This window comes from Apus apus, chromosome 15 (assembly GCF_020740795.1).
Source record: "Apus apus isolate bApuApu2 chromosome 15, bApuApu2.pri.cur, whole genome shotgun sequence".
Classification (NCBI taxonomy): Eukaryota; Metazoa; Chordata; class Aves; order Apodiformes; family Apodidae; genus Apus; species Apus apus.
In genome coordinates, this window is record NC_067296.1 from 126,259 (window position 1) to 196,406 (window position 70,148).

The 70,148-nt window shown below is 50.1% G+C and overlaps 2 protein-coding genes across 6 annotated transcripts; both read right to left on the minus strand.

Moving 5' to 3' along the window:
• Window positions 1-3,156: 3,156 nt before the first annotated feature.
• On the minus strand, window positions 3,157-37,271 carry LOC127390802 (lethal(3)malignant brain tumor-like protein 1). Of its 5 annotated transcripts, XM_051632798.1 has the most exons (23): window positions 37,246-37,271; window positions 27,799-27,874; window positions 27,262-27,424; window positions 24,903-25,126; window positions 23,193-23,337; window positions 22,901-23,039; window positions 22,094-22,217; window positions 20,924-21,011; window positions 18,262-18,353; window positions 17,539-17,643; window positions 16,569-16,704; window positions 15,992-16,092; window positions 14,803-14,954; window positions 14,062-14,138; window positions 13,532-13,617; window positions 12,865-12,975; window positions 12,494-12,608; window positions 12,141-12,240; window positions 10,426-10,623; window positions 10,060-10,106; window positions 9,031-9,188; window positions 8,208-8,270; window positions 3,157-7,344 (listed from the first exon to the last, which is right to left on the minus strand). In XM_051632798.1, exons 3-23 carry the CDS (start codon window positions 27,395-27,397, stop codon window positions 7,210-7,212), a joined length of 2,532 nt encoding a protein of 843 aa, XP_051488758.1. In that variant the 5' UTR covers window positions 27,398-27,424; window positions 27,799-27,874; window positions 37,246-37,271; the 3' UTR covers window positions 3,157-7,209. The 5 variants fall into 5 exon arrangements, with proteins under 5 accessions (XP_051488758.1, XP_051488757.1, XP_051488761.1 ...); XM_051632797.1 differs by lacking the exons at window positions 27,799-27,874; window positions 37,246-37,271 and having other exon boundaries at window positions 15,992-16,083; window positions 27,262-27,435; XM_051632801.1 differs by lacking the exons at window positions 22,094-22,217; window positions 22,901-23,039; window positions 23,193-23,337.
• Window positions 37,272-42,429: 5,158 nt separating this feature from the next.
• On the minus strand, window positions 42,430-47,164 carry SRSF6 (serine and arginine rich splicing factor 6). The gene is made up of 6 exons (XM_051632802.1): window positions 46,912-47,164; window positions 46,475-46,623; window positions 44,942-45,069; window positions 44,501-44,709; window positions 44,049-44,138; window positions 42,430-43,947 (listed from the first exon to the last, which is right to left on the minus strand). The coding sequence occupies exons 1-6, from the start codon at window positions 47,016-47,018 to the stop codon at window positions 43,584-43,586; spliced, it is 1,047 nt and encodes a 348-aa protein (XP_051488762.1). The 5' UTR covers window positions 47,019-47,164; the 3' UTR covers window positions 42,430-43,583.
• Window positions 47,165-70,148: the final 22,984 nt, after the last annotated feature.

Genomic DNA, 70,148 nt, shown 5'->3' on the forward strand with positions numbered 1-70,148 from the left:
ATATTAGGAAACATTTCTTCACTGAAAGGGTTGTCAGGCATTGGAATGGATTGCCCAGGGCAGTGGTGGAGTCACCATCACTGGATTTAAATGGCATGTGGACCTGGTGCTTAGGGACATAGTTTAGTGGTAAGCTTGCGGTGTTATGTCTAAGGCTGGACTGGGTAATCTTGGAGGTCTTTTCCAGCCAAAGATATTCTGTGATTCTGTGGAAGAGAAGGGAAGAAGAAGCAGGAAGGGGCTTGACATCCATGATCCCTGACCTTACACCAAGTTTACATAGATATATGGAACGGAATACTTTGGTCAATTTTGCTGTCCATCTAGTCCACTTCTCCCTATGGGAGGGCTGCCAATACGAGTCTTCTAGCCTGCAGTTTCATTCCTGCTGAGGCCAATTGTGGCAGAGTTTGTGCATAGTCAGAGGAGGGCAGGACCTACTGATGGGCAGGGACCTACAGATGCTGTAGCCTTCAGCAGTGTGGGAACCCTGGACAAGCTGCAACATGTTCCACACAGCTCCAGTCCCAGGACCCATCCTTTCCTTGCTCTCCTCACTTCCTCATCACCCAAAGGTGCAAGGAACTTCCACTGTTTAATTAACCCTTCATTATTGACAAAGGGAGCTCTGTCTACACAACTGGCCAACTCAGACTAGACAGCAGCTGAGGAGGACGGAGGCCAGATGAAGATCTGTCTGGGGTCCATCAGTGCTGCAGGAAAGTGGGGTGCCCCGCCTCTGAAGGGATGTAAGATTTACCAGCTATCTATAGCCTCCTTTTTATTTTCTTTTTAAAATCACTATTTTATGACACCATTTGTTGTTGGAGCTTTCTCACCAAGATTCAGAGTCTTGCACTGCCTCTTCTCCCAGCCCCGGCTGAAGAACATAACCCTCTTTTGCAAGAGCTGAGAGGAAGCCATTTCCCCATCAAGTGACCAGAGCCAAGAAAGAGCAACTAAAAGTCCCAATAGCTTCTCTCCTGAAGTCAGGAGAATCCTAAGACCATGTTGTCACAGGTGTCCAGCCCTGACCATGTGGTTAGGACATTGTTGCTCCAGTTCAACCATCCCAGCTTTGCTAGTTGTGTCTGCAGAAGCCCAAGCTAAGGGGCAGAAGGTGTTTTATGGCAACGAGGGCCTATCAGGACCCACAAGAAGCCACCCAGCTGCTAAGTGCCTATGGCCAAAGCCTTCCTGTGAAGAAGCCCAGCTTGAGCTGAGAACAGAGGCAGCCAAGAGGCACATGATGCTGCCTGTGACACATGTTCTTGCCCCTGGTGAGCGGCAGAGGCTCTGAGAGCTCTCAGAGGGCAGCAAGAGGTGTCCAGACACACAGAGATGTTACAAGACTGTTTCCCTTGCAGGTGCTTGGCTGATGGCAGAGAGCAAGGCTACACGAAGTGACTATCATGAGGAGGTAGATGGGAAGTTTGGACACATCCCTGGTCCCCCACCCATCTCGCAGGGGTCTTCCCCAGCCTCACAAAACCCTCCCTTGTGTGGGGACAGGGTCTGGAGCCACCTCCAGGCTTGCAGCAGGGCAGCCAGGCACTGGGGACTCCCCGTCTGGCAGCATCTCTCTATCTGTGCAGGTGCCTCCACAGTCTCCATCTTCCTGAAGCTACCAGAGGACTGTACCACCATCTGCTGTAGCTGCCAGTGTGACAATGGGAACTTTGTGCTGTAGAAGAATGGCCACCAGCTCCATACCCTGAAGCTGTGTGGCAGCAGGACCAGGTTCTCTCTAATGCCAACCAAAAGGACACAGCTGCCATTGCCTGGATGGAGGCACTGTGCTGGCTCACGGTGAAACTCTGCAAGGTGAGGGATGTGCTGTTTCCCCTTGGCTTGGGGTCAGATGCCACACGAGCAGACAGGGCACACACAACCACTTGCTTTCCCCATCTACATGATGGGCAGGGTTTTTCCCCTGTTCCCAGGCTTGGAGAGGTGGGAACCATCTTCACCTCTGCCTGAACCAGGTGCTTCCTGACACCATGTCAAAGCCCTGCACACCTTCTCCTCCTCTCCTCTCTCCTCTCCCCACAGAATTCCATCTTCCCAAACCTGTCCTCTCTGTCCTTCCTGGGCAGAGTTTCCATTGCACCATCTCACATTCCAGTGCTGGCTCTTTCCTGTACCGGGGGGGCCAGGTCAAAGCCCTCGACCTTCTCTCAAAGGAACAGGATGATTTCAACCACTCCCATGTGCATGAAGGCTACGAGGGCCACTACAGCCACCAGTGTTTCACCAAGGCTGCTTCATTCAAAGGGCCTGCTATCAGCAAGACCCCGGATTTGGTGGTGAGAGGTGAGATATTCCCCTAGTCACACCCTGCTCTTCCTCCCAGGCATCCTGAGGGAACTAGAAAAGAGGATGTAGGGGAACGAAGCAGCTGTAATAGGGGTCTAAGCAGACGATCACAGCTTCCTTCAGATGTCTTTGAGCCTTGCTAACTCCTCAAAGACCCTACAGATGACCCTAGAGACCCTATAGACAGGGTTGCTAGGCTACCAGTTGGGGAACAACGGTAAGGGGATGCCTATGGCTGCACCTACCAGCCTCAGGGACAATCATATGTCTTGTCACAGCCCTGTGGCACCATCTAGCTGGCAGTAGCAGGTGAGGGCTAGCTCCATGCTCCTGTCCTTCCTGCCTTTGGTACCACTGGGCAGGGTGACAGGCCAGAGACTGTGGGTAGGGGGTGTCCCAGGGGAGTAGGATGTCGGAGGTAGAGACAACAGGATCCCCTGGGTCTCCCTTTGCTCCCTCTGAACTTCCCTTTATCCCCCTTTCATCCAGGAGCACCTCAGTGTGTCCCCTTGTCCACAGGTGTCTGCTGGCCCATATGTACCTCTGCCATTCTCCTAGATTCCCCTGTTGCCCTCACAGGACTGCCTTACTCTGGGAGCTCCTGTTCCTTCCCGTCCCCTGCAGATCACTAGAGCCATGTGGAGCACCTGGCCCTGGGGGCCAGGGTCCTGGTAATGCTGGGGCTGATCATGGCTGGGAAGGGTTATGGGGCCTTTGGGGTATGGGGGCCGGGTGAGCCTCATAGTAGGGGGTGTCTGCCTCCTTCCCTCCCAGCAGGGCCAAGTACCTCTCCCCAGGGGAGGCAGCAGGGCTGAATAACCAGTCTCCTGCCACACAGGATTCCATTGCTCACATTCGTTTATTATTTTAAAACACTGATGAAACACATCACACCATGATCCTATATATATAAATTTATCTTTATACAGCTATAAATTTAGATATATATAGGACCTTTAAGCCTCTGTATACTCAGGACACAAAGTTCCAGAATAGTTTCACTGGCTACAACAAAATCATTTCTGTCATGAAAACACAAAGAGGAGGTGCAAATGTAAAAAACACGGGGGGAAAAAAGAAATTAAAAATGAGTGCAAACTGAAAGAAAGTGCAAAAAAGATGTTGTTCTCATAATCACGCTCCTTCCAAAATACACCTTTTCTCCCCTTCCCCCAAGGACAAGTGAGCCTCAGGCACCAGAGGAAATGGGTGGCTTAGAGGACAGGAACAAGACTGCAGCTTCAGCCTGGCTGCTCTCCTGGAAAGGGAAACCTTGGCCTCACACTATCATGATGCTGGCCATTTCCATGGGGAGGGACAAACACTGTTCTGAGTCTCCAACTGCTCCCATTCACGTAGAGCCACTTACAGACCAGCCAACCCAGAAGACACCTCATGCCCAAGACTGGAGAAGATGTTGGGACATCTCCCATGGCTCCAGCTCAGCCCTGACAACACCACCTGCAGCAGCAGGGACAGGAATGACAGGAGCATAGGCTTGGGGGACCCCACTCAAAACAACATTGACCTTGAAAAATCCTTCATTGACTTTGAAATGTTGGGTTGGTCACATCTCTCAGACCCCAGAGAGAAACCTGTGGGCCAAACTCAGAGCCATTGTCCTCTCCTGCCTCTTAGTGACATGGCAGTGGACATCCCTGTGAGGAGTTTGATAGGGCAGCAGGAGAAGGATGAAAAACTTCAGTGCTTCTGCCTTAGTCACAGCTGCCCTTGATGTTCTCCCAATCAATGCTCTATGGAAACAGAGGATTCATCTTCAGGAACGCAGCAAATCTTCCTTCTCCTGGATTCTCTGCTGGTACCAGAGACAACTTCTGCCCATGGAGGACAGGAGGACACATCGCCCAAGATCTTGGGACTAGATCTTGCTGCCTCCACAGCTACAGAGACCACCACATTAAAACAAGACACACCAACAGGGTGTTGGGGAAATGGTGTTGTGGTACTTCCAAAAACACCCATCCACATGTACACACACAATACTTTGAGTCTGGTTTGGTTTGAAGGAAACAAGAAGGTTATAAGTTTTAACAGTTAATAGCCCTTGACCACCTACAAACCCTGTAACTCTCTCACCCAAATGAATCCAGAAGCTTTGTGCCCAAACGGCTGAGTCAGCCCAAGAGGCTGATGAACTTGAGACAGCAGTTAACTGTGTGACAGAGACCCTCACATCAGCCCTACATTGGGACTAGTTTTCCTGGCTCCCTGACTAGAGCTCAGATGCAGCAGAGACCTGGGGTCCAGCTGTGCAGCCAGACTCCACAGCCAAAGGGGAGCACCTTAGCAGTCCTGTTCAGTCTGCTCTCCTAGAGGGAGCTCAAAAGAGCCCAGGTGAGGCAGTACCACCTGAGCACAGCTTCCTGCTGATGTCCATGGCTATGACAGTCTACAGCATGCACCTCTGCCTTTTCTTGCTGGTGCCCAGGCAGAGCACAGCTTGATTGCACCCAACAGCAGTGCAAGAGCTGATGGTGTTGGTTGTACCCTGTGATGTACCCATGGCTTGGCTCATGTCTCCTCTTACCCTTCAGGAGGCATCTTCTAGGCTCACCACCACTTCTGCTCTCCAGGGTAACTCTGAGAGACAAGGCTCTCCACACTAATATCAGATCTGACACCTGGGTAGCAGCTCCTTTCCCAACACCCAGGGCCAGTGGTTAGTCCCTTCCCCAGCAGGAGGAATGACTAAGCATGACAGAACTGAGCAGATGAAAACAGGATGCTTTCATAAGATGTTTCCTTATAAGCCAAATAACTACGTCCTGCACAAGGGAGCTGTTCTGTCCCAGATCACACCTGGAGAGAGAGCTCAATCTGCATAGAGTCTCACAGCTGGGGGCCCCAGAGCTCCTCTTCTTCCCAAACACACAGCAGCCCAGAGACCCTCCATCCACTGAACAGATCAGCTTCAGGACCATTTACTGTGGATCAAAGTTGACCCGGGGACTGACTGTAGGACCCAGGGACACAGATGTTCCTTCCCACCACTCCTCTCTCCACAGCTGACCACACTGCACTGCTTTAAGAGATGGAAGATATTAAAAGAGGAACAGAGAGGGAAAGCTGCCTGAATCAAACCCAAGCATTGACAAAACAAATACACTGACTAGTCGTCAGTCCTGCATGAAGAGCAAGCAGCAGATGTTCCAAGAGCAGGTCAATTGTGACTACAAATACTCAGTAACAAAAAGTCAAAATGCTACATTTCCATGAACAGATTGACCCGGTGTGACAGTGGCTCCCCAGGCAGTGCTGCTCAAAGATGCATTGCTGGTGCACTTGCTAAGATCCATTCATTCCTGTCTTTGGGCACTGGGAAGGGTGGAAAAATTGTTTTGTTACTGATATGTCATTCTTAGGAACGGGAAAGGAAGGGGACGTGGTACTTGGATCGCATCACTGCAGACTATGGAGAGCCCTTGGGGCAGGTGGCAGCCCTCCAGCATTGTGCTGTCACACCAGTGGTCCAACAGCACCCACAGCAGGCATACACAGATGGATGACAGACCACAGCAGGTGCTGCCAGGGGAGACAGGGACTACCTGAAGCTGCCTAGGACTCTGCCAGGAGCCCGTGGCATGTTGGCTTTCCTGGCTCTGGAGTCCTAGTCTACTGGGCCCCTCCTCCCTTACAAGGGACAGTGTTACACAGGCATTCCCAAAGTGCCTGCACCCTTCTTGAAAATGTGCTACACTATGAAAAAGACAGAAAAAAACCCCAGTTAGCTGCCAGTTTTCTTTTAGATCTGCAGGCAGGGAATCCAGGGACAGCAGCAGATCATGCTCTTCAGAAAGAAAAACCTGGGGGCTTTATAAGGGCAAAAAACGGGGAGAAGGCAGCTTAGCAAGATTGAGCCAGCCAACTTAGGAATGCCTTCAGAACTGAGCTGTGGATCTGCCTGTGGAAGAATGGATGCTTCTTGTCCTTGGCAGCTGTTTCTACTCTAGAAAGGGCCTTGCTCCTAATACGTAGATTAAAGAGGACCCAAATTTTCTTTGCAGAGGATTTTTTAATTGCTGCAAGGGGAACAAGTTAGCCAAGCATCCTTTCTCCCAGAGATGTGCTGGCAAAGACAGCCTAAAATGCTTGTTCTGGACATGGAGCTTGTTCTGCACCCCTCCAGCCCTGGACCTGGGGCTTCAGTATGACAATAAAGAGGAATAAAGAACAGATGTTGGTTGTGGGCAGAGCAGCAGTCAGGACACATTGTGCCCTGGAAGGGGCAAGAGGTGAGTGAAGGGGCAAAGCAAAGTAATCATCTGGCCTTAAAGGGAAACTCAAAAGAATTTGGAGAAAAAGGCAAAGTGAGCAGAAGCTCCTTGAGAGCGTCCCTTGGAAACAATGTTAGTCCCTATGAAAGTGCCCCCAGAGGAACACATTGAGGGGAAAAAAAAATTCCCTCTCAGCTGCTGAGCAAAACAAAAAGCAGCCTTTAAATGGGTGCAAGCGCATATGCAGGCAGCCAGTCCCTTCCCTTGTCTGGGTGATGTGAGCAGGGGTGTCAGACCGCAGCTCCTAGACACTCTGCACCCCTCTGCTGTGCCTCACCACACCCCCCTGGATCAGTGCAGTCACAGCAGGACACGGAGGGTGGCTGTCACACTAAGCCAGGCCAGTTCCACACCCACCCTCTGTCACTGCAGCTGGCCCTGAGTCTTGGGACCCGCTGGCACGCAGCGCTGAAGGAGAAGGGTACTGTGGAGTGGAGGGGACAGGATGGGAGATGGACTGGTGAGAGAGCAGAGATGTGCATCTGAGAGGACACGAACAGGACATGATAAGCTGTGGCCAGTCAGGGTAATCTCTGTCCTGACCAGACAGTTTGGCAGCACCAGAGCTGATGGAGAGTCCCGATCAGGCCAAGAAAAGTCACTTTAAGGTGTCATCAGCGTTTTTGAACATGAGGATGGCATTGTAGATCTTGAGGGCTGGGCCCAGCTTGACACTCATAATCTTGACGATGTCAGCCTGTGTCAGCAAGAGGAAGGCCTCCCCATCGATCATCTGGAGAGAGCAGGGACAAAGGCACTCACTGAAAACCCAGTCTGTGACTTCCTAGGGACAGCCAGCATGGGTGCGACCAGGGGATGTGCACAGTTGCACTCACCCTCAGCCACAAGATGATCGCAGGGCTATGGGCCACCCACGGTACTCCATTGCTGCCTCAGATAAGCCAGAGCTGGGAGCTCACACACCCAGGAACAGGGCCGAGTGGAAGAAGAGCCCTTTCAGGGGCTGCCCCAGGAGCTCACCCTGCAGCCAGCCCAAGCCTCTGTGCCAGAGTGCAACAGGCACAGCCAGCAGGTAACCTGCTCTGGGCAAACACCCCTCCATCCCCTGCTCCAGTTCCTAGTATGTGTGGAGGCTGCCCCAGTTCAGCTTTGCATGCCTGAACACCCTTGGAGTGCAGTGGCCATTTACTAACAGGCTGGAACACTTGCTGCACCCGGTGTGCCCAGGACCAGCCTGCTCTGGTTGTACTACACATAGCAGAGAGCAGCCCTTCAGCATGTCTGTCCACAGGTGGGGAAGGACTAATGGGTGAGGAGTAAGCAGCTTCCCTCAGGAGGTGCTGCAGCACCACCTCCTTCTGGTCCCCCATTCCAGCCTCCTCAGAGGGCCCATCCCTCTCCATGTGGGGAGAGCAGGGCAGCACAGCTCCCTTGGGGTCAGCAGCTCCCCTCCTGCCACGGGCTCTGCACAGGGAGACATCTGCACACTCAGTGGGGCTGCAGGGTAGGATCACTGTCAGGTGTTCTCAGCACTTAGCAGCAACCACTGCAGAAAGGCCACTGGTCAATTCCTCCCTGCCCTGTTGACAAAGCGCTGTCCTTTGCCACCTGCACTCATCCTCTAGCCCTTCTCACCTCATCCTTGAAGAGCTTGGCTTGGTCCTCGCAACCCGTCAGGGTCTGAACAAAGCTAAAGACCTTGGAATAAACAGAAGAATGTCAAGACAGAGCAACGTTTCTCACTGGAGACCCCCATGAGCCCACAACTTCCCTTCCATAGGGGCATTCCGCGCATGTAAGGTAATATGTGACTGTTATGGCAAAGGCTGCAGTTGCAGCACCCTCCTGTGCCTAGAGACCACACTTGGACTACAGTACAGGTGCCTCCAGCCCCACACCATTCCCACTCACAGGCACAGGGAGGGGCAGGAGAGGGGCACACAGGTTGCTACTGGTGAAATCAGACAGGCCTGGCTGCTGGGGCAGGTGCCAGAGTTTCAGCTAGCCACACCTTAAGAGAGGCTATCACAGATGTCCACAAAGGTGAATGAAGGTGACAATGAAGAATTTGAGGTAAATATTTCTTTTTCAGAGAAACAGGGAAGTGACTTCTTATCTGAACAATCTTTTTAACGTGGCAAAGATAAAACTGATTTCTTCCTGTCACATGTTAAATGAAGGGACTGCTGTTTGTCTTTTCCTGCCTGCCCTGGACTAGTGTCACATTCAAGCTAAGCAAGAACCTGGTAGTTCTGCATGTAATTCCCAGAAGCTGCCATCATGGCTCATGTCTGGCAGCTGTCCACACAGCACCCCCCAAGTGTGTACAGCTCAGGAAGTGGCTTCTGAAGCCCCTCCATGCCTGCTGCATGCACCATGGTGCTACATGGCAATGTAGAGTGCTCACAGCTATGCCAGTGGCTTAGGAGCCAGCATGCAATCTTTGGAACCATCTTACCTCATCAATGGTCCACTTGGCCACTGTAGTTGCTGTGATGCCAGCCACCCCTGGCAGAAGTTTGCAGTGCTGCTCCCAGCAGAGTGACAGGGAGCGGTCAGGATGGGCAGACAGGGCAGACATGAAGAGTGACTGGTGCAGACTGTCTGAAGAAATAGCTGGCAACAACAATGTAAGATGTCACACGAGGTAGGAGAACATCCCATCCCATGATATCCTACAATTCTTGGGAAGGGCCCTGTTCAGAGGAAGGCCCAGGGCGAGCAGCAGATGGTCTCACAGGTCCAGGTATTAAGAGCTAGTGGTTGTCCCTTGAATTAACAGGATATCAGTGTACCCAAACGTTCAGTTTGATGGGACTGGGGATGGTGGGGGAAGAAGTTTAGAGACACACTTGGCTTTGCCTTGTTCATTGCCTTGTTCACCTTCAATCATTCATTTTCCACATTGAACTAGATTTCAATGTTAAATTTCCCACCAGAATGCCATCTCATATAATTCCATTAATTTTATATTTTTAACCAAGTTTTTTCCTTGTTCTCTGCTCCAAGGAGTCAAGGATGGCTCCCAAGAAGAGATCCTCTTCACCCCTGGCATTGGGGTAGGCAGGACAGCCCACAGATACTGGCTGGAATAAATGTCAGTCAGCAGAACTAAATGCAAAGCAAACTGTTCAGTATCAGTTTCTGTGCTGCAGTAGTCATTGGACACTACACTGATAGGTTGTGGTAGGGCAGCCACAGGATGAACACACAGCACTCCTGTCTGAAGAGGACAAAGCACTGGAAAAATGCACAACCACAGCAAGAAGATCCTAATTCCCTGCCCTAAAGCCCTTGAAGATGTACATATACCAACCAAAAGACACGATAAGGGACCTAGCGTAGTTCTAGTGAGAGGTGAGGATGTTCCTTGTGCTGACTTGTGTGAGGTCTGAGTAAGCCAAGGGAGACCAGCCTCCAACAGCCACCACCCCAGGTCCTCGAGCCTTGCCCCTGTGATGACACCATGGCAGAGGACAGCACTTACTTTGGAAGTCTTCCTGCTGGATCTTCCGGTACTTTGGAGGTCGCCCTCTAAAGAGACAGGAAGACTGATTTCCAACTGGGTTGGGACTGGCCCGAGGGCCCTTCTCCACACTGCACAGAGCAATGCCGTGGCAGCGGGAGCAAGAATCATCTCTTGGACCCTGACCCAAAAGGTTGATAGCTAAAGACACAAAACATGGAATGAAAAATGGAGAGAGGTGCCCAACAGAGCCGGAAGGACAGACGCCAGCAACCATGCTCCCCCGTGGTCAAAGAGCCTCTCTGGCTTGGCCATTGCTCCCAGAGATGGCAGCTGAGGCACAGGGGCCCTGCACTTGTGCATGGAGCTCCCCAGGCTTGCCCCTACCTCCCGTGGTGCCGAGATTTCTTTCGCTGAGGGAAGCCAATCAGGTTCCTCTTGCGAGTGGAGGCCTCGGTGTCGGACAAGTCAGCCTTAAGCCTGCCCTGGTTCTTCTCTGCCAGAGGGCACCCTGAGAGGCAGTAATGGGCTGTGAATCTCCCAGTCACGTGTCCTGACCCATCGCAGCCCGGCGTGGGGCACTTCCTAGAGAACAGAGGGGAGGCAAGTGTTGGATCCAGCTCAGAGCAGCACCAGGGGACAAGCCCTCTGTCCCTGAGCATGGCAAGCAAAGGCCACAGAAAGCAGAATAAAGGCGTGCTGAACACACAGCCCCTCCAGGTACAACCATCCCACCTTCTCCATTGCCATCACGGTGACCCCGTGCAAATCACAACAGTGCTGATCAAGGGGGTCATTGGGGTTCACAGAGTTTCCATCTTCCCATCCTTGCACCCACAGGCATCCAGACTAACCTCAAGAGTGAGGAGGAAGCAACTGTCACAAATGTGACCAGTAGAGAAACCCCTAGAGCAAGATCTGCTTTCCCCATCCTCACAGATGCTCCACCATACTCACTCTTCTTGATGCCAGCCTGCCATGCTGGGATTGGCACTACACTGTGCCTGTTTCCCCTGAAAAAGTTCATGGAAGTGACTGACTGAGCTGGGGGAGATGCACTGTTCCTTCTCAGGACTTCTGTGGTGGTACAGAACCCCCGTTTACTGAGCCATGTTGCCCCATCAACATCAGCCAACATTGTTCTTGCCCACAAGTGCAGTGGGCCCAACATTATTCTTATTTCAATAGCAATCTGGCACTTTCTGATCTTGCCTACTGGAAGAGTGAGTCCAGACAATCGGGTACCTTCTTGTCCTGGTGCAAATACAGTGATTTGGGATGATCAGGCACTCCCTAACTCTTCCTGGAACTCCAAGGAGGTGGCACTTTGGAGTTCCCTGGGACTGCACTGAGCTGTGACCCTGCATCTCATACGTCTCCCAAAGGAAGCTGGTTCATCCAACTAGGCAGAACTCTTGGGTACAAGAGAAAAATCCAGTTATATTAGGTTGCTATAATTTGACTCCATGGGGTACTGAGGGGTATATTGCAACTTCTTTTGTGAAATTAGGTACCAAAATTGAACATCTCCAGTACAATTCCAACCTCTGCGTGTCCCTTCCACACAGTAGGTAACAGAGTGAATGTTGTTGTTGAGTTCTGTTAAGTTACACTTACATAAATATACATTAAAACTGACTTTTTGTTGAGATCTTTGTCAGTGATTCTTTAAGTGACCTGAAGACCTTCCAGTCTCATCTGTGACAACCTCCCAGCTCACAACCTTACAGTGAAAGGCAACCACAAGTGAGGGGAGGAACACTGTCCTTGAAGCTGGTATCAGTGAAGAGCACCTCAGAGGCACTGTCCATACACAGCCCATATGTCCTCACAGGTAGCTGGGCAAGTGGAGCACCCCAGAGGCTCTGAGTGCCCCAGGACAGGCGCAGAGCAGGAGTTCACAGGAGTCCCACCACCCACAGGCACTGGGCTGCCTTGGGGCATGACCTGGGGACAGCAAGAGCTGCCCCTAAGCAGGGGGCAGAGCCAGGCATGGGGCAGGTGCAGAGGAAGGCTGGCTGCTGGTGGGGCTCAGGGGTGTGGAGGAGCAGAGAAAGGGCCAACACAGGCTTTGCCCCTCTGAGCCATGCTGGGGAGCTCACCTGTGGTGAAAGCTGTACTTGGAGCTCTTGGTGTGAGGGATGGTCTTGCAGCCCAGGGTTGGGTAGCCCCCATGGGCAGAGGAAGCTGGTTCCTTTGGCCCTAGAGCAGGAGGAAATACAGGAGAGAGACTGTCATGGCTGCAGCCCTAGGCAGAGTGATGTGTCTGGGCTCCCTGCCTGAGCCAAACAGGGAGAACTTTTCCAACCAACAACTCCACAGAAAAGCCCTTCCACCCTGCTCATCGTCAGCCAGAACCTGCCCACCCATTTCTGTGCATACAGATGGCAGTGACAGTGGGGATTTGGCACAGTTGGGCCGTGGTATAAGAGAATGACCCAGGCATAGGACTTACTGAGAGGAGGCTGCAGTGGGTGTCCAGTTTTTGAGCACCAGCCAATGGGGTGGATGTCTGGATGATCCACATCAATCCAGAAATCATAGACATGGCTCCAGCCATCAAAATGGATCTAAGGAAACAAGTAGAGATGTCACCCTTCAAGCCTTGGAGCACCTCCCTGAGCAGCTCTGGAGCCCTCCAAGCTGACAACAAGCAGCAGGGTAGAGGTGAACTGCAGCACAAGGCTCTCCTCCACTCCTGGAGCCAGGCACAGTGTGCTTCCACAGACCTCCACACACTTTGCCACTGCAGCTGGCAGGAAGTCGGGAAGGGCAGGAGCAAGCCAGCACAGTGCCTGGTCACAGCATCAAGACTCCAGCACCCACCTTTATCCTGTGATCTTCCACGTCCTCCACACTGGCCACTCGGATGAACGAAGGAGTCCTCCTGTCCACTACCTCCAGCTTCATGTTGACCAGGAAGCCATGGGGTGGGCGCTGGGGCCAGGAAGAACCCAGGTCAGCAGGAAGCAAGGCCATGCTTCAGGCACCCAAGCCCCTCAGCATCTTTCCCAGCAGTGTGAGTTCCTCAAGCCCAGCCCTCAGCCCTGGCTTGTCCAAGTAAGAGCCATCCCAGCTCACAGTGACAAAAGGAGAGAGCGGGTACAGACCCCAGATCTGAGTTGTGTTTTAACAAGATGGGAAAGCTGTGCCCAACGGAAGAAAGGTCTTAAGACACAATTGGTGGATCTATACTGCAGCCATACTTGGCTGGCCACAGCTGCTGGTGCTGCAATTTGCGACAACCATCAGGCAAGCCTGAAGGATCTCTCATCATGTGGTGCCTGTCCAGATGAGTGGATGGTCATACTTCCCCTTTTTCCTAGTTTTGAACTATTTGCCCAGGATAGTTCTGACCTGATAGTCTGAACCTTAAATGTAGATCCAAACCACAAATGAACATAATTTGACTTCTCATAAAAGCAAAGACCTGACAATAGAGAAAACTCAAATTCCTGCCCAGGTGCAGTGGAGCAGATGATATGGCACTCACCACTTTGAAGGCCCAAGCTGGGACAGCAGATGCTCCAGTTTCCTTTAAGTACTTTTCCCAGGTGAAGTTGTCAGGATCAGGATAATCTAGAAGGGGAAAGTTGTAGAAGGTGAGACATGCCTGCAGGAAGATGGCAAGTACCCCAAAATGTCCCACTGCCTTGAAGGATCAACCAAGTCTGTGATAAGCACATGGAAACTTGAGAGACATCAAGAAGTACTACTACATTCTCATGGATGATGGAAGCCAGGGTACAAGAAGAAACATCTGGGCCTGCACAGACAGCCTGGGTCTTTCTTTTGTCTCCACTCAGCCTGACACAAACCATCATGCTGCACCTGAACAGGTATAAAGAAGCCTTGGCAGGAGCATGCCACATCCCTGGCTGTGGCCTGACTGAAGGACTTCCTGGGTCTGCAGATAAGCATGGGCCATGGGGTTTGTGCCCGCACGTTCCCCATGCCACCCTGGGAAGCCTGTCCCTGAGGGGATGCACCAGTGAAGGCTGCACTCCCAGGCCACTGACTCACCTTGAGGAGGCGTGAGGGGTTTGCCGTGCTCCTGACACCATCCAACTGGGTGGATGTATGGACTACTGGGGTCACACCTAGAAAACACACCCAAACTCTTACACAGGATTGAGATACCTGGCTCATTACTGCTAGACAGTGCAGGCTGCGGGGGCCCAGGACAGGTCTGCAGGCCTGCACCACCACCAGCAAAAGCCCCTGCAGAAGCCAAGGTGTAGCCAGGGACAGAAATCGCTGCAGTCCCACAGCTCCTTGGGGCAAGAAGTAAGTGGTCAGAGAGCTCCAGCCACAAAGGAGAGTTGCTCTCAGGACTTTCATTGTGCTAATTGGCAATTTTAATTGGCCTTAACCAGCCTCAACTGGAGCACCCTCCCCACTCCAGCCACAATCCCCTGCCTGCAAACACAGGAGCTCTTTCGAAGATCAGGCCTTCAGTATCTGCACTGCAGGTCCATCTCCTGAGAAGGTCTCAGGGCGAGCCCACGGTATGAAATCATGTCAGTCCTTGCTCCACATTAACTACAGAGCCATGGCAATGTCCCAGGATTTGACATGGAACAGGTAAAAGGTTTGTCCCCCAGCTCAGGGGAGTGACCCTCTGCCTCACTGGACTACTGGTGGCCTGTCAGCAGCAGTGTGCTGAGACTGCCTCATGCTTTCCCAAGCACACTGTTACTCCTGCTGAAGCAGCAGCAGGGGGTGTCCCCAGCACTGGCATCCCAGCAGCCTCTGTGCACTTACCAGTAGTCATAAGTATCATCCCAGTTGTCAAAGTGAACCAAAAAACGATTGTCCACCACATCCGTCACCGTGGCAACACATATCAGGGAAGGGTTCATACGATCCACAGCTTCAAGCTTCATGCCCACTTCAAAGCCTGGAGAAGCCTCATGCTGGGAGGAGAGAGAGGCAGGTTTCTTTCAGTCACAGTCCCAGTGCCCTCCTCACAGCTTCCACTGCCTGCTGCAAGAAGGCATCTGCCCAAACCCTCCCAAAACCAGACCCTCCAGGCAGGCCCAGTATCACTTGGGATCCCAGAAGGGCAGTGCCCAGCTGTGCATACAAGAAAAGAGGCAGAGGGTGATTCAGCTTGGCCACAAAAAGAAAGAGGAAAAGAAATCTTCAGGCCTTCGGGATCTTCTATAAGCAGTAACCTCCAAGAGAAAAAACAGCCTCTGATTTGCACTGATTCAGATTTTGTCACAAAACACTTGCTTGTGGTCACAATCCTCTCCGCCACTGTTAGCAGCAATGAATGCCCTAGGCTTGGCAGGAAGGAGTTGGGATGGGGTCCTTCATCCTACCTTGCCTTTATTTCTTAGATCTGTGCAAAATGCTGCATCACACACACTACTGGGATTGTTGCAGCAAAGAACAGGAGGGTTTAGACACCATAAATAACTTGGAGAGGTTGATTTATCAGTAGGTTGAGTTTCCTCCGCAGCTGACTAAGAAACCATCAGCATTTTCCACTCTGCTTTATTCCCACTTTCCTTACCCAAGCTGCTATATGAAAAATGAAGGCAGAGACATTTTTATATTTCTACAGTGAAGACACAAAATAGGGACAAAATAATTATACCTATGAAATATTAACTGAGGGGTTTTGGCAAAATAATTGTTGGAAGTAGCTGTTACTTCTCATCAGTGCTTTTACAACAGATTTAATTGTCCATGAGACTGACCTGGATGAAACAGTGAATCAGACCAATGCCAACTTCGGGCACATCAAAGTAATATCCAAGCTAGGGATCCTCAGCAGCAAAACATGCCACATTCATTCAGCAATGCCAGCAGTGCACTCAGGCTTGAGAAGTGTCAAGTGGACAGAGAAAAGCCCAGCACTGGTGGAGGCATTCTGCTCAGCTGGAGGGGCAGAAGTCCCACCTGAACCTGCAGGCTCTTGTAGGAAGGAGAAACTGCTACTCACAGTGTTTCGGACCACGAAGAGATGCTTAGGAGCTGCCTGAGCCTTTGTTATCTTCAGGTAGTTTGTCCAGCTGAATTCTTCTTCCTTATAACCTACAACCCCTCAGGAAGAGAAATGAGAGCAGTGAGTTCACAGAGAACAGCCAAGAGGTCATGAGGCTGAGCCCGGTCATCTCTGACCAGACCTCACCCTGCCAAGAGTGTCCTGCTGTGGGTGGACAGGGTCTACAACAGCCGTGGGAAAGCCAAAGCCTGTAGCTTCAGCCCAATGGCTGATTTTGAAGGGGTGCCAGGAAATGTCAGCAGTAGAGTAGAAATCCAGAGCTCAGCTCCTCCCCAGAATGGAACAATCCCACCTGCTCCGGGGCACAGCTGCTGGCTCCAGCCTGGCACTGGGACATCCAGGGTGACCAGGCTTTGCCCCAAATTGGAAGCAAGCAGAGATCTTCAGTGTGATGGGAGCCTGAAAGGTTGTCCTGTGGAACCCCCTTAGCACAGCAGCATCCCTTCTTGGACACCATGGAGCCACTACTCGTCCTCCAACAGAACCCACCAACTGGGACTTGCTAACTCCTTACCTTTCGGGGGCTGGAGTTTGTGCCCTGTCTCCTCAAACCAGCCAGCGGGGTGGATGTCGGGGGAGTCAGCATTCAGCCAGAAATCGTGGCACTCGGAATAGCCATCAAAGTGGAGGCGCATCCGGTAACCGCACACCTACCAGCAGAGAGGGCAGGAAAAGGAAAGGGCCATGGAAACCTCCTGCTGGCCCTAGCTGAGCCCTGCATGGACCTCCCATCCTGCACAGAACCTCAGCAAGTGACTCAGGGAAGCCAAGAGTCAATGATAGGCCAGTACTCAAACTGAGAGGCACATGCTAGTTCCAAAAGGAGTCTAACATGGAGCAAGGTAAGTGCAAAGCCACAACGAGCCAGACCTAAGAAAGGAGGTTCAGCATAGTGCATGGGTTGCCACAGTGGGGCACTTTGCTAGGTCCAGCAAGTGCAAGGATTCTCGTCTGCACCCAGAGGAGATGCTGACACAAGGGATTTTGGCTAAATGCCACGCTGTGCTGGTGAAATCTCTCCAGCAGCAGGAACAGCAGCCAGTGTTGTGTGGCTGATCTCTCTGACTGCCTCGGGAGCTCTTCAAGGCAAGGCTGGTTAAGCTGCAACACACATGAGCAGACAGCCCCACAAACAGTGGGCCTCCCCAGACATAAGAAAGAGCAATGAGATGCCTCCACATCCTCCAGGCTCAGACCTGTCTGAGAGACATCAGCTCAAAGATAAGAAACAACTGTCATCACCACAATGTCTCCCTCCATGGTCCTGCTAGGTCAGGGTGATTAAGAGACCAACTAGGCTGGGGCATGACAGCTGCTCCACAGTACTGTCTCCTGCCCCTGCAAACTGGAAAGAAACTCCTCATTTGCTTGACCAAGGTGCTGAAGCTCCAGCTCATCTCACGCAGTGACATGGGCCCAGAGGGGCCAGCTGGGAGGACCTCCCATGCCAAAGAGCCTCCCTGCGCAAAACATGGGAACCTCACCTCAGCCACTGTCAGAATGAAGTACATAGATGGGTGCTGTGGATCAATTCCCTCCAGCTTCATCCCCACTTTAAAGCCATTCTTGCGCTGGGAAGCTACTTGGTACTGGAAAGAAAAATTAAACCACAATATAAAAAACGACACAGGTAGTTGGGTCTAGAGCCATCTCAAAGAGCGTAAGGCAATGGGAGCTGCTGGGACCAGAAGATTGTGGGCCAGAGGTTACGTTCTCATTCAAAATTAATTATTTTCCTGTAGAAAAACATTGTTCCACCTCCTTGTGGGTCTGCATCTCTTGCTATCAGCAGAGCAAGGTGATCCTGGGTTAAGACTAGGGGATAGGCCTGGCTCCTCTGGCACCCTGGCAAACAGACACCTGGGAGTAGGGGTGCAGTTCAGCAACGTGGCCTCAGGAGAGCTCACACTTGGCTTCGAGGAAGGGCTGGAAAGGCTCCACCACCCTGCCAGAGCCACAGGGGTGTCCTAGGCAAATGTGGGGTGCTGGGGATGGGGAACAGCACCCTGCTGGGGAATGGGACTCAAAGCACATTAAAACTGGAGGCTGACTGGTCACCTACCAGGTGAAGATGGGAGCTTGCTTATTAGTAAGAGTCCCACAAAACAGGGAAGCAAGGAAGAGAGGAAAGGGAGGAGGGGTGGGGAAAAAAAAAAAAGGAAAAGAGAAGATCAAAGAGGGAAAAAGAAAGGAAAATCCCAACTCACATCCTGGAAGAGATCTAAAGGGGCAGCGTCAGCTTTCTGCTCCTCCAAGTAGGACACCCAAGACCAGCCTTCTTTCTTCTCCTCACTGGCACCTGAGCGCAGCACAAATGCACACACAAGAGGCGCTGCTGAGGATCCGCCCCAGCCCGTCCCTGCCTCAGGGCAGTGCGGAGGGCAGGGAGCTCATGGGTCCCCGGGATACCACATCTCTCTCCCACACGCAGTCCTGCATCCCTGCAAAGCTCAGCACCATCCTACCAGAGCCCCTTCTCCAGCAAAGCTGGCCAACTGTCTGAGGGACAGAGACAAGAGGCCCGCTCTCACACAGGTCCCTGGGACCCAAATGTTCTGTCTCTGTACAATGCTCTGGTGAGGCACCCGAGGGAACAGCCACCCTGTGCCAAGTATCAGCACACCTCTGCAACCAGGCCTCCTCCAGCCTATACATATGAAATAGTCACAGCACTGACAGATTTGGGACAACCAGGAGGATCCATCTAGAGGTCTAGGAATCACGCCCACCTGCAAAGGGCTCCCAGCCAATCAAACCAGCACTGAGCTAAACCTCCCACCACCACTCCAGAGGTACCAGCTCTGCTATCCTCAGCTCTGAGACAACCATCTGAGCCCCCCTTAGCACATCCAGGGCCACCTTGATGCCCTAGAGATGCCTTTACCCTTAAGGTATTCACAAAAAGAAGACAGCGTTGCGTCTCCATGGGCAGTGAGGTGATCCTTCATGCTTTCAATCCCTTTGGGAAGGCCACAAAGGTCTTCCCTGAGGCACGTGAGACACAAGCCAAGTCTTTTGCTCTCCATCCACTTTCTCTCCCTGCTTCATAGCACCTGAAGGGCCTTCAGGAGTGCTGTGCCTATTCCAGCACTGAGTAACCCACAGCTACAGGTCAGCCATAGCAGACAGTCTTGGGTAGGGCAGGCCAGAAATGCAGGGGATAAACAGACCAACTCCCTCCTCTCTTGGGCTTAGGGAAGTGGAGATGGAGAAAAGAGAGAATAAGACCCATAAAGAGAGACTGAGGGAACTGGGATTGTTTAGCTTGGAGGAGGCTGAGGGGAGTCCTCATTACCCTCTACAACTCCCCAAAAGGAGGTTGTAGGGAGGTGGGTGTTGGGCTCTTCTCCCAAATTAATATTGACAGGACCAGAGGAAATGGCCTGAAGTTGCTCCAGAGGAGGTTTAGACTGGATATCAGGAAGAATTTCTATCCTGAAAGAGTGGTCAGGCACTGGAACAGCTGCCCAGGGAGGTGCTGGAATCACCATCCCTGGTGTGATTCAAGAAATGTGTCGTTATGGCACTTCAGGGCATGCTCTAGTGGGCATGGTAGGTTTTTTGGGGTGTCTGCTGTTGGTTTTGGGGTGTGTGTGGTTGTGGCTTTGTGGTTTGCCCTTTTTTTCTTTTTTCTTTTCCCTTGGGTGGATGGTTAGACTCGGTGACCCTAGAGGTCTTTTCCAACCATGCCAACCAATCCTGTGATTTTGTGAAAACAGGAACTCGTGGAAGAAATTAAAGCTGAGCTTCAGTGAGCAAGGTTACTAACCTAGATGCTTCACTACTACTTAAGAGTGACGAAAACCTTTATTAATCTTCAGGACACAGAAAAAAGTGGCAGGCATGTCTGGGGAAACCATAAGTAAACCCTGCACTTCCACAGAATGGGAAATACACCTGGAGATACAGCATGCACCACCTTTGCACTGAAGCATCAAGCTGTGTATTTTGTTTGCTCAGGAACTTTTAAAATAACAGAAAATAAAATGCTGCAATAATAAGGCAGAGCACTTCTTACTTGTATGCAGCAGGGAGGGTTACATACTCAGAGTTCAGACTGTAGAGAAAAGGACTTGGCAAGAAAACATGAGATTCACTTTTTAATAGTGGTTAACTGAGTGAAATTTCAGGGGTTAAAAATATCTGGGCCCTGCTACTGTTTGAAATACTGAAATGTTTATTTTCAGTATTTTCCCAGGTTTTCCTTCCCCCTCAATCCCACTGCACTGCAAGGAAAAAAAAAAAACAAACAAGAAAACAGTGCATCCCTCAGCTTGTCTTCTTTCCCTCTGTATCAACAGCTCTGTTTGAGATTTCTTCTGATATGGTTCAGGAATAGATCCCCACAAGATGAGACAACCCCAAATCACCCAGCTTCAGCAGCACCAGACCTACAGGAGCAGCTCCCAAACTTGTGAGCTCTGAATCTCATGAGAAAAGTTCCCTGTAAGGCTGTCCAAAGGAGGGGGGCAAAGCCAGACATGGCACAGAGTCACATTATTGCTCAGCATTGTGCCTCTCAGAGCAAACTTGGTATTGTATCTGCTAGCAAGTAAAAAATTCAGCTCCCAAGGGGAGGGACCTGAAAGCACTGCACAATACAGCCCAATGCCCGAAGAAAATACAGCCACATCTGTAAGGGTGCACCCTTCCCATGGAGTGAAAGAGAGGAAAGGAGAGAAATGGAAAGAGACAGAGAGAGCAGGATCAAGCAAGCAGAGGAGCTTAAAAGCCTTCAAGAACATGTACTAGCATGTTGCACTGGGTGTTTGACTCTGCTGGAGCACCAAAATGCTGTCCCAGCACCACAGCAAGACCCCACAACCATGGTGGGAATGCTCACCCCACCACCTGCCTGGCCCTCCATACCATGCTGGCTCCCGTTCCACGAATCAGTCTCTGGATTGCTGATGGCCAAGTCCCCCGCTGAGTTTTTTGTCTCTTCCTGCTTTTCCTCCTTGACACGAGAACAGACAAAACAGAAACTCATCATGTTGGAGGTCTGCACAGAGGTTTAAGTTGTGTTTTGTTGCCTCGCACTGGTGTTAAGGGCCATCACGTGCCTCCACAACATCCATGATTTGGCTAATGCTTGGCCCAGAAATGGGTGGCCAAGAGGATACGATGTCAGGAGCCCAAGGGGGATTTTGGTGCTGAGTGGCAGCAATCATCCCTGGAGTGGAAATGACATAGTCAGGCTGGCAAGCAGAGCTTCCTTGCCTTGTAAGCAACTCTCCCTTCCCCAGGACACTTAGTTCCACACTTACTTTGGTAGCCCAGAATCAAGAGAGCACTTGAGAGCACTCAATACCTAAACTCCAATCAGGACATATCTAGCTGTGCCCAAGCCAAGGTGCTCAGCATACCAAACAGCCAGCCAAATGTCTAGAAGCCCTTGTGCTCCACACATTCAAGTGTTCTTGGCATCAACCTCCTATCAGCTGTATGTTGAATCATAGAATAGAATCATAGAATCATCCTGGTTGGAAGGAACCTTGAAGATCATCAAGTCCAACCATAACCTAAACCCATCAACCATAACCTAATTCACCCATTCAGCGCTTAAATCATGTCACTAAGCATGATGTATATTTCTTTTAAACACTTCCAGGGATGGTGACTCCACCACCTCCCCGGGCAGCCTGTTCCAGTGTCCAACCACTCTTTCGGTTAAACATTTTCTAATATCCAGTCTAAACCTCCCCTGGTGCAACTTTGAGGCCATTTCCTCTCATCCTGTCATGATTCACTTGAGAGAAGAGCCCAACACCCACCTCCCTCCAACCTCCTTTCAGGCAGTTGTAGAGAGCAATGAGCTCTCTCCTCAGCCTCCTCTTCTTCAAACTACACAATCATAGTTCCCTCAGCCTCTCTTCATAGGACAGTTTAGGAAGGTTACCCCCTTCAACATAGAGCCGACCCTGCACTGAAAAGCACCAATGAGAACTGTGCAGACCTACAGTGCAATAAAGGAGTTGCCCATAGGCCACCCTTGACATTGGCCCATGCACACACATGCCCTCCCTGCCCTCTTCCTACCATTTGCTCAGATTCATATTCTTCCTCCGAAGGGCTCTGGTAGTCCTTCCTCTTCCGTTTCTTCACTGGTTTGAGGATATCAGTGGCATTGGTGCTGCTGGCAGAGTTCTCCACAATGACAGACCTGCATGGAGGAAGGGGCAGCAACCCACTGCAGCACAGTACATAGCAACAGCTGGGGTGTCAGGAATGCTGGAGAGCCTCTGTCACCCTATTTCTTACTTATATGGGCTCCCACTCCTCCTGACTAATGTAAGGACTCCTCTTAAGAGAACAAATGGGCAAAATGTTAGAACCAGGGTACAGATCAGAACCACACTCACATGCTTGGGTGTCAGAAACCTGAACCCAGGGGTGGATCAAAAGCAATCTAGTGTTGTAGCAGGGCTCTGAGGTGCATCAGAGTCACATGGAGATGCTGGAAAATGAGTCCCAGGAGTCAAAAATTAGTAAGCAGAGGGACTGGAAATGCCCTCACAACCCACATCTCCCGCTGTTTATCAGGCCGGAAGCAACCACTACAGCAACTCCTGCTGCAGCCCTGCTCTGACAGATAGGTGTTTACGAGCCATAAATTGGGCATGAGGAACTGTGGCTCCTCTGCTGTCCCCTGAGACAAGCCTTCATGCCTCCCACTGCAACCAGAGCACTCTGCCTACATGAAAACAGGAAACAAGTGGAGTCCCCAGGACCTGCTAGAGACAAAGGCAATTCCATCCTTTGCACGTGGAGGATGTAAACCAGGGGAGGGAGGGCAGACAGATGGATTGACATGGCTCTGCATGGAGCAGACTCCCTTTCCTTTACCTTTCTTTGAACTGCTGGTGACAGCGCTCACTGCAGAAGCCCCTGCCTTCCCAGGCTCTGTCTGAAACGTGTCTCTGGCCACAGGTATCACAGTGACACATATTTTCTGCTGTTGGCAGCTTGGTCTGCTCTGGCATATCTGAGTCAGAGAGAAGAGGAGCAGTGAGGCACAAGGTGTATCAAAGGGAGGAGAGCAAGAAGCAGGAGACATTTGCTTTGCTCAGGGCTTATGCCAGTCAGTGCCTACTGGATGATGGTACCTACCCCAGAAGTGCCACCATGGTGCCCTTACCCTGAGACACAGTAGGATTGTCCCTGCTGGTGGGTGCCACCTCTGAGTCCCCATCTTTCTCTGTGTGATCCTCCTTTACTGTTTCCACTGGAGGAATCTTATCAGCACTCACCACCTTCAGCGTCCCATACTCATTTATTCGAAACTATGTCATTGAACCAAAAAACAAGGAAAGAGTTAACAAAGAGGACAGTCATGTCATTTAACATCTAGTGGGTGTATGTGAACATGTGAGTGACATGGTTTGTTTGGTCATTAGTGCACCCAACAAGAGGAGAGCCCTTCCAACCACAGAGGCAAGCAAAGTACCAAAGTCACCTGTCCTACTGCCCCTCCCTGCACACTGCCTGCACTCAGGTGACACCTGAGCACAGGATGGCAGCACAAGGGACAGGGTGATGGCTGGAGGACGTGGTGCCCTGAGGCCAAGTATCAGCTGAGAAACTGGCACATTTTGTGCAAGCTATTTCATGTCTCAAGGGTAAACAGAGGGATCTAGACAGGCTTGATCAATGGGCCAAGGCCAATGCCAGGAGTTTCCATAAAGCCAAATGTTGGGTCTTTGGCCACAACAACCCCCGGCAGCACTGCAGGCTTGGGGAGGAGTGGCTGGAGAGCTGCCCAGCAGAGAGGGACCTCCGGGTGCTGACTGACAGCAGCTGAACATGAGCCAGCAGTGTGTGCCCAGGTGGCCAAGAAGGCCAACAGCATCCTGGTCTGCATCAGGAATAGTGTGACCAGCAGGACCAGGGAGGTGATCCTGCCCCTCTGCTTGGCCTTGGTGAGGCTGCACCTTGAGCACTAGGTGCAGGTTTGGGCAACCAGGCTGATGAGGGGTCTGGAGAAGAGGTCTGATGAGGAGAGGCTGAGCTGGGGCTGTTCAGCCTGGAGAAGAGGAGGCTGACGGGAGACCTCATTGCTGGCTATAACTATCTGAGAGGAGGTTGTGATGAGGTGAGTGTTGGGCTCTTCTCCCTGGTGACCAGCGATAGGACAAGAGGAAATGGGGTCAAGCTGCACCAGGGGAGGTTCAGATGGATATTAGGAAAAATTTCTTCCCAGAAAGAGTGTTGAGGTCTCAGAACAGGCTGCCCAAGAAAGTGGTGGAGGCACCATCCCTGGAAGTGTTCAAAAAAGGGTGGACATGGTGCTGAAGGAGTTGGCTTAGTGGTTGGGGGTAGTATGGCGGACGGTTGGACTTGATGATCTTGAAGATCTTTTCCAACCTTGATGATGATTCTATGACTCTATTCTATGATTCCACACCTAGAGGCATCTGCTGTCTGATGGGGGCAAGAACACTGTGTCCAGGGTGAGTGCAGCAGTTCGGCAAGAGCCAACTCCATAGCACAGTTTGGAAAGAAGATGCCCTGCACAGCTCACAGCATCCCACTGCCTCCCTGCTCAGGCAGACCTGTCACAGCCCCCCAGGAACCAAGAGTGGGCTCTCCCTGCTAAGCTCACAACATGGGAGGGGCACAGGGCTGGGACTCAAGGATGGGGCACAGGGACGGGGCACAAGAGGAGCCTTACAGTGATGGAACAGAGGATCTTCCAGCTGGAGTGTGAGTACTACCAGGGGTGACCTCAAATCCTGGGGGTCCCTGCCCAGCACATGCTGGGGGACTGCCACTTAGAAGGGCTAGCAGCTGCAGGGAGTAGGGGGGGGAAGCGGGGGCAGCAAACACAGTGGCCCAGGGCTAAACTTACCCGCAGGTTACTCCCAGGCAAAGTAGCCACCCCGTCTTTCCATTCCAGAACCCGGACTGTGCTGCAGGTCTGCACCCCGCTGATCTGGGGAATGACAGCAGCTGTGATGGGCTCAGTCCCTGCTCCCCTCTCTGGCCTGTCAGCCCCTGTGCTCCTCTGTGGCTCCCGGGGCAAGCGCTGGATTTCTAAGGTGCTCGTGGGAAGGTTGATGGTAGTGGCATTTGCTTGAGAAGGGAAGAAAGGAAACAAACAACCAGAGGCATACACAGAACACTTAACTGATGCAAACAAGGCTCAAAGGCAGCACAAAATGACAGAGATGACAGTCTCCCAGCTGAGGGTTCAGTGCTGTGGGCTGAAGCACCTACAAGCAGGCAGCATGACCAAACAAGATCTGCAACCAGCAATGGCTTATGCTGGGGGGTGGCACCAACTCTATCTGTATTTAACAGTTCCTGCTTCAGCCTAACCTCTGACTGTTCCTGTGACCAGGATGCCCTGATGCAGCAGGAGTGTGCTGGCATCTTCCAGTTTAGTTTCATTTCATAGGAATACACTGTGCAGCCCAAGGTCACTCCACAGTGGGAACTGAGGCATCAGGAGTAGGAAAAACTGGGAGATTTGCTTCTAAATAACACCCCTGATCTCACCTAACACACATCTGTGGTTTGCTCACACACCTCCTGAAAGACAATGGTCAGCTGGGCTGAAAATTGTTGTCCTAATTTTCAAGAAGGGTAAAAAGGATGACCCTGGAAATTACAGGCCTGTCAGTCTCACTTCAGCTCCTGGTAAATTTTTTGAGAAGGTTATTCTAAGAGTTACTGAAAAACACTTGAGAGACAATGCAGTAACTAGTCAGAGCCAACACAGGTTAATGAGGGAAAAGTCCTGCTTAACTAATTTAATTTCCTTTTATTAAAAGATCACCCCCTGAGATGACCAAGGGAAGCCAGCAAATGTGGGGGTTCTGGACTTCAGAAAAGCTTTTGATACTGTCTCTCACAGTATCCCAGACAAAATCTTCAGCACACAGCAAGACAAGTTCTTAATACGTTGGGAGAACATTTGGCTAATGGTTTGGGCTCAAAGACTCAGAGTAAATGGGGTCACATCAGGCTGGCGGCCAGTCACCAGTGAGGTTCTCCAGGGCTCAATTTCAGGACCAGTGCTCTTTGATGTTTTTATAAATAATCTAGATGCAGGACTAGAATGTACATTAAGTAAGTTTGCCAATGACACTAAATTAGGAGGAGCTGTGGACTCCCTCGAGGGTAGACAGGCCTTACAGAGAGATCTGGATAGACTAGAGAGCTGGACAATCACCAGCTCTGACATTTAACAAGAGCAAGTGTCGGATTCTGCACCTGGGATGGAGTAATCCTGGTTATACGGACAAATGGAGAGGCTGCAGAGCAGCCCTGTGGAAAGAGAAGCGGGGTTTGGGCTGATGGCAGGGTGACCAGCAGTCAGCAGTTTGCCCTGGCAGCCAAAAGAGCTGTGTCCTGGGTGCATCAGGCCCAGCATTGCCAGCTGGCCGAGGGAGGGGACTGTCCCACTGTGCTGGGGTGGTCCCACCTTCAGCACTGTGGGCAGGGCTGGACCCTCAACAGAAGGAGGACATCAGACTAACAAGTCCAGAGGAGGGTGACCAAGGTGGTGAAAGGTCTCGAGGGCAAGACTTACGAGGAGCAGCTGGGGTCACTTGGCTTGTTCAGCTTGGAGAAGAGAAGGCTGAGGGGGGACCTCATCGCAGTCTACAAGTTCCTCAAGGGGGGCAGCGGAGGGGGAGGTGCTGATCTCCTCTCTCTGGTGACCAGCGATAGGACACGAGGAGATGGAATGAAGCTGTGTCAGGGGAAGTTCAGGTTGGACATTAGGATAAGGTTCTTCACTGGAGGGTGGTCGGTCCCTGGAACACGCTCCCCAGGGCCCCAAGCCTGTCAGAGTTCAAGGAGTGTCTGGACTATGCTCTTGGTCATATGGTTTAGTTTTAGGTGGTCCTGCGAGGAGCAGGGAGTTGGGCTCAATGATCCTTACAGGTCCCTTCCAAATTGAGATATTCTGTGACACTATGACAAGGCGCAGCCCAGGAGCCCGAATGCCCTGCAGAGCAGGCATTCAGGACACTCTGCTGCACTGGCACAGTGCCCCAGACATCAGGGCTTTGGTTTAAGACTCAAGAGGTTTTGATCAGCCACAAATCGTCCAAGTGAGGTGAGATAGCCACAAAGAACCCCTAAGCAGCACAGCTTAGCCTCCCGAAGTTTGGGAGAAGCACAAATATACAAGAGGTGTGAAGCATCAATGTTGGGGGAGAAGGCTGAGGTGGCACCAGTTAGAGGACAGTTCTGCATACCTGGTATGATGAAGGCAGTCGCTGGCAGATGGTTGCTCTGCACAGGGCTCTCTGTGGTCACCACGTGGACACTGACCTCCCCAGGGGCATTCCCCTTTGTGCTTCTCACAACCTCCATCTCCGCTCTGGTGTCCATCACCTCACCTGAGCACAGAGCTAGACACTGAAAGACAGCAAGAGAGAAATCAACTGAGGTACAAGTACAAACACAACAAAGGAGTAAGAAAGAGACTGTGGAGGATTGTCCCTTCCCTTCCACCATCTCCCAGCAGAAACCCATGTAAGATCTATTAAAGTCCCATTGAACCCAACAGAGAACAGCATGAAGGTCACAGCTGGTACCAACATGACCCAGTAAAGCCTCTGTTGTGAGATCCCAGCTCAGATCTTGCAAACACTGAGGATTTTTTCTTATTTGGCACCACCATAAGATGGTACAAGCACAGCAGGTCCACCACAAGCTATGGCTGCTACTGGCTCCCACTGGTGCCTACACCACTCTGATGCAGACTGTGACTAAAGGCTGGCAAATCCTACCGTGGAGAAGACAGAGGTCCCTGAAGTTCTCGTTCCAGTTCTCCTGTTGGGCAGTCACTCTTGATCTTCCAACTGGCTGTAAGACAGAATTTGACAGATTTTGGCAGTGATAGAAGTTTACCTGAGTGAGGAACGAAGGAGGAACATCAAGTCCACTGCATTTAGTTGAGTTCCTCACAGGATTGGTGATGTTTGACCCATCTAACCATGAATTTCAAGGAGTAGGCAAGGTATCAAGGCCCTGGGGCCACTACTGGGCCTTACTGGCCCTGACCAGCCTCCTCTGGGACCCGCACCCATCAGCCCTGGGGCTCCATGTTGGTCTACCCTCAGCCTGCAGCAGCACTGGTCTCCAGCTGCTCTCTGGCAGCAGCAGGACCTGATCTGCCAACTGGGATCTTGGCTTCATTTCAGACCTTGCCTGGTGACCTAAGCTCCCAGCTGAACATGGCTACAGTGGCCCTGTCAGCTGCTTTCCCTGGTTCCCTGTCCCTGTGGCAGCAGCTGGCCTCTGCTGTGCCCCAGCAGGTGGGACAGAGCCTACACCAGGATGGCCCTAGGCCAGGAACTGCCTGCAAGCTGGAGGACAGACCAGCATTGCTTCTCGGTACCCAAGGTGCCTTAGGGAGGGAGGACTCTTGGTGCTGCTTCTGCTCCAGTGACAAACACAATGGACACACAGAGATGAGCAGAAAACCAGCAGTATCATGGCATGTGCTCAGGGAAGGTGGATCTCAACAGAATCACAGAATGTTAGGTGTTGGAAGGGACCTCTGAAGATCATTGAGTCCAACCCCCCTGCCAGAGCAGGACCTAAAAAACTAGGGTAGATCACTCAGAAAGGCATCCAGACAGGTCTTGAAAGTCTCCAGAGAAGGAGACTCCACAACCTCTCTGGACAGCCTGTCCCAGGGCTCTGTCACCCTCACAGTACAGAAGTTCTTCCTCACGTTGAGGTGGAACTTCCAGTGCTCCAGTTTTAATCCATTGCCCCATGTCCTATCACAGGGCACAAGTGAAAAGAGATTGTCCCTGCCTTCTTGATGCCCAGGGATCTCTCCCTTCCTGCTGAAAAGTATGGTCTTAGTGTCCCCAAGATTGCAGTAGTTTGAGGACAGTGCATTGGGGAAGTGTCTCAGTGTTTTGGATCTGTCCTATTTCCCACACCCTCTTCAAAGCACTTGCTGCTGGGAAGGAGCCAGGGCTGCTACAGGGACTATGCTGATGTCTTGGTTGCTGCTGATGCTGCCTGAATTTGAAAGAGAAGGCAGCCACATGGAAAACTGGATGCTCATTTTGGTGAACCATGATTAAATAAGGATTTGGCTACAAAGGCCAAAGCCTGAAATTCTAAAACCTGAGACAACAAGACAGAGATATTACAACCTTTAGGTAAGAATGTAAAGAGTGGGATGTGCTTATGTTAGGGGAAGATCTACTTCTTCCTCTGGTTTACAGTGCTGTTAAGTATGTTAACAGAAACGAACTAACGTTCAGCTGACAGACGGTACCGACCTTTAGGGCCCTCCTGGTGCAACATGAGAAAAGCAGCATTAAGTATCAGGAGAACTGAAGCAACTGGACACTGAACTTCAGCTGAAAGCCAAAATTAATTTGGCAGCCAACCTACTAGGAACTTCCCTGCTTCCTTAGGCACTTAAATCTGATATTTATCCTTGATTCATTACTTGGGTTGAATGTTTCAAGGATAACTAGTAATTTTGTGTGAGCTGTTGGCTTTTTTTTTATTTTTTTAAACAGAACTTGGGACTGGAAAAGCCTAGAAAGGAAGAGAAATAACTAGCCCAAGCTGGGTGATGCTCAAACTCAGCTCTGTGCAGCAGACTATGATATGAACACACTAGAAAACTATTGCACGGGAAATAATCAGCAGTAATTATCACATGTCAAACACTCTCCAGATCCTTGCAGAGCTGCCAGTGCTGTCTAGACTGTTTCTCTTGTGCCTCTGTTCAGGGTGAGCAGAATGAATTTGGATTATAGATTGTGGCCCTGCTCCTTAAACTGGAAGAACTAAATAACTGAGATTTAGAACTTCCCTTCCAGACAATCCCTCCTCCAACAACCTCCTGGGAAAGGCCCCACTTTAGCAAAGGGCATGTCCCCTTACCACAGCTGGACAGTACATCCGAGTCAGGAGCCCTCCAAGGAGCTGAAGAGAGGCAGAGGAGTCCTCTCAGCCCACAGCCCTGCCCTACCACAAACTGTCACCTCCTGTTCCTCTTATCAGCCCCTCAGCAGCATCCCTCAGGCATCAGTGCTGGGTCCAGTCCTGTTCAACATCTTTATCAATGACCTTGATGATGGGACAGAGCGTCTTCTCAGCAACTTTGCTGATGACACGAAGCTGGGAGGATTGCCTGATTCACCTGAAGGCTGTCGTGTAGTCATTCAGCAAGATTTGGACATACTGGAGAGCTGGGCAAAGAGGAACCTCATGAGGTTCAACAAGAGCTAATGCAGTCCTCCAGCACCTGGGAAGGAACAACAAAATGCACCAGTACAGTCCAGGATGTGATGTGCTAGAGAGCAGCTCCATAGAAAAGGACCTTGGAGTCCTAGTAGGCAACAAGTTGTCCATGGGACAACAATGTGCCCTTGTGGCCAAGAAGGTAAATAGTGTCTTGGGGTGCATTAGGAGGAGTGCCTCCAGCAGGTCGAGGGAGGTTCTCCTCCCCCTCTACTCGGCCCTGGTGATACCTCACTTGGAATGTTGTGTCCAGTTCTGGGCTCCCTAGTTCAAGAGGGACAGGGATCTACTGGAGAGAGTCCAACGGAGGCTACAAGGATGAGGAAGGGACTGGAACACCTGTCTCAAGTGGAAAGGCTGAGAGACCTGGGGCTTTTCAGTCTATAGAGGAAAAGACTGAGGGGGGATCTAATTAATGCCTATCAATACATGAGGGCTGGGTCAAGAAGGCAGGGACAATCTCTTTTCACTTGTGCCCTGTGATAGGACATGGGGCAATGGATTAAAACTGGAGCACTGGAAGTTCCACCTCAACATTAGGAAGAACTTCTGTACTGTGAGGGTGACAGAGCCCTGGGACAGGCTGTCCAGAGAGGTTGTGGAGTCTCCTTCTCTGGAGACTTTCAAGACCTGTCTGGATGCCTTTCTGAGTGATCTACCCTAGTTTTTTAGGTCCTGCTCTGGCAGGGGGGTTGGACTCAATGATCTTCAGAGGTCCCTTCCAACACCCAACATTCTGTGATTCTGTGACTCAGCAGTGGTGTCCGTGCTTCCCCTGCCACTTCTGGCCATAGCAACCTGTTGTTGGAAAAAACCTTTCCGTAACACCTTGCCCCAACTCCTGCCCTTTGAGCACATGTGGAGCACAAATTCTGCAAACAACTCCCCAAGCATGTGTCCTGCTCCACCCCACAGGGAAGAAAAACCTTGAGGTCTTGGTCACCACAAAACCTTACACTTACAGAGGTCTCAAGCCACATTTCTCTCCCTTTAAGATTCATGGGGGGAGACAGGTCCAAAGCTATCTGAAGGTGACTTATGAGCAGCAAGAACATTGTTGGTGTGAATTTGCAAGCACATTGTTGCCACAGCTGAAACCCAGCAAACCCCAACAGGTGGGCTCTTCCAACTCTTGTCAAGGGCTTCCATGGTGTTAGGCAACAATTTTCCACCAACACGGCACACATCAACCATAACACACATTGTTAAGCTTTTAATTCAGAATTTCTGAGATAACCCCTACACACAGTTCCAAACTTTGGAGCACTGCTTCATATCACTGCCCCACCATGGTCTGAGCCTTCCTGGTGGGACAGGTCTGGGCATAACACAACACCTGGGCTGCAGAGCTCCATCCTCAACCCAGAGGAGTGAGAATCAGGATTGGAGACATTGTTTGCAACTGACAGTTTTCAAAACCCTGGCAGAAAAATCCCTGGACACCCAACCTGCTATGAAATATCTGAGGTCAGGAGCAGCATATGAGGAAATGAGGAGAAAACAAGCATCACTTGTAGCAGAGCACAGTCATGGCTATGATCTCACCTAGCATCACTGTCACAGCAGGACAAAGGCACTGGCACACATCCCATTGGACAACACTGCTCCCTGAGAGCAGGACCTCTGGCAGATGGCAGGGAGAGGATGCCCATGACTGAGACAAGTCTGGTTGCTTCAGTGCATAGAGCAAGAGCCCATGCAGGTACCACCACCCTGGAGATCACTTCAAGAGGTCTCCTGCAAGCCCTGGTATGACTTATTAAAGATCACAGGATCATTCAGGCTGGAAGGAACATAAGGAGGTCTCTAGTTCAACCCCTTACTCACAGAAGCATCAGCTATGACCCGGCTGCTCAAGGCTCTATCCAGTCTGGTCTTGAAAACCTCTCAGGAGGTTTACCATACTTCCTGCAAATTAGCACAACAATTAGCAACACAAACTAACACATTCCCTATCTGGTGACTGCTTCAGATGATGAAAAAAAAGCTTATTTATTTTCTGAATATTTGATTTTGTTGGGATCTTAAAAAGCTTTTGGCTTACACATGACTCAGTGATGCCTGGTGTAATTCTGCTTATCCCAACAGGACCAGAATTAGGCCAACACTTAACAGCTTCCAAAAATCCCACTATACAGATTTTAAAACAGCAAGCAATTGCAGAGGTGAAAGCTATTTCAGATTTATCAGTGAGGTCCTGAGTTCTCAGCTTTTCCTGGTATTGAGAGTAATTCCGTAAGTCTCAAAGAGGGTGTAGTTCAGCCCCACTCCTCAACAAGCCTGCTGTTCAGTCTTTCCTTTAGGTCCACAGAGACCTAAAAATCTGCCCACTCACTCCTCTCTTCTGCCTTCTGCTGAGGGATAGCCAAGGACCTTTGGCTCTGCCTCTGAAGAAGCCAAAAAGGAGAAAAGCCACCCTAAGAAACCCTGGCCATACATGCCAACCTCTGGTCCCTCCAGCCCCACAACATGCTGGCTGGAAGGAGGGATTTTCCAAGAGGACTTTCATTCAGAAGCACTCTCTTTCTCAGCCTGCTTTGATCCAGTCAAGCAGTTCTTGCAATCACATTTTCCATGTCTGAGCATGTACCTGCATCTGGCTGGCTGCAGTTAGACCACACAAGCCCATTTCAACCAGCTTGGACAGTAAGATGAGATGTCTCTGTAAGAGTAGTCTCTATCAGAGTAAACCTTCAGGTTTGCGACACCAAGTATCTGCGCAGAGAAGGGGCTCTCTGCATTGCTCCTCACCCTGCAGGAAGGGCATAAGCACAGAGCACCATCTGAACTCACTGAGCACCAGAGCATAGGTGTGGACAGCTGACCTGTATACACATCTTCACACATGCAAAGGAAACTGGCCACAAAACACATACTTGAAGGCAACCAGGCTTCACTGGATCCACTGCTCACAAAGTTTATAGCTCATGGTGCTGGTTTGGTGAGGTTTTTGGTAGCAGGGGAAAGGCCCCAGGAGTGGCTCCGGTGAGAAGCTGAGAAGCTCCCCCTGCTCCAAAACCAGCCAAGGAGCCATTAGAAGGACAATAGATGAACCTCTACCATTAACATACAAGAGGACCTGAGCAGAGCTGCACTTAGAAAGAGCTGAGCTGGAGAGGTGAAAGGCAGTGCTGGGGTGAAGATCCTGGTGGTTGGTGAGGAAGAAGGGGAAGAAACTGCCCAAGCAGAAGTTTCCCTGCAACCCATGGCGAGATGGCAGCTGTGCCCCTGCGTTCATGGAAGAATGTGGTGGAACATTCCCTGAAGGCACCAGGAGGGGTGAACTCGGCCAGTGGACTCAGATTTTGAGGCCAGTGGGCTGGGATGGTGCAGCTGTGGAAGCCCCCGGGCCAGGGGAGGTGCCTGTTCCCGAAGCCCCCGTGACCCTGTGGGCAGCGCTGGATCAGCTCCAGGCCTGGTGGGAAGGGCTCATGGAGGAGAGGTTGGTGGAAGACTCTGCCATGGGAGGGACCCCCTGGGGAAGCAGGGGAGGACTGAGGAATCCTTCTTCCTGAGGAAGAAGGCACAGCAGGAACCACCAGCCTGTGAACTGACTCTAAACCCCATCCCCCTGTGCTGGTGGGGGGAAGGAGGGAGAGAAAACAGGAACAAAGGGATTTGGGCCAGGGAAGAAGGGAGGGGTGGGGTAACATAGGTAAGCCCTGCTCTGGGTGTTGTCTGTGTCCTGTGGGCATTCACTACTGTGAAATTATTGTTTTTCCCAAAGTTGAGTCCATTTTGCCCGTGACCTTAATCAGTGAAGAACCTTCCTTGTCCTTTGTCTTGACCCATGAGTTGGGTCTGTCCTCCCCATCCCACAGTGTGTGTGTGTGAGGTGGGAGCTGAGTGAGTGGCCACGGGGCTGGTTCTTTGTTGTCGTGTTGGGCCCAAAGCACGACACTCATCAAACAAGAACTGTCTGGAGCTGGCACACCAGCGCACTGATCAGGGGCATGGGGGCTTGGAAAGCATTTCTACAGTTGCTCTACACGAGCCTGCAACTCTGCCAGTCTTACACCTGCGCTCTTGGAACACTAGGACAAAGCCAGGAAATGATCCACTGTTTGGGAAGAAGAGGGATCCATTGCATGCAACAGGCCACAGAGGAGCATGGAGAGAACCAGTTTCCAGCAGAGACACTGTACAGCCCCACCAGCACTTTATACAGCACATCCTGGTCAAAAATTGTGTTTCATCATAAAATTGGCTTAAAATAACTGTATTTCAAACAATATTAACATGTTTATTTGCTTTGTGGTTTCTCAGATTTTTACATATTGCTGAAATCTGCACTGATAGATGCTGGAGGCCACCCAGATGGAAAGAAGATTGACACCCAATTGGCAGGAAAGGCCTTGTGGGTACTGGTGGACACCAAGTTGACCATGAGCCAGCAAAGAAGGTAAGTCCTGGGCTGCACTGAAGTGTCACAGCAGGTGGGGGGAGGTGACCCCTCTCCTCTGCTGAGCACTGGTGATGCCATCCCTGGAGTGCTGGGCCCAGTGCTCGGCTCCCTGGTACCACAGAGACAGGGACAGATGGGATAGAGTCCAGCCAAGGGCTACAAAGGTGATGAAGGGACTGGAGCATCTCTGCTATGAGGGTGAGAGAGCTGGGACTGTTCAGCCTGGAGCAGACCAGGCTCTGGGGATCTCATCAGTTTGCATAAATACCTGGAGGGAAGACATAGAGAGGATGGAGCCAGGTTCTTCTCAGTGGTACCTAGGGACAGGACCAGAGGATCATGGGCTCAAACACAGGAGGGTTCCCCTGAACCATTAAACACTTTTTCACAGTGAGGGTGACTAAGTTCTGGCACAGGCTGCCCAGGGAGGTGGTGGATTCTTTATCTGTGGATACACTAAAAAGTCACTTGGACATGGTTCTGGGCAGCTGGCTCTTGGTGGCCTTGATGGAGCAGGCGGTTGGACAAGTTGACCTCCAGAGGTGCCTCCAACCTCAACTAGCCTGAGATATTGTGAATTACTTGTTCAGGAATTTTCTCAGCCATAACAGAGAACTTCCCCATCATTAACAGCTGAGGTTTGGATTATTAATTATCCCCAGTGACAAAACCGAGCCTTTAAGAAAAAGCACCAGCATGAGATCATGCTAAAAATGCAAGTAGTACCCAGAGCACTGCAGAGACACAGTTGGCTGGGAGCTGCTCCCTTGGATCATCCCCTATCTTCTGACATTGCCCAGGGAAGGCATTTAAGAGATGCACTTGCTTCATATATACACAGACGCACAGTCAGGAACACCCTTTGCTCAGACAAGGCAAGCACACACACTCCTTCCCTTCCAAATCTATTGCTTCAAACTCAGGAGGCAAGACCTCCTCTGGAATAAACCAGCAGGGGCCACCAAGTCCTCCTAGGTTCTGCTGGAGCAAGGGGTGAGGTTTGGAATGGACTGCAGTATTTATCAACAACTCAAAACAGGACGAGATGTCCTTTTGTGCAGTAAGAGGCTGTTTGTGTTGCACATTTCAAAATAGTCAATAGATTCTGTGAGGACACAGAGAAGGACCAGAGCGCAGAAAGCTGCCATCAACTTTAGGTTCAGACACAAAGTAGAGACACTTGCACTGGGTGCCACGTGCTGTCCCCCAAAGTGCCACTGCCACTGGGACTAGCTCTTCGGCCTGTGGATGTGCTCAGACACACGGGAGGGGAAAATGAGCTGTTATCAGTGATCTCATGTGCCACCCCAAAGGGTTCAAGGTGACCCCCTCCAAGTTCAACGATGAAGCCACAAGGCAGCCTGAAGCCTGGGCAGACTGGAGGCAGACCCCCAGCCACTGCTGAGAGAGGCACCAAGGGGACACCTGCATCCCATCTTCCACTCTGTAGCCATAAGTCACAGCCTACTGAGAGTTAGGGCATAACACAGGATTTTTTTACACAAGCATTTATAAGCAGGCAGAAACATCCAAAGGAGACAGATGCATGATCCAAAAATTTAAAATGTCCAGTCTTTTATCTTCTTTTATAACCAGTAAAGAAATAAATGCAGAACTTGTCCTAGACTGTTCAGAGCATCCTCTCTCTGGCCTGGGCTGTTTGTTCTGTATCCGAGTAGGCTGGACTAATCCCCTCCATGCTGCAGGACCTTTTCAAGGGCTACAGTGGTATTGTCAGGATCCGAGGCAGAGCATGCTCACGCAGTGCTTAATGAACACCAGCAGGAACACGGCCAAGTGTCCACCCTGGAAGGGGCTTCCAACCTCTGTGTGTACCTGAGAAAATCCTGTGGGAAAGCCAGGGAAGAACAGTCCCATTCCCGTCCCTGCTGGGCACCGCTGGGTCATGCCTCGGCAGCACCTTGCACCACACACAACTCCGCTGGAACCAGTCAGCCCGGTGGGACTCGCAGCCACACCAGTACGGAACAGAACTTGTCCAAAAGAGATAAGCACCTGTACGTCCTTCTTGTAATTATTTTTTTTTAGATACACCCACCGTTGGGCGCAGTGCCTCACCTTGAGAAAAAACACTTCACTGCACACAAATGTTACAGGCCGAAAATGGCCCAGAACGGGCCCGCTGCCCTCCGGGCAGGCAGGGCCGGCAACCCCCGGTCCGCTCCGGTAGCCCCGCCGCAGCCCGCAGCCCGCAGCCCCCAGCCCGCAGCCCGCCTCTGCCCGGCAGGCACCATCACCCCTGCCGCACCCTTTGGCCGGGACGAGGCCCCGCCCGAGGTGCCGTTCGATAAAAGGCGGCAACATCGACAAGTCCCTCCGCCCCCGGGAATGGGGCCGCCCAGCCCAGCCCAGCCCGGCCCAGCCCAGCCCGGCCCAGCCCGGCCCGGCCCGGCCCAGCCCGGCCCGGCCCAGCCCGGCCGGCCAGCGCCTCGCCTGTGAGGAAAACAGAAGCGACGAGCCCTGGCGAGGAAGCGGCCACCGGGCCAGGCAGCGTCCCGGGGCCGAGACAGCACCCAGCCGCGCTCCTTACCTCCGCGGCGGGGCCCGGCGGCTGGGGCCCGGCCAGGGCGCTGCTCCGAGCCGCTGTGGAGCTGCCCGGCCCGCCGTGCGCTTCACAGAACCGCGTACCGGCTGGGCCGCCGCCGCGGCGCCCGGCCCGGGCTGCGGAGGCTGCGGTGGGAGCCGCGCCGGGCGGGGGGCGCGGGCGGCGGGAGGGGAGGGGCCGGCGCGGGGCGGGCCGGCGCGGGCGCGCGCGGGGAGGGGGCGGCCGCCGGCTGCGGGGGCTGCGCGTGCCTAATTAGCGCCGTTGCCATGGCAACACGCGCGCTCCGCCACGCGGCGGTGGCGCGCTGGGCTCGGGGGCGGAGTCGCCATGGCAACGCGCGGGGCTCCCCCGGGGCCGTGTCCTGCGCGCCCCCGCCCTCACCCCGCGCAGGGGCTGTGAGGCCGCCATGGTCCAGTTGGGATAGGGGACCTTGGAAGCCAGAAGCTGCTTTCTTCTCTAAGTCACTAATACTAACCCGACATTCCTCGCAGACCGGTCGAACTGCAGGGCTGAGATGTGAGACCAGAGCAGCTCCCTACGCCTGGTTTGGGGTGGACAGGCACAGGCTGCCCTAACCAGGGAAGCCTTCCCTCCCCAGCACGATGCAGCCTCAAAGAACCTTTATATGAAACCCCCAGGATTGCTGGGAAGCAAAAAACCAGCTTGAACTAGTTCTCTGGAGGAAATAGAAAAGCAACATGCACAGAGCTCAGGAGCACCTCAAAAGTGCCCTGGTGAAAACCAGGACAGCTGACTGCACTCCCCCCTTTGGTATTTTATGGCCACAGAAGTCTGCCTTTTAGACACTTAAACAATGGTTGTACCATTTATTTGCAGAATGTGGGAGCTGAAGGAGGCAAGACTGGAAACAGAAGGACCAAGATCACAAAAAGCTACTGAGAACAGCACTTGGTGCATGACAGACCGGGCAGGGAGAGGCAACTGCTGCCATGCCCAGCTCAGGGCCAGAAGGGCTCTTGCTTGCTTTGGGGACCTCAGGAACAAACTCCTTGTTTCTAGCATGTCCATCTGCCAGGTTTTCTACTCCAAGAAATTGAATACCTTAAAAAGATGAAGTCAAAGACTGGTGAAGCAATTAGATCCTGAAAATCAGGAAGTAATGAGTAAGTACTTCCTTTGTTGCTGCTGTTGCTTTCTCACTTCTCAAAGGAACCTTTAGTGGCACAGGACTAAAAGTCTTCCCATATAAATCCTGCTGCAGTGGGAAGATCATATTTGATCTGATTCAGGAAAAAGAAACCAGCATTCACCTTCTCCCATTGGCTTCCCATTGAAAAAAAACCCATAAACTCAGAATAAGCAATTCCTGGGAAACAGCCACTTTAAGCAGAAAAGGGGGAGGCTTTCCTGGCTTCAAGCCCCTTGGCTGGTGTAATAGCCCCAGATGTGGGGTTTGGGCTGATGGCAGGGTGACCAGCAGTCAGCAGTTTGCCCTGGCAGCCAAAAGAGCTGTGTCCTGGGTGCATCAGGCCCAGCATTGCCAGCTGGCCGAGGGAGGGGACTGTCCCACTGTGCTGGGGTGGTCCCACCTCCAGCACTGTGGGCAGGGCTGGACCCTCAACAGAAGGAGGACATCAGACTAACAAGTCCAGAGGAGGGTGACCAAGGTGGTGAAAGGTCTCGAGGGCAAGACTTACGAGGAGCAGCTGGGGTCACTTGGCTTGTTCAGCTTGGAGAAGGCTGAGGGGGGACCTCATCGCAGTCTACAAGTTCCTCAAGGGGGGCAGCGGAGGGGGAGGTGCTGATCTCCTCTCTCTGGTGACCAGCGATAGGACATGAGGAGATGGAATGAAGCTGTGTCAGGGGAAGTTCAGGTTGGACATTAGGATAAGGTTCTTCACTGGAGGGTGGTCGGTCCCTGGAACACACTCCCCAGGGCCCCAAGCCTGTCAGAGTTCAAGGAGTGTCTGGACTATGCTCTTGGATCATTTTAGGTAGTCCTCTGAGGAGTAGGACAACTGCTTACAGGTCCCTTCCAACTCAAGATATTCTCTGATTTTACTTAAATTTAGCTCTTAGTAATGCTTTCATTATCTAATTTATTCTGACATGGATTAGCCATTACTACTACTCAACCTAACCAGTGCAGACTGCAGCAGGGCTGTGGGAGAGATGGTGCAATGACAGATGTGCAACAAGAGATGTTCTGAGTACAAAGTGGCATCTGTAGCTTTTGCTCCCAGTGGGCTAATCACTGCAATTCTGTCCCTCAGTTTCTGTGGCTTGGAGCAACCTGGTCAAGTGGGAGGTGTCTCACCCATGCAGGGGGGTTTGAACTAGATGATCATTAAGGTGCCTTCCAATCCAAACTATTCTATGAATCACACTCTCTAGGGGCCTTTAAGGTATGGAGAACTACAGAACAATTCTGCTGTGTGTTATCAAGCTGATGTGACACCTACATTATGGCACATAGTGGATTACACTAGCAGCTCACAGAGCAACAGTTTTTAATTGTCAGCAAATAGACCCAGATAAAGCAAGTGTAGAAGTTCTTTCAAAACATTTTCTCCTGTCTCTCCAATTGGTCGACGTTGACTCCACCCTGAACAGCATGTTTGTACCAGAAATTTCAGCAGACCAGGAGATGCTGCCCAAGGGCAGCAGTTGCACCCACCAGTGCAGCATCACTGCTGAGCCACCATGAGCACAAGAGCCCGTTTGCTGTATGATTCTCCTCCTAGGTTGGTGCATCCCAAGGATGCTGACACTGAGCAGAACAAGAAACATGAACACTGTGCAGGGGAAAGGTTTTGCACTTGAGCCATTTCTAGGAGAAACACTGCTCTTCATCCAGGAGATGGGACATTATGATTACGGCAAATAGAGGAGATCTGATCTATTTAGATTCAGATTTAGTTAGGAAGAGTTCTTCACCATGACGGTGGTGAGGCACTGGAACAGGTTGTCCAGAGAAGTTGTGGAAGCCCCATCCCTGGAAGTGTTCAAGGCCATGTTGGATGGGGCTTGGAGCAACCTGATCTAGCGGGAGAGGTGTCCCTGCCCATGGCAAGGGCATTGAAAACCACCTGCTTTGAGCTGGGAAAAAGCACACAAATGATGGATCATCCAGAAACTCTGAGCAAGAATTTTAATGCCAGATTTCCCCATTTGTGCATGACAGTCAGTGTCACTGCTGCTCAAAGGAAATGGGGCAGGGAAGATTTCTAATCACTTCCAAGGCCTTAGGAAGAGCATTGACTCACCACCTACATGAAGCAGAAATATTTCCCTACTGTCTGCCAGGGTTCAAGTGAGACACACTAAGGAGGAGAGGTGTTTTCACCATCTAACTTTAAAGATGGTATTTTACATCACATGAATCACTGATTTAAGTAGAGAACTTGTGTTGAACACCAAAATACAGGGAAGGACACTTCTTTTAATAGAAGACTAAAAAGACCCCAAATACAGCCCCAAATCCCAAGTTTCACTCTTTGAATGGTATTGATTTCTCATTCACAATTTGCTATAAGACATTAATATTTTAAGTCACTCCTGCACTCCGTATTTGATAAGCCACATTTCTTTTTGTCTTTTTAAGATCAAATTTATATTGGTTTACCAAATGCAGAAAAAAAGTACACATGTCTAATACTGAAGCACATCCCTGAAAACATGGCTCCACTGTTAGGTTAAAGACTAAGATACAAGCAAGACCAGATGGTTTTGCCATCGACTTCTGCTACTACTGCAGCCAATGCAAAGCACATCCTACAGCTGCAAAAACCCAGCAAGCATTCAAGTCTTGTATGGTCTTTTCTATAAAGTGTAAGATCTTTATCCAAACCATACGTCTGCAGTACCTGCAAGGGATCTCAGAAATAATCACACTTGTGATCACAAATACACAAGAGTCTTCCACTCCTACAAAAACTTGGTACTGACCAAGCTAGCGGGGCTACAGTGCTTGGGTTTTGTTGGTGGCTTCTTTAAGGTGTTGATCTCAAGCTTTGCACTTCACTGGCTCAGCATCTGGCACTACTGAAACCCTACTAGTTTTCCAGAGGAAAACAAATCCAGAAGGATGCAAGTCATGCCAAGGAATTCCTGCCTCATTTGCACAGTAAAGGGCTGTTAGTTTTCTGCATAGCAGCCCAAGGGAGCTCCAAGGGAAATCCAACACAGAGAAGTCAGTGCCTGCAGCATATTAACTTTCTAATCATGGTAAAATACACCTTATCTAAGAGCTTCCTTTAAAAAAAAAAATAATGCTTACCACAACTTAACTATACACAAGAGTCATCTCACTCTCGCTGCAGAGAATACCACTTTAGCTGAAGCATGGATTTAGTCTCACCACAATTATCTGTAACTCTGGTCATACAGCCATGGGAAAGCTTAGCTTAGCAATTCAAATGCAGCTGGTTTTCCATGCTTGGGATGGGAACCAGCATGGAAAAGCGTACAATATAAAAGCAACAATAACCTGATCTTACAGTAACACCAGCCATGCAATCACTTCTGTTCGGGTTCCATTAGGAACATGAGCTTAGCAGGCAAAACCACCTTTACTTATGCCAGGATCTCTCCTTGTACTGGCACAACTACTCAAATGCGGCAATAGCTCAAGTTTCTGGATACGATTAGGAAATGGCAAGAAACAGTATTTTCAAAATTATTATTTAGATCATAAAGAACTCCAGGAAAAAATGTGGCATCAAGTCACATCTGAACACACACTTGACATGTTCCACCTCAACACAAGGGAGAACTTTCTTGTGAGGGTTACAGAGCCCTGGGACAGGCTGTCCAGAGGTTGTGGAGTCTCCTTCTCTGAAGACTTTTAAGACCTGTCTGAATGCAATTTCTGAGTGCTGCTCTGGTAGGGGGGTTGGACTTGATCTTCAGAGGTCCCTTCCAACCCCAACCATTCTGTGATTCTGCCTGCTCCAATTCACAGACCAGATGTGTACAATTCTGACCAGAGGTGCTTCTTTCAAACCCAGTCCCACCTGAAGGACAATGTCCTGGGACCAACTGTGCTTGGTTGACTAACTGGCCTCAGACACAAAACCAAATGTAAGTTAAGAGCTCCCAAGTCCCTTAGTAAAACAAAATTACTCCAGCACAAGAGGCAAGAAGGATAAATTGAGATTTTCCCAGCATGAGGCAGAAAGAATCCCATTACACTGCAATATACACAAGTTTTGAGTCACCGATTTAATTTTATACAAGTCAAACTACACGTTGTATAAAGAGTACAAGGCAGTTCTAATGTTTGCTATTGCATGTTACAAAAATCAAATTAGCTGTAAGGGGAATTTTTGGGATGAGACCTATTTGACAATTTAAGTGAATTGGCAACTGTGGTTTAGCAAAGCCTTTGATTAGACTGGAACTCTAGCTCAGAGATTACATTTCCAATAAAGTTGAGACTTAAGACACAATAGGATTATAGTTCTCACCTGAAGCAAAACGCTAACATAAATTGAGTCAAAAGGGAGGGAAGACAGTTTTATTTACCTAGTTTTCATATCCAATAGGTATTTAGAGGCTGACAAACCATACAACATACTAGTGACTTGGATCAAATCCAAGAGACATGTCAGTGTCTGACAGTAACTGACACTTGATACTCAAGCAAAAAATTATCAGAAAACTTTCATTCTTTCAAGTCTGAAATGTAGAATCTTTCAGCAATACTGCAAGATACAGGTTCCGGAGTACCTTTATTACCTCTAATACAGTCACAGTATTGGGGGGGAATGTTCTTTTGGCAAGTTAAGATACAACACAAATGCTCCAATTTTAGTTTATTGCTGGTCTAAAATCTTCCTAGAATTGTTACCAGTTGAAAAAGTTTGCAGCCTGCTTCCATAAATTAACCAGATAATTATATGACCTACCCAGCAAGGCAATCCTGCATTCAGTAGCAAGCTGTAACCTATTAAGCTAATGATACTGATAGTTCTAAAACCATGAAAAAAAAAAAAAGGAAAAAATTATACTCTCAAAAAAGCCCAGATTTAAGCCTGTTTATATTCGGTTTACTTTTAATATAAAAACCACCTTGCATTTAGGAGTAGTTAAATTGCTCCTGCAGAAATGCTATAAAATCAAACTTTGAGCTGAATTTCTACAAAAGGGAGACCCTTCCTGCTATGTACCACCACCCTATCTTGTGTTTTCAAACTTGGGATACAAATTAAAACCTTTATGCCTCACTGCTTCTTACTTTTAGGCCATTCACTCCTGCAAGATAAAAGAACCAACTTCTGAAGTACTAACATAACACTAATGGCCTGACAAGTAGGAAAATGTTCCATAATAGTGTGCAATGCAAGAGGAGAGTTCTAGTCTTAATCTCTTGAACTAGATCTTGATCGTGAGCGAGATTTTGAACGAGATCTGGAATGGGACCTCGATGCAGCTCTTTTGGGTGGTGACTCTGAACGAGCCTTGGCAGATGGCTGCTGCTGTGGAGAGTTGGAGCGAGACCTGCTCCTTGACCTGGACTTAGACTTAGTATCTCCTTTACCATTTTCTTTGGGAGATCGAGACCTGGACCTGGATCGGGACCGAGACTTCTCAGATTTCTCCTTGGATCTGCTGTGAGAGCGTGAGCCCCTGTCAGACTTGGGTTTCGATTTGCTCTTTGATCTAGACTTCCTGCTTTTAGATCTGGAACGTGAGCGGTCCTTGCTTCGTGACCTGGATTTAGATCTTTCAAAAAGAGACAGTTTATTCTGCATGAACTGAAGCGTACTTAACAGCAGTTGTAAATACCTAACTCCTGTACTAACAGAAAACAATGCATCACTTACCTGGAACGGCTTTTGGAGACACTACGGGACCTACTGCGGCTGCTCCTACTTCTACGACTTCTGCTTCTGGACCGTCTTCTAGACCGTGACCTATAATAATTTAAAATGTAATTTGTGCCTTATTCTTTGCTTGGTGTGCTCTCCTGTGCTAACAGAGAAAAGCTGCTAAAGAACTTATCAAAAACAAGCGTGGCCACATCAGGGCGTCGTATTAATCCACCTAGATTCAATATACTCTCAACAAATTAATCTGATGTGTCACATCTGAAAACTGGCTCTTCTGTATTATGTGAAGTAATTCCTTCTATTCTCAGACATCATCCTATTCATAAAATATGAAAGAATATAAAAATACCAAGGTATGGCAACCTATGAATGGGTATGAGCTGGTAGGGCCACCTATACACCTCCTAAGTAGTCTTGCCGCAGAGGCTGATGTGTCCCAAAGTTACCTTGACCTGCTGCCTGAGTACGATCGCCTATGACTCGACCGTGGTTTGTCTTCAACCAGCCTGATCTTCCTTCCATTGATCTCTGTGCCATCCAGCTTGTCCAGGGCACGCTTCATGTCCGAGTAAGACCGGAACTCAATCACTCCTTCGTTTGTACGTTCTTTGTGAGCATCTGCATAGGTTACCTCACCAGCTTGCCTCATGAAATCCTGCAAAGAGCAGATGAAGAATTCCATAGCCATTCCACAGGATTTATGCTCTGCAATTACATCAGCTGAAGCCAAGTCTGAACAAATGCAAGAAGCATTAACTGTGGGTAAACATGCATGCATAAATGCTTCTCAATTATTTCTACCTCAATAAAATTGAACATTGATATTAAAGGAAGTCATTGCTTCCTGCTAGTCACAACAGGCTCTATGATAGGACATTCATACATACTTTCAAATCCTGCCAACTACAGCGACTGGAAAGGTTCTCAACAATCAGTCTGTACTCTGTACGAACAGGTGGTCCATATTTATCTCTTCCAGATTGTCTCCGACTGCTATATCCGCCACCACCCCCACCTTTATTGTACAAAGAAAAAAGTTAGACTGTCTCCTAGCATAAATAAAATTCAATGTTCTGAAAAAGTTAGTTAAACAGTTACATTTACTGGAGTAGGACTTTATTTCTCTAAGCCGCCAATAAAATTTTCAATTTTGCCATAATCTATGTAAATGGCAAATCAAACAGACTAAAATCCTACAAGTCTGTGCTCCTAAGATCTGTTAGAGAGTGACTGCTCCTTATTAGATTCACCTTGCTAAGTTTTATTTTACAGAACATTGTAAAATATAAAACTTAACTGATTACATGCATTTCTACATTTTATAAAAACGTTTACTAGTTACACTAAGTACTTACATCACAGTATGAGGTTTTTGGTGGTGGTTTGGCCACAAAACACGCAAGGTAACAGTCACCTAGTTCAGTTTAACCAGTTTTGTCTAACCCTTGGAATCCTCACCATCACCCTGCGTCTAATGGCAAAAGGCTGCTGTCGTCATGGCTTCCGGTAAGGTCAGCCAAAGGGTCATAGGGCAAGGGTCACACAATGTATGGAAAAGCCATGGCCAATCAGGAAAGGCAGTCATCTTAGCCTCAGTGGACACAGCCTCAGCCCCACTGGTCACTTTTAAATTGAAACATCAAGGACTTGTTAAAAAGTTTGAATTGAACATGCAACAATTTTACACAACATATATTTGATTCTTTTAAAAAAGACCCACCCCCCCAAACACCAAGCTTCTAGAGATTACTGGAAGTAATCCTTAGTACTTTCAATTACAGTACTAGGCCAGTTAAGTTCTATATAGCTCAGCTCAAGAAGCTAATGTAAATTTGCTGAACATAGAAATATTTACAACATCCCCCACTTAGTAAAACAGACTCCTGCTGGAAAACCTCCCCCCACCCTTTTTATATATTCAACTGAAACATCCACATGGAAGTTCACAGCCGAGTGCTTCTACCCCAATTATGCAACGGTATTTATTAATTAACATCAATGATGCAACATTGCTACTTCATCCAAATGTTCCCAAGAACACCGGAGCCCTTAAATTAGCAGAGCATACCGTTCATAACTAAAGAGAAACCCTTTCTAGGCCACAATCCTGCGGCCAGAATTGCTTCACAGATTTGCCCTCCTAAGTTTCTGAGGGGATATCTGAGTGCAACGCTGGTGCCAGGAAAGATGCCTGCAGCCCTCAGTGAGCCGAGCACTCGCTCCCCACGATGCACCAGGTATCCCCCAGCACCGCGCTGGCAGAGGCAGCGAACTCCCCCCCTCAGCCCCAGCTGACTCGGACCCCTCCACTCCATCACCCCGGCTCTGCCCTGCCAACACAGCCGAGCCGCCTCCCCTCGCCTACCGCCCTCCGCCCGAAGCAGCCCAGAAACCGCGCGGAGAGGCGGCCTCGTACTCACTGCGACTGCTGTAGCTGTACCCGTCCCTGTCGCGGCGGGGGCCGCGGGCGTGCTCCACGATCACCCGCTCCCCGCATAAATCTTTGCCGTTCAGCTCGTAAACGGCATCATCGGCGTCGCGGGAGTCCTCGAACTCCACGAAACCGTAACTAGGGGAAGAATCAATGCTCCGTCAGCCACCGCCCGGCCCCCACCCGCGGCTCCCGGGCAGCACAATGGGGCCGGCCCCGCCGCAGCGCCCCCGCTCCCCCCGCGCCGCCGCCATCTTGAGGCGGGCGCCACGCGGCAGCGCGGCGGGAGCTGCCCACAACATGGGGGCGGAGGGAGAGGGGCGGCGGGCACGGCCCGCCCGGCCGCCGCGACGGCAACGGGGCGCTGCAGGGTCCCGGAGCGCCCGCCGAGCGGTGCCAGCCCTCAGGCCGCGGGACGACGCTCACCCGTTTTTCAGGTCGACCTCGAGCAGGCGGCCATAGCCGCTGAAGAAGCGCTGAATGTCCTTCTCCCGGACATGGTAGCTCAAGCGGCCGATGTAGACGCGCGGCATGTCCAGGGGGGACGGGGAGGGAGAGAGAGGAGAGAAAAGAGAGGGAAAGAGAGAGGAGAGGGGCGCGGGAGCGGCGCTGCCTGGCCCGCACAGCGCACAGCCACGGCCCGCTCCGCAGCACAATGGCGCCCGCTGCCCCCCGACGCTTTTATAGAGAGGGGCGGGGCCCGCTGTGGACGTTACAGCGCGTGCTGGGAGGGGCCGTGGAGAGCGACGCGAACGTCATCACGCTCCTGCGAGTGGGCGGGGCTGTCTGGGTGGCTGTGCGCGTGCGCAGAGCTCCCGGCGCGCGCTAGGGGCGGGGTTCCGCGCTTGCGCTCGCACCGGGGTGGTGGGCGGGGCGGGCGGCCGCTCTGCGCATGCGCAGCGGCGCGTGCCGGGCGGGGCGCGGGTCCGCAGCCCCGGAGCCGTGAGGCGGAGCGGGCGGGGCGGGGCTGGGGCTGCGGGGCGGCTGCGTCGGGCCCCTCGCGGGCCGAGAAGGGCAGAGGCCTGTGTCCATCGACAGACTAGACACGGTTACATGGAGCAATCCCTCATACCAGCCCAAAGTTAGGAAATTCTGGGTCCTGGTTTCATCTACATTCTGAAGTAGAAAAATGCTCCTAGTGTGTTAATAAAACCACTGTCCAGTCTGCTGAACTTTACACTGTACCAGTATTTCATAGCATATACTATAATTTGTGTATTTGATATAAACAAAATGTATATTGGTGAGGCTGCATCTGGAGTATTGTGTCCAGTTCTGGGCCCCTCAGTTCAGGAAGGACAGGGAAGTGCTGGAAAGAGTCCAGCGCAGAGCCACAGAGATGATGAAGGGAGTGGAATATCTCCCTGATGAGGAGAGGCTGAGGGAGCTGGGGCTCTTTAGCTTGGAGAAAAGGAGACTGAGGGGTGACCTCATCAATGTTTACAAGTACGTAATGGGTGAGTGTCAGGAAGATGGAGTTAAGCTTTTTTCAGTGTTGACCAGTGATAGGACAAGGGGTAATGGGATCAAATTGGAGCATAAGAGGTTCAAGGTGAATATTCGAAAAAAAAATTTTCCTGTGAGAGTGACAGAGCACTGGAACAGGCTGCCCAGAGAGGCTGTGGAGTCTCCTTCACTGGAGACATTCAAAACCCGCCTGGACACCTTCCTGTGTGATGTGCTCTGGGTGACCCTGCTCTGGCAGAGGGGTTGGACTAGATGATCTTTCGAGGTCCCTTCCAATCCCTAGGATTCTGTGATTCTATGATTATATTCTAATACATAAAACATTTTTATATACAACACAATTTAAACATTTTGGGCAAAAAGGCCATGTTTACTCCTGGTTTTTTCTCAGCTCCTGTTCACCTAATGCGTCGATACTGTGAGCATCCCCATCAGTATTGCAACCCACCAAAGCCACCAAGACTGCCTTCAATTTTTAGGATATTGCACTGAGTTATCTGTAATGGCAACTGCTGAATTTCAGAAGTGGGGGAAATCCCCTGAGTCTCAATTTTGTCTATTTAATAAAAGCTTAATGCATAGAGTACGACAGACAAGTGACCTCTTTCTCTCCATTGTAGTGGACAGTGCTTGGAAAATTTCATGAGGTGATGGAGAGTTTTCTGTCAGTGTTAGAAAGACTTGCTCAGGTAAGTTGCTGATGTACAGGTCTGCTGTAGTGTTTTCATAGAGTATCACCAGGAGATGTTTTGATTTGTGGGTAAAATTAACCATTAGCCAGGCTGTAGTGTTCATCAGCTCTGAAAGCAAAAAGGCTTTTTTAATTTTTACTCCTGAATAGCCCAGCACAGAGGGGAACAGCACAAGATTTGCTGTACCTTGCCCTGAGCCTACTGACATAAAAGCTCTCCTGGAAGAGCTGGGGTGTATCTCAGTACTTATGGTCTTCAGCTTCCAGCTGTTCTGTTTAGAGTACAAGTTCTGAAGCACCAGTGCTTTCTCAAAATAGCTAAGTGGGGAAAGTATCATAAATCTTCATTTCTAAAATGTAATATCTGTGAGCCTCTTTCATGGACAGCAATACCATTACATGGAGTGTTGTACACATAGAACTAAAGGATGGCTTCTCCTATAAAAAAACTTAAAATATAAAAAAATCTGTTCATAGAAGTAATTTCTGTCTTTTGGAGGTAACTGCAGGTCGTAATGTCTGATAATAAAGGTCCTCTCCCCACTACATCTATACTCTGTTAATTTTGACTCCTGTTCTCATAAGAGGACAATTCACTGGCACAAATTTAAAAAAAACATGGATATGAGCATCCATCTGAAATTGTCTGTGCTGGCACTTATGGAGTGGGAGAGCTGCATAGAAACAACTCAGTTAGATCGCTCTTGCTAAAACATCCTGTGCTTGATTGAAGACTCTGAAGTTCAGGGATAAGAAGGAGAGCTGAGCCTGTTCTTAAGGGCCTCCCTGCAAGTGGATGCTCTTCAGGATCAGAGCCCTACATAGCTGCCTTTTCTGAAATATCTGCACTTCTATTCTTCCCTCACATAAAAGCTGCTGTCTTATAGGTGATGACACTGATTCCAACATCTTGGCCTCTTAGTATAAGAAATGTCTTTTCTTCTTCCAACAGGGAAAAATAAATTCTTCATGAAAAAAGTGCTGTCCATGCATCCTCTGAGCTCTGAAATCTTCATCCAGTATTTATATAACTGCCTTTTCTTGGGAGAACATCCCCACACCATGCTCCAAAAATGGATGAAAACCAGCCTGTTCAGCTAAAGGCTATATGGAGCATGACAGAGCACAGGCAGTCCCTGCACTTTCTGGCCTGCTTTCATGTGTGCAAAGAGCTGAGCTTGGGACCTACCCATCATGAGCACTGAAATGTGAAGCAGCAGCAAACAAATCAAAGAAGTGAGTCGATCCTCCTGTAATGAGACAATCAGACAAAACTACTCCCAAAGGCAGGTTGGAGAAATCCCCAAATGAGTGAACAACAGAGCAGAAGAGAGAGGGACCAGGAAGGGAACAAATGGCACTAGGAATGTATTTGCTGGGCTAAGGGAGTGTCAAGGGAAGGAGAAAGGGAAAGGGAAGGAGAAAGGGAAAGGAGAAAGGAGAAAGGAGAAAGGGGAAAGGGCTCGTTACTAGCAACAACATCCTGCTGATGAGGCAAGCAGAGCCACCTAGGCCTGAGGCACCAGGAACCAGTGAAGCAGACAGGTGGGACAGATCTCCACCATACACATCCAGTGTCAGAGGAGCCATGCCAGTGTTTCCATGTGCACAATGACTGTTTCTCCAAACAAGTGCTGGTGCCTGCACCCCATTGCACATACAGAGGATGTGACCATATAGAATGTGAAATCCCATGTTCAACAGGAGACTGATACACCAGCTCTGGCTGGTATGCCTTTCAGGCTTCCAAGGGCCTGGTTATGTGAATGCCCTCTCTGGGCCTGTGAGAGATGGCAACAGAGAAACGTTTGCTGAGACCACATGGAAAGTGAAGAAGGATTTGCATTAGGATCTTGAAGCTTTGTTTTCCGTTTCTATACTTGAGTAGGGATTAAGGGTCTTCAAGGTGCCTCCTCACTGGGTGACGTGCTCCATGTCCCACTCCAAAGCTTTTTTTCTCATCTTTGATTCTCACACTCCTGCCCTTTTTTCATTGACCTACATCATAGTTATCTGTTTATTACATTGTGTGTTTCTTCTAGCCTTTTCTCACCTTGAGGGGCTTGATGACTGGGTTAGGAGCAGACTGGTGCCTAGAAGGAGAATGACAAAAACTCCCCCTCTTCCAAGGTGTCCTAGTTTGAGCCAGGATTAGGCCAATTTTCTTTTTACTGATTTTTTTTTTCCTTCAGTAAGCTCTCCTTTAACTAGCAGCAAGTTAAACTACCACAGACTGAGAAATGGTTTGCTTTTTTCACTGATGGCTTCTGCCATCTTGTAGAAAACCACCGAAAGTGGAAAGCTGCCGTGTGGAGTATTACACGACTAGTTGCACAAGCAGCTGAAGCAGACGGTGAATTGAGTCAACCTAGTTGGGTTGCTGATCTGTGGAAAGACACTGCAGCTTGGATAGAGAAACTGGTGGTGAAAGTGCGTCATGTAGATGCACACGTACCTCTGTCAAGACACTGAGGAACATGGACACAACAACTGAGGCTGCTCAAGTGTTCCCAATAGACTCAGACTGGGAACATAAGGGTGAGCTCTTTCTGGCTCGATGGGCCCAGAACACTTCAGGTCATCAGGGCAGAGATGCAACATACAAATGGGCTCGTGACTGAGGGGTGGACTTAACCATGGACACTATTGAGCTAGTGTTTAATTAAAGTTGTCTAGTTTTCAATCCAGAGAGTCTCTCTTTTTCTCTCTCTGCTTCCCTACCTAGGTGGGAGGGGGAGGGGATCAAGAGCTTTGTCTCTGGTTTAATTCCTGATCCTGAGGCAAACTGTGACACAAGGCTATTATGGACCTACCTGACTAGCCTTGGCTATAATAAGAATGGCTTCAGCCCTCTGCTTTCTTACACCTTCTCCTGTGTTCTGTTGCTAACCCTGGAAGGCAAGGAGTGGCTGTATAACAGTGACATAGTGACCAGAGATGAATCTCAGCTCTTACAAAGTCCAGGCCAGCTGGTGTATGTTGCTTAAAGGAGGTGCATCCAAGATCCAATTATGTTTTTCATCCTTCTGAATCAATGGTTCCAGGTAATTTCCCTGACCTCTCTGTTGCATCCTATTATATTTACACCCTTGACTTAACAGTGACATACATGAGACCATGTAAGCAGTAGGTTCATCCTTGGAATAGCCTTTCTCACACCCAGAGGGACATGTGTTCCTCACTCTGGGAACCCAGGAGACATGTCTGAAATGCATTAGTTTTATGGCCTGATCTGCCAAATCAACTGGCACCACAGAACTGCAAATTGCAACTCTGTATTCCAAGCATTTGGTGCTTTTTCCTGGGCACTTAAGACAAAGAAACAAATGGAGAAAGACAAGCATTAGAGTCCTTTCACGCTACTTTCACAGTGGACAGTGGGAGGAGCATCATAAGAAGAAATTACAATTCATCTTTTCTCCTAAGGGCAAAAAGCTCCAATTTCTCAGTACAGAGTCTTGATGTCTATAATTAATCATAATCTGTGAGATGCAAAGCAGAGTTCTGGTAACCTTTTATGAGTCTTTTACTGTTAGTCCAATAAAACTTATCACATGTAATTTGTGTGTCTTGTTGAGGGCTAATATTTGGCTAGTGATTATTTCTTATAAACTGTTATCAGAGGAGCCCTCAGTGTGAAATTCATGTTCTTCCTCCAGTCTTGCCAGCAGCAGCTGTGTCCATATATGAGTGTCCCAGTAAAAAATATGCATATAAGTAATATGCATAAAAAATATTTACATACCTGCCTCTTATCATAGAACCATAGAATGGTTAAGATTGTAAGGGACCTTAAAGATCATCAAGTTCCAACCTCCCTGCTATGAGAAGGGACACCTTCCACTAGTACAGGCTGCACAAAGCCTCATCCAACCTGGCCTTGAACACCTCCAGGAAGGTGGTTTCCACAGCCTCCCTGGGCAACCTATTCCTATAGGTCCTGTTCAGGTACTGGAAGGGGCTCTAAGGTCTCCCTAGGGCCTTTTCTTCTCCAGGCTGAACACCCCCAGCTCTCCCAGCCTGTCTCCAGAGCAGAGCTGCTCCAGCCCTTGGATCATCTTTGTATCCCTTCTGTGGACCCTCTCCAACAGCTCCATGTCTCTCCTGTGCTGAGGGCTCCAGAGAAGTTTTGAGAAAGTTAGGTCTTTTCCACTGGCATTTTCATTTTAAAAATGTGTTTGTTTTTTTTTCTCTGCCAGCCCTTGTCCTGCCCACAGCTGCAATTCTCTGCCACATTATTTAGCAATTGTAGTGACTGCCCAGCAGAGGAGTGTAGAAACCAACACACAGACTGCAAACTCACTCTCATTTCCCCCATTTTCCCATCCTGCTCTCTGGTAGGCAGCTCCTGCTCTCATTTCACTATAAGCTGTGGCAGCCTCAGCTGCCTGCAGGCTGATCTGCTCAGACAGCTGTCTGGGATGCATGCTTTCCTAACGAGACACTTTGGGGCCCTGAAATGATGTCCAAATTTCCTTCTCTCCATCTGCTCTCCAGCCTGTGTCCATCTGCTCTCAGTTCGTGTCAGCCTTGGCTGAATTTGTCATGGCAGGGCAGCTCTTCAGAGGCGCAGCACAAGGAGCCTGCTGGGACACCCTGATAAGTGCTGCCTGTGTGGCCAGGAGGTTTATCACTGCCATGCAGGCAGGGGCTGCCTGCACCCAGCCCTGCCTGTCCCACAGGCATCCCCAGTGTCACCATCCTGGAGCCTCGGGCAGCACTGCAGTCCCCTGGGAGGGCTCAGGCCCTGGTCTGACAGCCTCCAGAGATGAGGGTGCTGCTCCTCCATGATGGAGAGATAGAAGCATAGAATCAGGTATGAATATTTCTTCCAATCAAGGCTATTTAGCACTCCAAGAAATAAAAAATAACATCACAGATTCAGATGTCAGTCAGGAATACACTACAGCACAACTTCTTGAAGATTAATAGAACACAGCACAACTACTTAGGAATTCCTAAGATCTTTTTTTACTAGTCTTAACAGGGATAATAATAATCCCACACGTGGGATTGACTCAGACATTCACTCAGACAAAGGGAAAGCCATCAGGTACCTGGAATCAGTTCCACAACAGGGACAAGGCTTACTCAAAGATTATCTAGAAGAACTATCATTCACCAAAGATGAGGTCACTCAATCTCAAGAAGTCTCCTTAGGTGGCATCCTGACCTAAGGGCAGGCTTCCTCACAGACCTGCTGCTCCAAGGGAAAACCTAACACAGGACTTCCTGATGGGAATTCAATTTTTTTTTAATAAATCAGCTCTGACCTGTTGTCATTCATTGGTTCATCTACCTGGGCCAAGACACCCCACTGGCTGGGAACCCTGTTTGTTGACAGAGGGTTCCACCCCAGCAACCTCCAAATGTCCTGCAAAAACCAGGTGCCCTGTGTCTGACTGGGGGAAATGGCAGGAAGCTGAATCAGGGGAGTTTTAGGTTGGATATCAGGAAAAGGCTTTTCCCCCAGAGGGCGGTTGAGCACTGGAACAAGCTTGCCAGGGCAGTGGTCACAGCACGAAGCCTGCCCGAGTTCAAGAAGCCTTTGGCTGATGCTCTCAGGCACATGGGGTGATTCTTGGGGTGCCCTACACAGGGACAGGAGTTGGACTCGATGATCCTGATGGATTTCTTCCAACTCAGCATGTTCTATGATATGATTCTATGAGATATGGGACAGCAGAGTCTGGCCCAGCAGAGCTGGAGCTGTCACTGCTGCAGGTTGGGATGCCCAGCAGGCAGATTCTCAGGGCCCCTCACACATACTTTTTCTCTCGTCACACGAGGACATAGCATTTATTTTGGCACATAGCAAGAAGCAAAGTTTTCACTTCTTGCCTTGCAGAAATAAAGAGTGTTCCTAGCCTTGCTAAGTGAGAGTGGCTCAGGCTGGAGCGCAGTAGCTCTGTTTGGGTGCCAAGTGATATGTCCACCATGGAGACCCCATATCACTATGCTGGGCTGCACCCTTCTATCCCAGCACAACACCTTTATCCTCAATACTGGGACTTGGGGGGCGGGGGGGGGGGAGCAGGCCTCTGCTTTGCATAGCAGTTCAGGCACTGATGCTGTGAGTTGCTGGGTGCTTCCTACATCCAGCTGATGTCCTCTGGTCATCCTAAACTGAGGGACTGGATGGTGTTTTTTCTGATTCATGCAAAGTTAGCATAAAATGATCAAAGCAGCCATTCAAAACTCTTCAATTTTTCCTATAGATTTTTGGTAGCAAAGATTTTGGTCACTTTCATGGGAAGAGCTAATTAGCAACTAACTGAATTAAGTAGAAGGTGTAGTCTGTGAACTGACTTTTACTGCTTTTGTGGCTACTGTGAAGATTGCTCATACCAATGAAATAATTGTTTCCATAGCAACTAATGTACTTAATAGGGGAAGAATTGGGAGCCACAAATAACAAAGGCCAAATCTACAATGCTGAGGCACATACAAACAGAATAAACCACAGTGCAGTTCACCATGATGGCTTCAGCATGTGCCACCTCTGACACCATGGGATGGCATAAAGAGAATTCCACAGAGGTGGGTGGGGAAGAAGTTGAGAAGGCAAGGGGCTGTGTGGCTTGGTGCAAGGGCCATAATCTCTTCCAGTGAGTTCAGGTGGTGGTTAGTGCAGGATTTCTCGCTCAGCAATTGCCACAGCTCCCCTTAAAACCACAGTGATTTTAAAGCTAGCCCAGTATGTGCAGGAACAGCAGAGCATTTGAAAGATAAGCAGGAATTAAATCTTCCCTTCATCTCTGCTGTGGGATCATACTTAACTTTATGCAGATGACTATCCACCAGTATTTAGCCTTGTTCTGGCTGTGAGTCCTTTTTTTATAGCCCTGGAATTCAGTGATCCCATACACGAAGGCAAACTGCCTGCACCTCCAAGTACCATGCTCCCTGTTGTTTACTAAATCATAGGGACTACAGAGGACTGTGCCTATGAGCAACCTGGACCCAGCCTACAGCCCCTGGCTTATAACACTTGGGCAGTATTTCAGGTTCCAAATAGTTTTTAGACTGTCAAAGGGCCTTGTGGAGTCTGTCAACTACAAGGGTCTGAAGAGCAGGTTGAACAAGCAACCACAAAGGCTGGCCTGGATGTATTTATCCTTTGGCTGTGCAGAGGAGGGCATGCTCTGACCTCTGAGGTGTTCACACTCATGTAACCACCTACTATGCAGCCACTGCTCAAGAAAAAATCCTTGTTTTCTGCACTACGTTTCTGCCTTTATCTTTGTATTGAGAGTAAAGTAAATCTGGTCAGGGAAGAGGACTCAGCTGTGCAGCAGTCCAGCATAAAGTCCTATTTAGTTCTCAACTTTTGCTTGAAAGGCACAAGCTCAAAGTCAGCTCAGCAGGAGCCCAGTTTTCTGTCATGACTTGGTCCCAGCACCATGGAAGGAGACAAAGCAAATAAGAGCTAGGCAGGTGTCTTTGCAACTCTTGGTACCAATGCAGAATCAGGCACAGAAAGATTGCAGGTCCCATTTCCAAATCTCCCTGCATCGCTCAGCACCTCCTGGTAATAGTCCTGAGCCAGCCTGATGCCACTGTCAGGGACTCCTAGTTTGGCTGGAATATGGTCAGACAAGAGGTCTAGGTATGTGAAACTGAGACTAATCCCAGATGGCCTATGTGTTGGAACCTATGAAGATCCTATAAACAATGTAGCCAGTCCTACCCATGACATACTCCTGCTCTACCTGAAACAAAAATTCAAAGCTTCCAAACCCCCTTGCTTTCTAACATTCCTCACGGAAGTGGGAGGCTGGGTGCGGCTGGGTGAGGATTCCGAGATCAAGACCCAGTAACAACAAACTAGCTGTTACTGAGCAGGCATTCTTTATTGCAGCGCTGGGCAGCACTGGGGTTCTCCACCATAAGTGCTCCGATGAGTTAGCAAAACACCCCAACTAATATACACCATAACCATACATATTCAGTTTTATGTCAATGAGTTCCCAGAATTCTTTTACATAGTCATTTTATTTCCTGGAATTGGCTATCTTTATTTTATTATGCATGCTCAAAGGTCTCCTGTGGGGTTCTTTGTTGATTCTAGTCTTTTGTCTTCTTTGTCCTGTCTCTCCTGGTCCTGTCTCCAGTCTCCCCCTGGTAGATTGCCCAGGTGGGTCAGAATCAACATGAGTGTTGTCAGTAGGAGCCACAGGTTCTTAGAAGACTTGATGTTATCACAACCTGCAGGATGATTGGCATAATTGACTGACAGTTTCACAAAGCACATTGTTCTAAAAGTGCTTTAAAAGTTAGGTTAACTTAGTACAGCAAATTAATTATTTTAGTAAATTTTTATTAGGCTATATTTCTATTTAATCTACTAACAAGAACTGAAGCCCTTGAAACCCTCCAGGTTTTCTGGATCAGAGTCAACTTGAAACATTGCAAAGATTTTATACCAGTTGTTCAATAAACCAGACAGGACAGATGGCTCTTCTTCTGCAGTCCCAGAGCTGTAGCTGCAGATGTGTTTATGGTTAGCATCAACGCTACAGGGTTCTTCTTGCTGGGAACGTGCCCCTAACTCAGCAGCTATGGTGCCGCCTGGAACCTGTGGGAAGTTTAGTGGCAGTCTCTCCCCTTCCGGAGGCAGTTTAAGCACAAGCTGGCAAGGACAATGCCATCTATTGTTCTTTGGTCCTTTCTCTGGGGAAAAGGAACTAAAAGTGCCCTCACAGCTCTGGGACTGTAGTGCTTGCTCCTGTGCAGCAGCTCCTTGTGCATCCCCAGCCTGCCCGCAGGACTGTTACAGACCCCACCTCCTGCATGCTCAAATGCTTTGCCTGTTGCAAAGGTCCCTGAGGTCTCATACATAAACCGGTGTTGGTTTGCTCGTGCAGAAGAACATTTGCAAGAAATATGAGAAATAGCATCACTCCTTCCTGAGGTAAACCCAAACCCCAGCTTTTTGGACAGAATGAAGAAGGACATGCAGATTAGGACTGCTGAGTGATGAGGCACCCCTTCAGAGTTCTGGCCTAGAGCTGCCCCATCTTCCCTCTCCCAGCCCATACCTACCTCCTCCCCTGGCCTCCTAAACTCCCCCCACAATCCTGGGAAACTCCTGGCTTCCCTTGCCCTTCTTGGTGAGTCCTAGCCTTTTCTGCCCAGGGTACAGGACTATGGTTGCCCACAGCTGAATCAGGCGGATTCTCCTTAGGCTCCTGCTGCACATCTCCAGGCTGTGCTGGGGCTTGTGTGGAGGAGCTGGTGTGCCAGGGTGTGCTCTTTGTGGGCATACAGTCTCATAGGAGCAAGGAGCCTGCGGAGCTCCCTGGCTGTCAGCTCTTGCTGGAGATGACATGCCAAAGCAGCAGGGAAATTGCCTTCCTATTAGCCATGGCTCAGAGTACTGCAGCAAACAGTGATCCACCAAGCAAGGTGCTGAGCTGTACCCAGGGTGTTAGAGGGACACAGAGAGTGATGACCATAGCCTGGCTGGATGGTTGCTTTTTTTTTTTTTCTTTTTTTTAACCTGGCTATATTTCTTTCCTCTCTACAGAAACCCTCTTCAAGAGAAAAATACATGCTCTTTCTCCTGGACATGCCTCTGGCCCTCCAGCATCTTTCACTTGGTACAACTCCAGTGTGTTATTCTCCATTGTCCGAAGCACACATCAGGCCAGGGGGATATGTAAGCTGGAGCTCAACTACTTCACGTGCTTAGCTTGGTCACCCTTCTCCAGGCCGTTGTGCAGAACATCTGCCTTCTGCTGAAGACTGAGGGCAAATGCAGCACAGCATGGGATTTTGGGGAAGACAAATGGTTCAGACATGATTCCTCTCAAATTTTACTCGTCTTTGACCACCAGATGCATTTGGGCACAGCAAGGTAGGGCAGGATTTTCAAAAGCAGGCACTGATGCCAGGCAACATTTAAATGTCCTACAGGATGGCACCAGCGAGACTCAGTGGCTGCACGGTGAGAGTGGGTGCCCCCAGGCTCTGACCCAGCACCACTCAGCTGGAGGTGCCTCCCATCATCCCTGTCCCCTTGGCAAGACATTGCTGCCCTGAAGTGCAGTTGGTTCTTTGCGGAGTCAAGGGAAGCAGCAGTTTACAAGTGACACAGGTGACGATCGTAGCACAGGAGGCTGGTGACAGTGGCTGTGACACACGCAAAGGAGTTTGTAGATTATTGGACCAGCTAAATGGGGAACTAGTGGCCAGGTTTTATCACAGTTAAGAACTTCGTGGATTTTCCTACATGAGCTGAACACTCCTGCTGACAGGACAGGCTCCAAGGCTGGGCCCACCAGCCGTGGCACTGGATGGGCCTTTTAGCCCTGCCACAGAGTGAGCAACCAGCACAGGTCAGGGTGCAGCAATGTGCGTGGGATGGACACAGCAACCTTAGAAGAGCATCCTCTGGTGCTGGCTGGCTGTGTTTGCGAACATGTTGCAAAACAGAAACTTCAGGTGGGGTAATGGAATCATCCCAGATATTGTGATGCTGCTTTTACCACTGAGAAGTCTTTAGTTGCAGACTAGCAATTGCCCCCTCACTATTACTGGGGACTGGGGCATATTCAAGCAATTACTTTCCTTCAGAAACCTGTGGAGATTTGTCTATGGAAGGTGCAGTCATTACTGCTGAGAAAAGGCCTGCTCTGGAGCAACGTGCACATCGGCAGCACTGCATCCACAGGTCTGGGATCTCTGTGGGGCATTAGTGCTGGAGCTATGGAATGGGGATAGGTCTGGGGATTGTATGTACTCCCCTGCAACAGGACACATCTCTGCTAGGTGCCAAAACAAGCCCTATGGTCCCAGGAGGGCAGTATCTAGGCAGGTTAGCCCCCAGCCCTGTGCCATGTTGTGCCATGTGGTTGTACCACCAAATGCAGCCCGCTCTGCAGCGGCCTGCTGGATTTCACTTGAAGCAGGATCATGGTCCCCCATAACCACTGGCCACATCCAAGGGCCACATGTATGATGCTGGGCACAAGCTCCAGTCATTCCTCTGCTGGGTGCAGAATGCCAAGGCCATGCCCTGGTTCCTGGCCAGGTCCCTGCTGGGCTGGTGGTCTCAGGTTGTGTCCTCAATGTGGGGCCAAACTAGAGCTCCCCCCCTATGCACTGGTCAGCTGGAACATAAAGCCGTGCTTACAAGACCTGGTGACAAAAGGCTTTTGGCTTTTCCATCTCCCAGCGTCTCTGAATTTGACAATGGTGTGTCAGTGTCTCAGCACTCTCTGTGAAGCATGGAGAGCGAACGACCTACAGGCTGATATCAAGGGACTCACTTGACATCAGTTTGTTGCCATGTAATTTCCATTTTCTTTGATTTCCTCATGTTGACGGTCTCTCCCTCCCTAATCCCCTCTGATGTGAAAAAGAAATTAACTATTTATTCACGTGCAGCACTTGGCTTTCCAGAGAAAGAGTGCTCTCCTGTCCTTTGCTGCAAGTGGGAATGATCAGGCTGAAATGTTGTGGCTGATGCTGCATCTGGGACTGGTTTGGACCTGCGTGGGGGATTTAACCCAAAGGACAGGTTACCAATAGCACAGTTCGTTGCTACTCAGCAGCTTCCTGCACCGAACTCCTTGCATGGGCTCCACCTGCCCCTCCGGGGCTGTGGGAGCCACATCCACTGGGGCAATGGATGAGGTGACTGAGCCAGAGTGGCTTGGGCAAAGGCCACAGTTTGGGTTATGGCCCTGTGCTTCAGCCACTGGGAAACACTGCCTCTTGCCCTATTGTCTCCTCTGTGTCACTGCTCCCCTGGGATCCAGCTGTCCAAGTGGAGTCCAGGGCCTTGGAACGCCACTGAGTCTCCTCTTTGGTGGAGTCAGGGCAGGTCTTGGAGCACCTCTCAGTGAGAAGGCACCCCTCGCTGTTCTGTGCCTTTTCCCTTTTCCCACGGCCTGACACCTTGTACTGGATGCGAGGACCTCCTGGCACAGGAGCTGTGCAGGTTAACTGTGTAATGGGTAAAGGAAAATTAATTTTACTGTTTCTGTCTTTCCTGACTGTTGTCTCCATGCAGCCCTCAGGAGCACAGGACTCACCCTTCCAATGTGAACCCTGAGATTACCAATGTAACCTACTTTCCTTCTCCTGCTTCCCCACCTCCTTTCTCCCCACACTGATTATTCTAGGAACAGAATTATATGTCAGAGATGGGCCACTCACCTCACTGGGTGGGCCACTGTGCAGCCTGGGGCTTGGGATGAGGTGAGCTGTAGGGCTTGGGGGCTTGGCTGGGCTCTCTATCTCTGGGACTCTGTCGCAAGCCGGTACCGGGGGGCTACCCTTTGCTCAGAGAAAAGCCTGACCTCTGCTCACCTCACAGAGAGCCTGTAGCATCCATCTGTGAGGAAGCTCTGCTCTCAGGAGGCCTTGCATGGTCTCTTGGCCTGCAGAGCACGTGAGCTGTGCTTTAGACAGATAGGGGAGGTGGGAGAAGCACATTTTGCCCTGAGTGGGGGCTGCACTTGAGGGCTGCTGGCCTTGGCCTTGCTGGTGGGCAAGGGACTCATTCTCCTGCTTGTCTGTGGATTCCTCTGCCTGGCAGAGACAGCCCAGGATTTTGGCTGAAGGACTTCTCTGGGGTGTTGTGGAGCTTCCATTCACCAGGATACACAAGGTGCTTGGAGTGCCTGAGGAGGAAGGTACTTGAGAAGCAGACAATTAGCTCCATGTAATGAATTTTAAATACTTTCCTTGTTATCCCTCCCTTGTAGCTGTAGCCTGCTCCTTGTGCTCAAGTGTGCGTTCAGGTTTCTATAGGCATTCATTCCCATTTCTTTCCTTGTGTGATTACTTATAATTCCTGTTTAAATTATAGGCAGAGGAGCAGCTTTTGTTCTGAAGTAAAAAAGCAATTAGCTGTGCTTTTTGCTTCATGGTTGTTTATTAATTAGGACTTTGTCAATGGCTTTTGTCCTCAGCAGAAAATAAGGGCTGAGGTCTTTATGGGCTGCAGCTGCTGCTCAGGGCCAGGGGGAGGCTGTCCTGCCCACCTGGGGAGGTGGCACAGATACTCCCTGATGGGTTTCCATCCTCTGCCTGTTGTAACCTGTCTCTCATCTGCACTCAAGTTTGAGGTAATTTGCAGAAATTTTCCACAGGTGGGGTTTTCCCATTTTTTCCTTCTGTAGAATACCAGTATTTGACAGTAAGTTTTCCCTGGCACTTTCCTATGGGCTGAGGCATTTGCACCATCACCAACAAGCCCTGTCCCTTGCTCCCAGCTGTTGTAGCCATAAACCATGAAACTCCTCTCCTAAGGTGTTTGTACAGTTGGTGCACAACTGAGAATGGAGACCTGTGCACATGTATCAGGCAGCTCCCTGAGATGGAGAAGATAGGCTGTGAAATCCAATTGCTTCCAAAGCTGCTTGTTAATCTGTAAGTCACAGCAACATACATATAGGGTTGTGGAAAAAATGAGTACAAGCCTGGCACTTAAATCCCCCCCAGATGGACATGGAGCTGCTCAGTCCTTGGCTGTTCAGTGAAAGCCAGGTCCCCTGCCTCCTGGAAAGAGACAGCTTCAAGTGAAGGATTCATTTCAAACGAGGAATGGTAAGAGGCTCCCACCTGTGGCTGGGTTAGTGCAGCTGGGCTGGCACCCTGGGGAGCAGAGCACCAGCTGCACCGGAGCAGCAGGCTCCTCTCTGCTGGGTTTCAGGGAAGGGATGCATGCAAAGAAGTGGGACGTGTCTCTGGCTGGCTGCTCTTAGAAGCACTTCTCTGGAAGGCCCAGCTTGGGTATCTTTAACTCCTTGATTTTGCTTGAAGAACCTTTTTATTGAGCACACCAGGACCCTGCTGACAAGAAGACAAACGGGAAGCAGAGAGGGTGAACTCATGAGCAAATGGCAGGGCAGGGGCCAACAGGGCAGAGCTGTGATGAGCACCCTAGACATGGCATGTACTTGCAGGTCGCAGGCTCAGGTCACTCCTGCACACACTGCTGAGAGCACTTTGTACGATATTCCACATGTGCTGCTCCACTGCACCTCTTCTCCTCACCTGTCCAGGGTCTCCTGGCCATCTCTCACTTGAAGTCTGCTGAGCAGGGACATTCTCCAGGAGAGCTAGAGATTTATCTAAGCTTAAAGTTTCTGTATCCTGCAGCAAATTAACTTGTGTTTCTGTTTGCTACTGAGGAGCTCCTGTAACTGGCCTTGACCGGCCTGGGGGCTGGGTGCTGCTCCCTGCCAGTAAAAATCACAGGTCTTTGCATGAAAGCTCAGTCCATTCTTAATCTATGCAAAGAGTTCAATATCCCACCCTCTCCCTCTGAAGCCCTCATTGCTACCCTGAGAAATGCATCTCCTGCCCATAGTTTCCATCCTTTATCCTTTGCAATAATTTTATTTCTGGCTTCTCCAGGCCTTCATCGTCCTGGAGGCAGGACATGCGCTCTGTGTTCCTGTGAGCCCCTCCAGCTGGTCAGGGTTTCCTTTGCTTGGAGCTTTCTTCAAAAATGAAAACTGGAGCACACCCCAGTCCTGTCTATGTTTCTGTGGAACAAACAGCCTTTTCTGTCTGTGCTCAGAAGGCTGCTAGATGACAGACAGACACTGCATCTTATCTCACCGCGTCTTTGGGCATTGCATGTAAATCACAGCAACCATTCGTATGGACATATCCCTCAGCAGCAGCCAAATGGATTTTTTAATACATTCTAACAAAAATTAATGAGGTTAACCCCACTCATTTATTTATAGCACCATTCACCTTTCCTTAAACTCTGCCTTCCTAAGGGTGTTTAAGAATGGTCCCATATCCCCATGCCCCATCCATCACTGTGTGGCCAGGCAGCCTGTGCTCCAAGTGTTCAGGTGGTCCCTGAGGTGACCCTTACAATAGTTTGATCAGTGCTGTGGACCCCTGCGGCCCACGGGACTGCCACATCATCCCTACCTGGGCCCTCCAGTACCTTTCTGCTACCTTTCTGGGGCTTTGTTCCTGTGCACAGGCTGCACCAGAAAGGAACTCTGCACTGCTGCCCACGGCCCTGCCTCTAGCACCCACAGGCCTGCAGGGAGCTGAGAAGGTCTGACAGAACTCTGGGGGCAGGTGCGCATCAATGGGTAGGGGTCTGCAGAGCAGGACACTGTGAGGCCAGGGGCTCACGTTGCTGGTAGCCCTGTGCTATGGTGAAGCGAGTGGTGGCCCCATGGTGGCTGTGGCAGGGGGATGCTGTGGCTGGGAGCAGGCAGCTCAGCTCACTCCACATCCCAGAGCACAGGACAGCTGGACAGTGGGAGCTGCTTCACCTGCCAACATCAGTAGGGCCCCCTGCCAGCCCCGACCTCCCTGGGTGGCTGCTGGGTTAACTGAAAGTCCACCTGTAAGGAGCTCTCTCAACACCCTTAGGCATGACAAAACCTAGGCGATCATAGAATCGTAGAACATTCTGTGTTGGAAGGAACCCATTGGGATCATTGAGTCCAACTCCTGTCCCTGTGTAGGGCACCCCAAGAATCACCCCATGTGCCTGAGAGCATCATCCAAAGGCTTCTTGAACTCAGGCAGGCTTGGTGCTGTGACCACTGCCCTGGGAGCTGGTTCCAGTGCTCAGCCGCCCTCTGGGTGAAAAACCTTTTCCTGATATCCAACCTAAAACTCCCCTGATTCAGCTTCTTGCCATTTCCCCCAGTCATGTCACACTTGTATTGATCTGCTCGATGCTAAGTGAGGCACTTTTGGGGCTGACTCTGCTAGAAGATGCAAGATAATTACATGTTTAAAGTGCTTTTGGAGTAGTTTGGCACAGGGCAGCTGTCACAGCGGGTAGGGCAGGCATTCTCAGCCATCTCAACTGCCCCGTGGCCACGCAATGCTGGTGCAGCACCAGGGCCAGGTGTGACAGTCACTCTTGCCACTGGGCTCTGGGGCCTCAGTAACACACAGGCAGAGCCCCAGCACTGCCAGCAGAGGCAGGGAGGGTGACAGCTGAGGCCAGGCTTGGACATGTCCATGACAAACCATCCTCTTGCATTCTGGCTTGTTCTTTTTTCTTGTTAGAGTCCATGTTACAGCAGCAGGGATGCACCACTCTTGGGATGCACCCAAGAGAGGTGAAAAGAACTAGCAGGAGTGCTCACCAAGCTACTTTCCACCATTTATCAGTCCTGGCTGACTGGGGAGGTACCAGCAGATTGGAAATCAGCCAGTGTAACCCTCATATATAAGAAGGGATGGAAGGATGGAAGGAAATTACGGGCCTGTTAGTCTGATTTCAGCACCAGGGAAGCTGATAGAGCAGATAATCCTGAGTACCATTTTGTGGTGCATGCAGAACAACCAGTCAGCATGGGTTCATGAAGGGCAGGACCTGTTTGACTAACTGTCCTGGTTTGAGCCAGGATGAAGCCAATTTTCCTTTTACTGATTTTTATTTTCCATCAGGGAGCTCCCTTTTAACTAGCAGCAAGTTTTCCAGGTAGTGGACTGATAACACTGGAATGTTTATGTTACTGCTGAGATGCCAAGGTCACTTTTCTCTACTTGTTGAACCTGCAGCCTCAGATGCTATAGGAGCAGAAGAGTTGTATCTGGTCTACGCGGACTTTAGCAAGGCCTTTGACAAGGTTTCCCGGAGCATTCTCCTAGAGAATCTGGCTGCTTGTAGCTTGGATGTGCACATGCTTTGATGGATAAAAATCTAGTTGGATGGCCGGGTCCAGAGTTGTGTCCAGTGGAGTTAAATCCAGTTTGGGGCCAGTCACGAGTGGTATCCCCAGGGCACAGTGCTGGGGCCACTCCTTTTTAACATCTTTATTGATGATTTGGATGCAGGGACAGAGTGCACCCTCAGTGAGTCTGCACATGACACTAGGGAGGCACTGCAGAGGGATCTAGACAGGCTTGATCAATGGGCCAAGGCCAACGGCATGAGTTTCAGTAAGGCCAAATGTTTGGTCTTTGGCCACAACAACCCCCGGCAGCACTGCAGGCTTGGGGAGGAGTGGCTGGAGAGCTGCCCAGCAGAGAGGGACCTGGGGGTGCTGGTTGACAGCAGCTGAACATGAGCCAGCAGTGTGTGTCCAGGTGGCCAAGAAGGCCACCACCACCCTGGCCTGCAGCAGGAACGGTGTGACCAGCAGCACCAGGGAGGTGATCCTGCCCCTCTGCTCAGCCTTGGTGAGGCTACACCTCGAGCACTGGGGGCAGGTTTGGGCATCACAGGATAGGAAGGACATGGAGGTGTTGGAGAAGGGGCAGAGAAAGGCAACCAGGCTGATGAGGGGTCTGGAGAACAGGCCTGATGAGGAGAGGCTGAGGGAGCTGGGGCTGTTCAGCCTGGAGAAGAGGAGGCTGAGGGGAGACCTCATTGCTGACTATAACTACCTGAGAGGAGGTTGTGGTGAGGTGGGTTTTGGGCTCTTCTCCCTGGTGACCAGCGACAGGATAAGAGGAGATGGGGTGAAGTTGCACCAGGGGAGGTTCAGACGGATATTACAAAAAAATTATTCACAGAAAGAGTGTTGAGGCCTTAGAACAGGCTGCCCAGGGAGGTGGTGGAGGCACTATTCCTGGTGGTCTTAAAACGTGGGTAGACATGGTGTTTTGAGAGATGGTTTAGTGGTTGGGGTTTGTAGGGTGGACGGTTGGACTTGATGATCTTGAAGGTCTTTTCAAATCTTAATTATTCTATGCTTTCAAAAGAAGATTATTTGCATGTAATAACACAAACATCCAGCTGTAGCTCTCCTGGGAAATAATGACACCTCTTGCTGTGCAGGGAGCCAGGGCAAAGCACACACTTCCTTTTTGGAATCCCCAGGAAACCACTAAATAGAACTTGAGCAGCATGTAAGCAGGACAGGGTTGCATGCCAAACTCCTCCCTGCAGCAGAGGACATTAGCCCAGATGCATTATTCAACAAAAGGTGTCAGCCCAGCTTTTTGAACTAGCTGAAAGCAAAGTAACAGACATTTGAAGCAGGCTTTTTGGAAAATAAAATTATCTTCACACCATATTGTTTCTCAAGTGACTCTGGAATTAAATTTTCTCAAATTCTGAGTCAGAAATCAGGAAAAAGAGTAAAAATGTAATTGGTTTAAATATAATACGATTTAGAAAAGTGTCTTGGTTTGGGCCTAACATGACAAGAAAGAACCAGCCCCATGGCCACTCACTCATCTCCCTCTCACACACACACACTGTGGAATGAAGAGGACAAACCCAACTAGAAGCTCATGAGTCAAGACAAAGGACAAGGAGGGTTCTTCACTGATTAAAGTCCCGGGCAAAACGGACTCAACTCTGGGAACAACAATGATTTCATACTAATCAATGCCCATAGGACACAGATATACATGGAGCAGGGCTCACATAAGTTACCCCACCCCTCCCTTCTTCCCGGGCTCAAATCACTTTGCTCCCCAGTCCTGCCCTGCTTCCCCACGGGTCCCTCCCATGGCAGAGTCCTCCACCAGCCTCTGCTCCATCAGCCCTTCCCACCAGCCCCGGAGCTGCTCCAGCGCTGCCCGCAGAGTCACGGGGGCTTCGGGAACAGGCACCTCCCCTGGCCCGGGGGCTTCCACAGCTGCACCATCCCAGCCCACTGGCCTCAAAATCTGAGTCCACTGGCCGAGTTCACCCCTCCTGGTGCCTTCAGGGAATGTTCCACCACATTCTTCCATGAATGCAGGGGCACAGCTGCCATCTTGCCATGGGTTGCAGGGAAACTTCTGCTTGGGCACCTTCTGCTCCTTCCTCACCAACATCATGATTTTCACCCCAGCATTGCCTTTCACCTCTCCAGCTCAGCTCTTCTTTTTTTCTTCTAGCTCTGCTCAGCTCTTCTCTCAGTTCTTTCGTATGTCAATGGCAGAGGTTCATCTATTGTCCTTCTAATGGCTCCTTGGCTGGTTTTGGAGCAGGTGAAGCTTCTCAGCTTCTCACCGGAGCCACTCCTGGGGCCTTTTCCCTGCTACCAAAAAAACCCACCAAACCAAACCAGCACAAAAAGGATCACTGTGTCAGTCTTTTTTTCTCCTCTCTGCTGTCTCTAAGCCTTTAAGGCACTCTGGTGCTCTGGTTTTATGTGAGGGTTTGCAAGGACCTATGGAGACCTCTACAACTACCTGAAAGGGTGTTGCAAAGAGGCAGGTGCTAGTCTCTTCTCACAAGTAACTGATGATAGAACAAGAGGGAATGGCCTCAAGCTGCACCAGAGGAGGTTTAGACTAGACTTTAGAAGGAGCTTTTCCACTGTAAGGGTTGTCAGACATCGGAACGTGCTGCCCTGGGAGGTGATTTAGTCACCATCCTTGGATGTGTTTAAACGTCATCTGGATATGGCATTTTGGAATATGACTTAGTGCTGGACTTGGGACAGTGGGGTTAATGGTTGGACTTGATGATCTTAAAGGTCTTTTCCAGCCTCAGTGATTCTATGATACTATGAATTTTCCTGTTATTTTATGTATTTTTATGTTTTTATTTTTTAAAAGGTCAGTGCTTACCTGCTTTGGAACCTGAGGTCATGGTGTGGGCAGCAGAGCACTTGCCTACTGCTGCACATCCCTGTGTTTTTGGGGGGTGAGGGGATGAGATGATACCTCATATGGCATCATGAGCTCTTTGAGCACCTTTCTTGGTGCAGCTGTAGGAGCTGGGCTGCCACCATCTGCTCCCAGGCCACATGCCACTATGTGTTCAGCAGATAATCTAGTTTTCCAAATCTGATCCAGGAAAATGGGTCTGGGAGGGATTTCAAGATGTCAAGGCCTTGCCCACTTCACCACAGTGAGAAAACCAGGGGCACCCTTTTGTCCATCAGTTTGTGAGCAGGAGGTGGAGCAGCTGCCCCAGCCCAGGTCTCCTGTGCCACAGGGCATCTGTTTCCCTCCGCTTGTGCCAGGGAAGTGCAGCAGGGTCGTTCACCCATCTAAGAGCAGAGCAGGCAGCCCTGTGCCACGTTGCCAGGGCCTGGCCTGCTGTCACACCTCTGAGCAGAGCCTGGGACACTGTCCTGTGCCTGCCTGCAGCTTGGTGGCCCTGTGATGCCACCAGAAAATACCAACTTGCTTTTCAATCAGTCACAGTTTGGAGCTCACCAAAGATCAAACCTAATTCTTTATTTGCATGAAGACATGGCAGAAATTATAATATCACTGCCTTTTCCAAGAACTGGTTTGCTGAACATCCCATTGACTTTGGAGGCCTGTGTAGGGCAGCCTCTTGAGCCATGTAACAATGCAGCGGCTATTTATAAACCATAAGACCATTGGATCAGCTCCAGCAGCTGTGGATGAAACCATCTCTGACTCAACTTGCAAATGATAAGTCATGTTGAGGTGGTTTTTTGGGTGTTTTTTTGGTTTGGTTTGGTTTGTTGTGGGTTTTTTTTTCCCTGTTAAAAATTAAAAGGAAGATGATGTGACTGGAAATGTCAGGCTTTGTGTGTCGTGGGCGGAATGCTGAGAAATGTAATTTCTCAGCCGGAGTAAAACTGTGTTATTGAGAAGCTATCGAAAGGCAGACAAGTTGAAAACATGTTTGTTGTTTTTTTTAAACAGCACACAAGATGTTTACAATCTGTCACAGACATCTAATTAGCTTCTATTAGATGTGCAGGCTGGTAGCCTCCAAATGTGTGCCCAGCCATTCATTCATCCTCTGCTGCTCTGCCTCCCTGGCTGCCAGCTGGTCCATAAGCTCTGCTCACCTTCCTGAGCACTTACCTGCCCCTTCCATCCACTCCCTGGCAATGGGGGCACTCCTCACTGTGCTTGCTGTGTCACAGGAATATTGAAAGGCCTCTCATGTGCTGTGCAGACAGAGAAGTCATTGTTTCTGGAAGAACATTGATAAAAGGAAAAAAATAATGAATGGTCAGAGAAGTGATGTGAAGTTGTCAACTGCTGGTTGTTGGATATGCCACTGCACCAAGGGAAGGATCATCTGGCAGGTGCCAGAGAGCACCTCTGAGCCAGCAACAGGCAGTACAATCCCTCCTGCAGCTGAAACCCTCTGTGCTTACCCACCTCTCCACGCCACAGAGAGCAAGGTACAGACCCCCTCCCATAGAACCTCGCACTAAGGGGCCAGGAGAAACCCCCACCAGCCACCTCATGGTCTGAGATTTTTTTCTTCGCCTCTTCCCTAGAGGTGTTCAAGGCCAGGTTGGATGGGGCTTGTAGCAACCTGATCTAGTGGGAGGTGTCCCTGCCCATGCAGGGGGGTTGGAACTGGATGATCTTTAAAGTCCCTTCCAACCCAAACCATTCTATGATACGGTATGATTCTATGATAACCCACCTCACACATGAGCTGGCTGATTACTTTCCTCAAGGACATTTCTATGGAAGATGTCTCACTGAAATAACTTTCTGTATCAATTGCTGATGTCAGTGCCTTATTGTGAATTACATTATAACACCACATGTTGAAGTATCTGAAGGAAATATATGAACTTTGTTGAAATATGACATTTCCAAAATTATTTTCGGCATGCAAAGATGACTGTGACTCTTTCCTTTTTACCTGTCTGCTTTAGGAGGA

Excerpts from the sequence above, each read along its gene's own strand:
- LOC127390802 (XM_051632798.1), bottom strand. The coding sequence starts at position 27,397 with ATGGACACCAGAGCGGAGATGGAGGTTGTGAGAAGCACAAAGGGGAAT. Across the intron at positions 16,705-17,538 it reads TCATTCTGACAGTGGCTGAG|GTGTGCGGTTACCGGATGCG; the intron begins GTGAGGTTCCCA and ends CTCTGCTGGTAG. Across the intron at positions 10,107-10,425 it reads AAATCTCGGCACCACGGGAG|AGGGCGACCTCCAAAGTACC; the intron begins GTAGGGGCAAGC and ends CTGTCTCTTTAG.
- SRSF6 (XM_051632802.1), bottom strand. The coding sequence starts at position 47,018 with ATGCCGCGCGTCTACATCGGCCGCTTGAGCTACCATGTCCGGGAGAAG. Across the intron at positions 45,070-46,474 it reads GTACAGCTACAGCAGTCGCA|GTGGGGGTGGTGGCGGATAT; the intron begins GTGAGTACGAGG and ends TGTACAATAAAG. Across the intron at positions 43,948-44,048 it reads GTCTCCAAAAGCCGTTCCAG|ATCTAAATCCAGGTCACGAA; the intron begins GTAAGTGATGCA and ends TCTTTTTGAAAG.